General features: G+C 39.8%; 1 long non-coding RNA gene and 1 pseudogene across 2 annotated transcripts; both read right to left on the reverse strand.

Moving 5' to 3' along the window:
- Nucleotides 1-18,573: 18,573 nt before the first annotated feature.
- On the reverse strand, nt 18,574-27,407 carry LOC139079048 (pre-mRNA-processing-splicing factor 8 pseudogene; annotated as a pseudogene).
- A 1,028-nt stretch (nt 27,408-28,435) lies between these two features.
- On the reverse strand, nt 28,436-58,284 carry LOC139079132 (uncharacterized). 2 transcript variants are annotated; one of them, XR_011532464.1, is made up of 5 exons: nt 58,188-58,265; nt 56,036-56,497; nt 33,539-33,670; nt 32,585-32,802; nt 28,436-32,153 (listed from the first exon to the last, which is right to left on the reverse strand). It is a non-coding gene; the product is annotated as an uncharacterized lncRNA (long non-coding RNA). The 2 variants fall into 2 exon arrangements; XR_011532465.1 differs by lacking the exon at nt 56,036-56,497 and having other exon boundaries at nt 58,188-58,284.
- Nucleotides 58,285-72,089: the final 13,805 nt, after the last annotated feature.

A 72,089-nucleotide genomic window follows, 5' to 3' on the forward strand; every position in this document is an offset into this window, starting at 1 on the left:
AGTTCCTTGCCTCCAAAACACACACACCTTGGAGAGGAGATGCCCTCAGCACCTTTGAGAGGATGGTCTCCTTGTAGATAATCACACAATCAAACACCCTCACTCACATTTACCTTCCTTGGAATAATCTAAATACAGACCCTTAAAGGTTATTACCAACAAAAAAACCTCTCACTTTTAATCTCTAGTGAGCTTCCTAACATTCTCTTCTTGGGTCAGCCATTTTGAAAATGCATAACCTTAGTCAAGGAGAACTTAGATGGCTGAAGAGAACGAATCCATCATGTCAGAAAGAAAAGAATCAGTCAAAAAATGTGAACTACTTTGGAAAGATGAAAAAAGTCTAGTAGCATCATTTCCCTTTGGAAAAGATAATATATTGTTTATGGAGATATCCAGAAGGAAATTATACTATCTCACTTGGTGATTCACTCAAGTTTGTCATAAACATTCTTCTCCTTCTGTTTCCACTTATCATCAATATAAATGACATCCCTTCATGGTCTGGATGTGATTTTAAGTTGGCCTCCACACTCTTTATTGGTATTATAAAGGAATGAGAGATTCCACACAAGTAAAATTTTCAAAGAAGTGAAACATACTTTTGTAAAAGTCAAAAGTGGAAATAAAATTGTACTCATGTTAATGGAAATATTTGAGGTCCCTTTCACTGCTTTCATAAGGAAGGGATAGGTGGTGCTGGCTTCTGGTGATCTGACGTGCAGCAACTCCTAGTAATGGAGCTAGCTTGCTACACCCATGGGATCAGCCATTAGTAGAAAGAGCAGGACAGTGACAAACAAGTGGCCCCAAGTGATTCCAGCAGCAGCCTAAGAGGCTTCACAAGAGTTCCCTGAGTCTAGACTGAGACTCACACTCTGGCTCACGTATCCACAGACTCCCCCTGCAGATCTGCAACAGACACAGATAGCAGCACTGAGCCCTTAGGGTCTGAGAGGAAGACCGTGGAGCTCAAAGTAACGAGAAAAGGTGGAAAATGTTGAGACCAAGGTTTCAGTGTGACTGAGAAAACAGACCTAAAAACAAATTTTTGAAAAACATTTTGAGCAATTACACCAACATTTGAATAAGTGTACAGCATCCCAAGGGAATGGGGACTGCTCATTAGAAGGGACAGCCTCTTGGGAAGAGCATCAGCTTAGGAGTTAGAGGACCTTGGTTCTTGTCCCTAGTTCTGTCCTTATTAACTGGATCTGTTGTTCAGGGAAAGACAGTCAATCTCATTGATCCTCAATCTTCAGCTGTAACAGTTAAAAAAAATAATAATAGCCCTGCTATTATGTATGACAGCACTTTGAAACTACAATGAGTTAATATATAGGAAGTGTTTTATACATTCCAAAGTACGACACACATAAATCTTTGCTATTATAAATAAGAAATGCTCATTGTGTATTAAAACAGCAGTCTCATTTCTTTATGATTGTATAGGACACACCTTCTCTAAAGTTTCCATTGGAAGGATCAAACCTCTAGTGATTGTTGAGATTCACTAAAACTTGCCACAGACCTGGATCAAATTTAATTTTGATAGAGTTTCCTACCATTTAAGTAATGCTTTGAGCCTCTGCTGACATTGTGAAGAGTAGCAAGATGAGAGAATCCACATTTTTGAATGTAACTTACGTGTGGGTCAAAGTCCGTATTCCTTGAATAACCTCAGGGTGGAAGGGAAGGGTGAGATGGCAGGTCAGGAAAACAGAAAGCCTTTATTCTCGATGGTGGCTGGAAAGGCAACATCTTGGCCTCCATGACTTACTATGGAAACCATGATAAGAAAAAGAGGAGAACAAAAACATGGTCCATGAGCTCTTCATAAAGACGGCACGCCACCCCACCAGCCTCCAAAGTCTTCTCAGAATGTCTGTGGAAACTTTTCCAAAGGATTCCTCTTGATTCTGTGACGCCAAAATTCCCCTCACTTGCCAATGCGAAAAAATGTCAAGAAATAAAATAATAACTTTGTTTAATATTTATGCTATTCCCTCATATTAAATATAATTTATGTGATTGGTTTTTGTATTGTCCCGTTTAATTATGTATACTTGAAGAGGTTTTATATTATACATGGTTATCATTTATAATTAATTAATTCAATATGGAGTTTGTGTTCATGCCTATAAAACATTGGGCACAAGGCCCTGTGTCAAGAGCGTAATTCTCCTCTATATCATTCTCGCTGCAAGAAAATCAGGCTTAATTTACAGCATATTTTCTGGAAATATCTAATCCTAAATGCAAGCATACTTTCTTTGTTCTGAACATAATTTAATGTTTTCTTGATGAATTGGGGAGTTAGGAAAGAGCAGGTAAAATGTGGACAGGGTGTCACCAGTGCTGATTTTTGTAAGTCAGGCTACCTGAGGTTAGTTTTCTCATCAAACTGATGTCCTAAAGGTCACTAGTAAACTTCAAATTATGAAAACCAAGATTTTACTTCTTTTCTCATTCTGCTTAAGATTTCTATGATAACCTCTTCCTTCTTAAAAATATTCCCTCCCTTGCTCATGATACTGCTTGCTCATTGTCTTATGGGTAGCCCTCTGGCTGCTCCTCCTCACTCTCCCACATTGGCTTTTCTTCCATCACTCACTCTTTCCTGTACCATGCTGGGCCAACCTGGGCCTGGTTCTCTTCTTACACTACATAATGTCTTTGAAAACTCCCAACCACTGTCGTGGATTCAACTATTCTCTATATGATAGCACCCAAAACTCTAGCTCTATCCTTAACTGCTCTCCACATACACTTATTTGCACATCAGTAGGATATTTCAACCCAAATTTTCGATTTATCTAAAACACAAGCAATTAATCTCTCTCTTCCTGTGAACCAGGGTTAACAGCTTCATTATCCCTTCCCTCCCAAGTGTCATCAACTTTGAAGTCTTCCTTATCCAATCAAATCCCAGTCATCCCATGCCTATAATATTTCATAGCATACTCTTCATTCCACTACTATTTCCTTTGTTCACTCTCTTACCTATCAACTGAGAGAAGAGAAGGAACATTTTCAAGTGCTCACTACACACTCTATATACATTTTCTATTCATTCCTTCAAGAACCATATAACACTGCTATTATTTTCATCATCATTTTTCTGTGGAAAAACTGAGTCTCAGAGAGATCCAAATGTTTGCTAAAGTTTACAGAGCTAAAATGGAACTGGAATGTAGGTCTGACTAGAAATCTCAGTGTCTCCCTACCTCCCATCTTGGCATTTCTTCATCTCAACCAGACTCCCCACCACTGGTCACTCTTCTCCCCTAGACCAGTCTTTTCAAGCACTGGTCTCCAACCATTTTCGATGGAGCAGCTCAGTAGTCCAGAGGCCAGGTATAACTTTTATGCCCTCACAGTGTTTTGGTCAACATTCTAAAATTTACAAATCCTACCACTCCAACAAAATACCCATAGTCTCTCTTTTATTTAAAATGTCAGACAGTCCTGGAATGCTAGGCCCAGTTTCTCACACAGTAATAATCGATTGATTCAACCTAAGTGCTGGCCTCAACCTTTTGACCTGGCTGTCACTCTCCAGTTCACCAGGCTCCATCACTCCCAGCTATCTGTCAAACATGGCCAGTATCAGTTTATTACTGAGTTTTCTTCATTAAGTTTATATCATTGCATTTCTAAGAACAAGTTGTTTCATTTAACGATGTTACTTCTGTCATTTGAGTTAGGAATCCCTGGTCTGTAAGTGTAGTAGTCAGCTCGAGCTGCCATAGCAAAATATCCCAGACTGGGTGGCTTAAACAACAGAAATTGATTTTCTCACAGTGCTGGAGGCTGGAAGCCCAAGACTGGGATGCCAGCATGGTCAGGTTCTGGTGAGAGCTCTCTTCCTAGCTTACAGATGGCCACTTTCTGGCGGCGTGCTCACACGGCCTGTCCTCAGTGCATGAATGTGGAGAGAGAGAGAGCTTTCTCTTCCTTTTCTTACAAGGTCACCAATCCTATTGAACTAGGACCCCACCCTTATAACCTTATCCAACCTTAATTACCTCCCAAATGCCTTATCTCCAAATAGTTACTTTGAGAGTAAGGAGTTTAACATATGAATTGGGGGCAGATAATTCAGTCCATATCAAAAAACTTAATAATAATAATTGTTGAGTACCTACTATGTACCAGACAGTGTTCTAAGTACTTCACATGTATTACTTAATTTAATCCTCACAATAATTCTATGAGATGGGTATTGTATATCATTTCCTCCATTTTCCAAATGGAGAGGAAGGAGGGAGAGGTCATGTAATTTCCCCAAATCCCAAAACTAGTAGATGGCAGAGCCAGAATTTGAACCCAGCTAGTCGTATTCTTAACTTCTATTTAGCGTTGCTTTTTTTAAACTCCCCAGACTTTAAAAGTGGAGCTTTCCTTCTCAACCCCAGCATTAACTGACTCCTCAGGTAAATGAAACGCTAGTCGTTTTCTGGTTGATCCTTATGGTTGTCATCCCTTCTCTTAGCTCATGCCCGTCCCTTCCCTGAGACCCTTCCCTCCCCTTCCCCTGGGGTTGTACAGACTTTTCCTCACCCTCCAAGATCCTCATCAAGTTCCATCTCCGCTGTGACCTTTACCTGACTTCTGAAACCTCTGACATATCTGCACTCTCTCCTCTCACTGCTCGCCAACCCTTGATTCTTTATTCCTGCTGTAAGTATTACAACCCTGTTAATTCATAAGGGGTGTGTGTGTATGTTTCCAATCAATGGAAATGTATATGTATGTGAAAGCGAATCCAATGACTTTTCATCTTTGTCTCCCCAAGACTGACACACAGGGAGGGTTCGAGACATGTTTGTTATAGTAAATTGTATTGAAGTGTTTTTACATTTTCCCCCAGTTTTACTGAGACATAATTGACATATAACACTGTATTCGTTTAAGGTGTTCAACACAATGATTTGATGTATGCAGTCACCAGATGACCCCTGAAATGCCCTCCAGTCTAAACCCTGTCCTTTTCAGATACATGTATATGAGGCATACGCCCCTCTGCTCAAAATGCCCTCATTCTGTTGAACTTTTATATGTCATTCTTTTTATCAATTTTTTTGATTTTTAAGTTGTTGTTTCTCCTCCTTTATAATCAGGGGAATCATTTTTCCATTTGATGTGGTTTTGATTTTGGGGGAGGATGGAGGTAGGCCTAAATAGGGCTCCTTTTTTCTGGATACTCTCATAATCTAGGTGCTTGAGCTTTCTGGAAGTCTTACTTTCACCTAGATGAGATATTGCTTGTCCTTAATTTTTTCTCATATCACTTTGGATTTTTCTTTTTTCACCTGTAATGGAAACAAAAGGCCAGAGCTGGCCTGGAGTGGATGCACTTACTGCAGAGACCTCACTCAATAAGGAGTATTATCCCGACTGAGACAAAGTCCCATATTAAATAAACTAAGTCTATTTTGTTCAACAGTATCTAATGAATCAGCTTGTAAAGCGTGTTGGGCTGAAGGCTTCATGTAATGGAGTGCTTACCTGCCCTGGTCACAATTTCATATGTATTTCTCTCAGGGGGTGGATATGAGTATGCAATGAAAGGAGAGAAATCAGTATCTGGGGAGGAGGTAGAACAGCAGAAAAAAGGGAAAAGCCAAAGGTTTGTGCAATGTGTCAGCCATTTGTTTTAACTTGCAATTTCACCAAATGTCTCATCACATAATAACTGATGTTGGGTAACACTGCATTTTTCAGAGCGCTATCATGTACACTATGTAATTTCATCCTCAGTGTGAGTTTATAAAGTATCATTATTCTTATTAACGTCCTCATTTTATAGAATCTCAGAGAGGTTTAAAGACCCACCTGAGGTCACAGAGCCAATAAATAGTGGAGTCAGGATTTGAATCCAGATCCACGAACCTCAAACCCTAGACCTTCCCATGAGACTACAGCGTCTCAGATATACTCAGTCTGCTGGTTGGCATTTCATTGTCAGTTACACCCCTTGCTCTCCTACTGGCAGCAGGCCAACAGGACGAGCAACAGAAAGATTCAGATCATCCCCAAGCTGAAAAAAACAGCATCTGAGGAATCCAGAGCTAACTGGGTAATAATCAGGGACAGTGGTGGCGACAACCAGAGAATTTTCCATTACTGTCTCACGTGCTAGCATACTGGGATCTCTGCCCCTTTGAGAAGCCATCATTTGGATAATTCCTTTAATCCCACCCTGGTCATTGCACCTGGTGCTCTTGTAGGAGGATTTACACTGCCCACGACCTGTGCATGCTCATGGACATGTGTAAAATCCAGTTGGAACATAGTATGTGAAGTTGAAATGTGGTGCTTACTGGGTCAAACGATATCCTACAAGAAATATTAGCCTTCCACACTGACAAACTAGTCACTCAGTGCTGTGCCCCTTCCTGGCCCTTTTGTGTATATCTTATCTCCATTAGCTTTCACTACATTGTATTAAAACAAATATCTCAAGGCCTCTATTCTTCTCATGTGGTTTTTGATATCAGAGACTCATATTCATTTTTGTATTTCCATTGCCCAATTCACTACCTGCTATTGGAAAGAACCCTTATGTCTCCATACCTCCGGTTCCTATCAGGAGGAACGGCCATGAGTGCAACACTCCAGGCTTCTGTCTGGCTCCTCATTGACTGCTTTTCCTCCTCCACGCCCACCTGGAAGAAGAGGGGGTAACTTCTCTAGTTGGCAAGTGTGATGGGTCATTTTACGTACCGACTTGACTGGGCCATGGGGTGCCCAGACATTTGGTCACACATTACTCTGAGTGTCTGTGCAAGCGTTTCTGGATGAGATTGACATTTGGATCTCTAGACTGAGAAAAGCAGATTGCCCCCCCCTAATGTGGGTGGGCCTCATCTTGTCAGCTGAAGAACTGAATAGAACAAAAGGCTGAGTGAAAAAGAACGCCTTCTGTCTGACTGTTGAGCTCGGACATTGGTCTTTTCCAGCCTTTAGACTCATTCTGAAATGTTGGCTCTTTTTGGGTCTCAGGCCCTCTGGCGCTCATACTACCACTACACATCTGCTCTCCTGGGTATCCAGCTTGCCAACTGTAGATCTTGGGACTTCTTAGCCTCCATAATCATGTGAGCCGATTTCTTATAATGTCTTTTTATATGATTACGTATATGTATACATATATATACATACATATATATATACACATCTCATAGCTTCTGTTCCTCTGCAGAACCCTGACTAACACAGCAAGTCTGGCAGACAATCATGGAATGCTTGGGAAGGAGTCAGCCTGCCTTCAGGAATCGATATTCTCTCTCTATGGTGTCGAAAGCTTAGTGAGCAAATTGGGCAACAAATTTAACTCAGAGAGTGGTGATTATGTTAGCAAGTCTATATGTCCATTTCTCCAATCAGCTTTCTCAGTAATAACGTTGATGTTTTGATCTGCATCTCTCTGACCGTGCATCTATCTTTGAAATGTTCTAAACAAGAAGCAGGGAAGGGGGGTATTATTTATGGAGACTCTAAAACTCCAATGAAGGTGCTTAAGAAATGTTTCTGGATGAAAGAAATGAATGAATGTATAATAGAATGTCTGATCCATACCCTTCGTAAGGGTACATCTTTCATAGAGAAGATGGGTTTGCCTAGTGCTCCATGGGTACTGTCCTTAATGGTCAAGAACTTGTACGTTTGAGTCTCACAAGCATATATGTGGCATGTAGCTCTGTTAAAAACCCTTAGTGGGAGAAATAGAGGAGGCTTTGACCTTTAATGGGTAAGCATTACAGGCTATTCCATACGTATCCACACCTTTACTTTTCTGTATGTGTCAACGCTTGACTTATAGGTAGTCTTAGTCTATTATTTAATTATAAAATTTCCTTTGGAATGGCCATCTAGAAAAAATAGCCCTGCTTCTCCAGGAATGTGCTCTGACTTAGTAACGTTATTTTTCAGTATATGTGTTTATGAGCAGGGAGAATGGAAAAGGAAAGAAAGAAAGAAAGAATATGCGCATGTAATCAGAAAACGTGAAAGTTTCCTGTGGATTCTTAGAGAGAGCTTAGTAGCTGACTCTGAGATAGAATTGCAGTAATTCTTGTTATCTGTCAGTTCCATTATAAAAAGGACAGTGATGGATATAAGGGGACCAAAACTCCCCTTCACCAAAAAATTTCCAGAATATGAGAGCTAAAGGATATCAGTGCCCCCCAGGAGCCAATGAGGATAGGGTACTGTAATGACAGTTTTTGGTTTACATCATCTGACCAGAAGGGAAAAGGAGGAAGGGAGATTGTGAAGGAAGCAGGGAGGGGCTACGTAAAACATACACATTACAGATAAAATCACTCTGCGCTATGAACACTTCACTCCCGGCTATTGAAATGGAATTTTAAGAATGATCGTTAAAGACTGTGACTCAAGAGTAAGGCTCCTTCCTTGCGTTGAAATGCAGGCTTCTCCTCCAGCGAGTCCCCCACTGACGGGCCTTGCCCCCCAGCACTAATGACAGCTTCCTCACCACGAGCATCGCTACAACTACAGCCGCTGCCAGAAATGTCTGGCACCAGATTCCTCTCCAACTCAGATCCTAATGCCATTACACGTTCTACAACAGCTGCACTGATACCTCAGTGAGCCATTGGAGCATTTCGGAACGGATAAAGAACTGCCATTTACTTGTACCCAACACTAATCCAAACATGGTCTTTCACAAAATGATCTAAAGAAAACAGCCAACTGGGCTGCTAACAAAAAGTTTACCAATGAAGCTTTCAAGCAGAACGTCTTCCCACCACCATGTGCAAAGATATGCTCCAGATATCACACATGGAGGGGAGAACGGAGAGCAAGATGTCCTTACAGGTTCCCCCCCAGGCACAATATAGAGGGTTTGCTTTCTTTCTCATCTATGTGGTCACCTTTAGCTCAGTTCTTTCTAGTGGATAATCTGTGATTGAATGGTCAAACACAGTCACATACTCTCATCCACGAGCCGTCAGTATAACCTCCTCACCAACTACCTGGAGGACAGAGATAAATAGTAATATGCCCCTTCCTCTTCTTTAACAGTCTAGTTGGCAGTGAGATATTTACACGAAAACATGCAAACACACACTTTAGACGCTCCGCCTGACCTCCGCTTGGGGCAAAGTGGGGTTTCAAAGGAGAAAGCAGGCATCTGCGTTTGGGAAGAGGCAGGGAAGGGAATGGTATGGATATCACCTTAAAGATGACCTGGTCCAGTGGTTCTGCAGCTGTGCTTCTCTGGGTGCTAGGGTGCCTCAGCAAAGGAGGTGCTGGGCCTCGCTCGGCAACTTCAAACAGAAAGCATCACTCTTTGGCAATTCTATATATTGAAATGCTAAATGAGGCACTGTTAAAAAGAAGTTATTGTCAACACCTGGCATACAAATTCTGCAAGATGGATATTTTATTAGGAAAAGTACAGGATTTGCTGTTTCGGAGGAAAAGTGAGACTGAAAGCTGGAGTCTGGAAGGCCGCAAAGAGAGGGCTCAATCTCTGCGTAAGAAATAGAAATCTGTGATGGTCAGAGAGGGAAAGAAGGGGCAGGGAGGGTGGAGTGCAGGGAGAAGAGGCAACATGACCAGAAGCTTAAGTGCAAGTTTTTAAAAAAGGACAAAAACCGTTTAGCAGCATGAATAGCTAATAGGACATTTATTTGTTTGTGAACACCTTCATCTTCCCAAAATCATCATGAAATCTTCTATCCACTCAAAGAGTCATGTAACTGTTGTTGCTGTTGTTTTTAGTGGAAATGAAGATGAAGAGCTAAATTTTATGCTCGAGTCAATGAAGCACAGAACAGGCAAAGCACAACCCCCCCGCCGTGGCCGTGGGGCCCACAGGAGGAGGTCCGGGATTGTACTCCCACATAGCGTGGGCTGAAGCTTGAGTCATCTTTTCTAGATCTTACAGGCCTAGGAGATCCTAACGTTGGAGCTGAATTTTTCCAAAATTTCATTGGAAAAAAAAAAAGTATGTTAGGTTTGCAGCTAAAACAGATTTGAAATCCATTTATTTAAGCCAATCCCTGATTTAATGATGCAAGACCACAGGCTCCAGTGAGCTGAAGGGGTCTGTGTGAGGTCAAGCTCCAGGCTCTTACAAGCAGAGCCGGGACTGGAACCCAGTTCCTCTGACCCAGGGGAAGCCAGGCCTCTGTCCGCTACTGTGTTGGCTTCAAGTTCAGCAATCTGCTTGCTGTGACCTCAGTGTTTCGAGGCAGCAGAAAGGTTAAATGCCAACAAGTCCTGGGCTCAATCCAGCATCACAGCGTGGCATGGCAAAAAGAACACGGGCTTAGACTCAGAGAGGCTCCATGGATTTTGCTGTGCAATCTTGGGCGAGTGCTTTCATCTTGCTGAGCCTCCGGTTATCACCCATAAATGGAACAATAACGCTTCTCATGCAGGCGGGAGTTTTAAAAAATTTAATAAAGCTGTATATGTAAAGTATATGCCACATAGTAAGCAATGGATAAATGGAAGCAATTATTATTGCTATCAAATGGAGACCTTTACAAATGTACCACAAGATTTATTTTTAAACGCTTCTTGCTTAATTATAAGGCTAATACATTTTCATTATCAATAATTGAGAAAATATAAGGGAAATAAACTTTTTTAAAAAAAAGGCCTTTCCACATTCCTACTACCCTGTTAGCATGCTGGTGTGTTTCAACAGGAATGATTTAGAATGTGCCGTTTCTTGTGCCTTGTAACCTTCCAAGAGCACTCAATTTAGAATAAAAAATTGGCAGGAACGCAGTCTGTTCTAAAACCAATTTCTTGTTTGTTTTTTATTTTAAGGGGTAGTGGGAGGAGAGAAATTATACACAGATATAAACTATGTCAATACAAACATTATCACATTTTAAAATCATATTTTCATCCTTTTTTACAACTAGATTTGCAGAGTGCTTTATGGTCCATTAAAAAAGTGCTCATATCGCATCTTTTTTGATGCTCTTAACAGCCCAGGGCAGTAGGAACTATTATTATACACATTTTACAGATGAGGAAATTGAGGATCAGGAAAGTTAAATGATTGACTCCACGTCTTTCAGGTGGTGAGAGCTTGGACCGAAGCCGAGGATTTCTGACTCAAAGCTGGTACCTCTCTGCTAATTATCCATACCAAAGAGAACTTTCTCTAATTAGCCTTAGTCATCTGAATGGCCTCAAAGATAAACTAGGAAAGATCACAGTGAGCAAGTGAAAGCATGGAAGTGCAACTCAGGAGGTCTCCGTGAAGTGCCATTTTCATAGCGGCAAATCGCTCACCCTTTCTCGTTCAAGCGTTCCTCAATGGTCCAACGAGAGGACGTGGCCTCTTGGGGGAAGGGCTGTACCTTCTAATGTTAAATTTTATCATTTTAAGGCACATGAAAAACTTACGTCTTTCTAACTTGTGAAAACATGTTTGATATGATGCTTAAAAAAATATATCCCCTCTAAAAATCTAAAAGACTACAATAAGACACCTTCCACTTAAAATATTAAGAATCTCCAATCCGGCCCAAGTAACAGGATGTACCAGTTCAAGTCCCAGGCCTGGATCACCCATAGCCCCTGGGAGGGGAGCTCTTTTTGAGAATCTACTGGGCTGTGGGCCCCAACTGGGCAGTGAGAACTCAGCCAAATATGAGGATCTTAAGTGGAATTCCAAATGCGCATAACTTTCTCCAAGAGTGTGATGCTCGCCCCATTGAGTCCTGAAGACTGTTTGGTGATGTGCTGTCTTGTTATTAGCCATATATCAATTTGGGATTTTCAGAACATATATACTTTGGGGACCAGATTTTACGAGAGATGCTGAGATTGTCTAAATACCTTTTGTGGGGAGCTCGGGGAAGAATCACTGAATTTAGCTGGATTCTCTGGATCTTAACATGGGAGGCTGAATTCTTAATCCAAGAAACTCGTGTGTTGATGTAGTCGCCGGTATCCAGGACTGCCAGCCAGGTAAACTCAGACACCAGCCCCTGTTAAATACAGATAAACTGCCGCTCATGTCCTCCTGATCCTAAGACTTTGCTGACCTCAGGCTGTAGCAGCTTCTCCATTCCCAGAAGTCCCAGGAAGGACGTGGGCCCAGCTGTTGCATTGCAAAGGGAGGGGGATGTTGTAGCTCTCTGCTGTGCTGAAACAGCAAGGCCCTTCTTCTGACCACGTTCCATTTTCTAGAATGTTGAACACACTCAAAGAAGACGATTTTCTAAGCCACACACTAAACCAAATAACCATATTTTTCCTTTGGGTTGTATTTATATTTCTCAGGCGGCTTTCAAGGCCCCCACCTATCTAGATAACCTCTCCTACCATTCCTTTGCCCGGGATTGCCTATCCTGCCAGGTGAACTCTATTCCCCACTTCTTCACCCTCCTCACAATGGAAATAACTCGCACCTCTTTACCACCTAAAGGCCTTTACAGCCTTCAAATCTCAAAAACAGTCACATCTTCTCCAGGAAGTCTTCCCTGGTTAGCACGCTAACATCCATCAAGAGCTGCCACCTTAGACGCTTACAGCACCTATCATCTGTGCCATGCCTTAGTTCTTAATCATATGCCGTCCTTCATTACCCAGGTGTATCCTGTGTGTGCTGTGCAGCTCATCAGCTCAACCAGATTATCGTTTCCTTAAGAACAAGCACTCTGTCACTGAGTGATCCAGTGCACATTGAGAGAGGCATAAGGCTATGGAGTGGAGAGGCCAGGCTTTGTTGACAGATGCCTTGGTGAGAATCCAGCCATATCCCTTACTGGTATGCGACCTTGGTCAGGGACCTAATATCTCTGTGTACCCCTGTTTTCTCATCTACAAAATGGGGAATATGACAGTACCTGCCTCATAAGTTTGTCAGCAGGATTTTAGGAGTGTTTTCAGGTAACACGCTCAGAATAAGACCTGGCATGTCTTAAAGCATTCAGTGTTAGCCGTGGCATGTAGGAAGGGCTCAACCTACCGCCCGCTCCATGCTGTGGGCCGGGGTACACATACGCACAAATTCCATCAAGGAATGGGGAGTGGAGACGGAGGGCAGACCTGGACTCAAATAATGAGACTACAACATGATCAACACGATCGTAGAGGAAAGTACCAGAAACTGAGCATCCCCCAGTGCCTGACCCAGGGCGTTGCTGCACTAGGTGCACAGTCCACGAGGAACGATGATTTGATTTGAGCGGTGCTGCTGGAAATCTATTAAGTTAGTAATCACATACACAGTACCTCAAAAGAGTCCTTTAGTGGCTTTACAATGCAGAAACTACAGACGGGTTCAATTTGGCAGTGTTATTAAGCAAATAAATGGATTTTTAGATATTTAACTTCTAATCATATGTGAACTTCAGGAAGCTAAATGCTCCAATGACACTGCTAAATACCTCTTTGTTACGAAGCCACGGTTTGACTTTTGAGGCAAAGTTGAGGGCCTAAATCCAGCCCCATTAGTTCATATTTTGTCCAAAATGCAGTTTATAATGAAGCCAGCAAATTAGGTCCCTTGACCATAAACCTCACAGAAGGAAAGCAAACAGAGCATGAATCAAAAAAGGCTTTAGACAGCGGTTGGCTATTAGTAACATATAAATTCAGTGTAAAATCAAAGGCGGGGCTGGGGGGAGTAAATTCAGTGGTAACAGCCGCCACGTAACAACACTGGCAAGCTGAATACAAATAATCATCATCATCATCATAATGTACTCTTTCATTATGTTTTTGACAAAATGACAAGCTCAGGAAGTTTGAGTGAGCCTCATTTTTAACTCACTGCCACTGTCCTTAACTCGTCAGCAGCAGCTTGTACCGAGTTGTTACGGACCGGGCCGTATGGTGTGGAAACATCACAAGCGCTCTGAGACCCAGTCTGTATTTCGGAACAATGGGGTGAGTCACGGTTAGCCACAAGTGCGATTCTGTTACCACTGGCGGTTTGTAAGGCCAAACTTGCACAACTCTGCCTGAATCATGTTAATTAAGTTTTGAGTGCTGCTATTTAAAGGTATTTAATTCTCCCCTGGAGTTACATCAGCGGGAACTTGGCCCATGGCTTTCAAAGGAGTTTGAAAACTCACAGGCCGGCCCAACTGTTTTCCTACATATTTTGAGAGTGTTAGAACACACTGCTGTTTCTCCACGAATGTGGAAGCTTCTTCCCGGCCTCTGCGGTCTATTGGCTAAATTCATATTGACAGATACTTCAGAGCATGGATTATTGAGCTAATAGACCACAACGACTCACTATTGTGTACGTCAGAACTGTCACGCCCGTTTATAAGGCAGATCTGTTCCATGTGACTGAAAAGAAAGAGATATAACAGAGACTTCGTTCGAAAAGCCACCTTCCAAAACACCGAGGATGTTAGTCTCAGAGAATCATCTGTCTAGAAAACCTGCAGTACTCCAAGAACACTCATGCCTCATAATGGCCTATAAATGTTTTTGTAAGAGTTCCAAAAAAGTACACAACCAGTGCATTTCTGTTTTCTATTTTGGTGCCTTAAAAAAAAGAGTAAAAATAGCCAAAGGGCTGGGGTTTTTTTTCCCCCTTTGACAATTTGTGAAAAAAAAAGAAAAAGTTCACTCTAAGGCTGAAACTTCGCATGCCAAGTTTTTGCTTGGAACTAATTTTTATGGCAAAGTTATAAAGCCCCTGAAAAGGGGGGTTTCAAATGGAAATGCTGACACAGCTTTACTCTCGGTGGCAAGAAGGAGGGGGGGGGCAGTAATGCCTGTTTGTACTTTGTTGACTTTGTCTCTTCAGAAGAGGAGCTGGCTGGCCCAGCTCCGGGCGTTATACACTGCTGACAAATGTATGCCTATTCACACCTTCTGACTATCTGGGTTTTGCAAAAAGTGTGCAAGGAAGCCTCCTTTGAAATGAATCTGTCACCCATTGTGGGAGAGGACAGACTTTCTCCTACTTTTAATGGATTTTATTGTCCCAGAGACACACTTTCCCTGGATTTAACAGCAGTAACCACCAACAGAAAGCGGGGAGCGGTCCAAGCTTCCTCTTTAATTCTTCTTTAAATCTTCGTTTTTGACCATTGTCTGCAGGTAAAACTAGAAAAGCTGGTGATGAGTTGGTCGTGCAGCTTCAATGACCACGTGCATTACTTGGGGACAGGGATGTAGGAGGATCCACACTACCTTTAGTCCCCATCGCTGCCAGTGTCTTAAGGTGGACGTCTAATGAACTTATTTTGATTTGAAGTAGAAAGGCTATAGCTGGGAGCTGTTGAGAGAAGCAAGATTCTTTTCATTTTTACCACCTGAGGGATGCTGTTCAAAAAAACACTCAGTTACCACTATAAAAAACAGAACTTCAGAACCCTACAACCTGCTCATATTCTAAAAGAACAGCAACAGCAAGAAATTATTCATTAATGTCAAGAAGACCCATGAAATCTGTGGCAACTGCTGTCCAATGTTCCTGTGGATTCCATGTCATCATTCAAAATTCCTAAGTGTGGGCAGTACGGCCTTGTGTTATAATGATGTTGCTAAACTAAGGCAACCCAGTGGGTTCCTTAGATCCAGGTACATTATGACTTTGCTAGGTAGGTTAAAACTACTAAACCATAGCTCACAAAAGTGTCATATTTTTTTTAAAAAAAAGGAAAAAACTTGTTTCATTTAATTTTTCCGGCAAGTCTTTATTCCATTAAATAAAAGAAGGGAAAAGGTTTCTCTGAACTTTAGTGTTTTGTAGCTTGGGCTTTATTTCCACCTTAAAATCTTTACCTGGCCATGATCTGTTGTTCCATTACTGGAGGGCAAAAATGGGAGGAATTGTCTGGGCTAAATTGCAATTAGGCAGCCCTGAGTGCGGCTGGCACCAGTTAACTTGGGATATTGGAGTGAAAAGGCCCGTAATCAGCCTTCGGTCATGTAGAACAATGCATAAAATTAAATTGACATTAATGAATAATTGTGTAATGAAAATGGAAGAGGAGAGTTAATTGCATGTTACAGTGAGTGTAATGCCTAGATAACCTTGCATTTAATGCTATTCTTAGCCCTGCTGCCAAGACTGCTACAGAACCTCTCTCAGCAGGAAGTCATTAAAGCTGTGAGTAGATAATGCAGGCTCAGTGAAACCTAAGTGGCAACAATATAACAAGAGTTTCTTTCAGACCTTAGTGTTTTCTGAAAAAAAGGGCATGTTGAGGTAATTTGTACACATCTGAATGAAAACAGGAAACTCCGAGCAATCTATTTGCAGTTTGTCCACTCCCGCAGATTTCCCAACTATCGTGGAGACCAAGGTCAGCTCCTATAATCAAAGACAAGCCTAAACCGCCAGGGCTTACAAGGCAATAAGCACCCAGCTGTCCACCAGCTACAACTTAGTTTTGATAATCACTTAGTGTGGCAGAGTCTGTGAAACGTTTGACCTCAGTCTTAAAAGACCAGGGGAATCTGTCCTCGGGACCAGTTCATGGACGCCACCTGCTCAAACAGAGAATCATTTCAGGAGCCCTAATGTTCTCAAATACCCACTCTAAAAACTTTCATTTAAAGCTATGTGTACTTTGACTGACGGTGGCAAACAGATCTTTCTGGACCTGCATCTTAGGAGAAGAAAAGATGTCTTAAAATTTGCAAGAAGTAAAGCCACAAAATTTTGCTCCCCATTGTTTCTTTTTACTCTGGTATTTTCTATCTTTTAATCATTGCAAGGTGTTTGTGGGTTTTATTTGTAGTACTTTTCTGCCTAATCTATGGACTGTCAAGAGAGAGTGTACTCTAACAAAAGGGCGCTTTTTCAGCCTGAAGGACGTGAAGTGAACAGCTTGCTGCTCTGTTGATCACTGTGGACTCACCCCTGGTCAGTGGTCCTGGGTGAAATGTACATGCGGCGAGCGGACGGTGAAAAAGACTAGGTCAGGGCAGATCCCAGGACCGTGTTAGGAGGAGCTGGAAGAGTTTAAATATCTGCCATTTTGCATTTTTACAAAATGTAGCTTTAAACCTCGTTTGAAAAACAAAACTGAGTGTTAGCAACAGTGGCCAAGATTTATTAATTGAAAGGGGACTCTCACTCTTTTTCAGTATCATATTTCTGTTTGCAAAGCCAAGTGTCAGTACATGTTTCAACCAAAGTGATTTTTGATTGAGGAATTATTTTGTCCTTAGGGCTTTGTTTAGTTATTTTTTCATTTGTGCTGAAACCTGTTTTTCTCACATCATTCAGGATAGATCTTCAGTGTAGCTTGATGGATGCCTTTTACTCCACAGTCTTCCGCTCATGTTCCCAAGTCTTGCTGGGCATGGACAGCATGTACAGCCTATGCTCTTAAGGACTCAAACAGTAAAAGATGTTTCTTCCATCAAGAAATTCTCAGAGAGGCTGGCCCCATGGTCGAGGGGGTAAGTTCACGTGCCCTGCTTTGGCAGCCCAGGGTTCGCTGGTTCAGATCCAAGGCGTGGACAGACGCACCACTCATCAAGCCATCCTGTGGTGGCATCCCACATGGAGGAACTAGAATGACTTGCAACTAGAATATACAACTATGTACTGGGGCTTTGGGGAGAAGGAAATTAAAAAAAAGAGGAAGATTGGCAACAGATGTTAGCTCAGGGCCAATCTTCCTCACAAAAAAAGAAAGAAATTCTTAGAAATACTGAATCTCTGAGAAAAGGATAATCAGCCCAAATGGACCAGGTCCTAAGTATTGGGTAATGTTACACTATATGTAACATCAAATTCTATTGACCAAGTTAACACTCAAACACTTAACATTTTCAAATTAAAAATAATAAGAAGAAACAGGAGAATCAGAAAGGGATGGGAAAGAAGGAAAAGAACCAGAAGAATTCTGTCTTAGAATAGACTCAAGCCATTGGCATTTTTGTTTTCAGAGCTTAATCTGTCAGAGAGTTCTGTCCCTTGCTTGCTCTGTGATTTTGGTGAATTCTTATCCTCTCTAAGGCCTTACCTCTAAGATAGTAATAACAGCATTTATATTACATATACAGGCATACCTGGGAGATATCACTGGTCAGTTCCAGACTACCACAGTAAAACAAGTCACACAAACATTTTGGTCTCCCAGTGCATGTAAAAGCTATATTTACACTAGTCTGTAGTCTATTAAGTACACAATAGCATGACATCTAAAAAACAATGTACATACCTTAATTTAAAATACTTTATTGATAAAAAATACTGTCATCTGAGCCTTCAGTGAATCATGATCTTTTTGCTGGGGGAGGGTATTATTGCTTTGTTGTTGATGGCTGCTGACTGCTCAGTGTGGTGGTTGATCAAGGTGAAGGCTGGGGTGGCGGTGGCAATTTCTTAAAATAAGACAACGATGGAGTTTGCTGCATTGATTGACTCTTCCTTTCATGAATGATTTCCCTGTAGCGTGTGATGCTGTTTGATAGCATGTTACCTACAGTAGAACTTCTTTCAGAATTGGAGTCAATCCTCTCAAACCCTGCTGCTGCTTGATCAACTGAGTTTATGTCATATTCTAAATCCTTTGTTGTCATTTCAACAATCTTCACAGCATCTTCACCAGCAGTAGATTCCATCTTAAGAATCCATTTTCTTTACTCATCCATAAGAAGCAACTCCTCATCCGTTAAAGTTTTATCATGAGATTGCAGCATTTCAGTCACATCTTCAGTCTCCACTGCTAATTCTAGCTCTCTTGCTATTTCCACCACCTCTGCAGTTGCTTCCTCCACTGAAGTCTTGAACCCCTCAAAGTTATCCATGAGGGTTAGAACAAACTCCCGTTAATGTTGATATTTTGACCTCTTCCCACAAATCACGAATGTTCTTGATGGCATCTACAATGGTGAATCCTTTCCAGAAAATTTTCAGTTTACTTTGTCCAGATCCATCAGAGGAATTACTATCTATGGCAGCTATAACCTTGTGAAATATTTTTCTTAAATAATAAGATTTGAAAGTTGAAATTACTCATTATCCATGGACTGCGGAATGGATGTTGTGTTAGCAGGCATGAAAACAACATCAATCTCATTGTGCATCTCCATCAGAGCTCTTGGGTGACCAGGTGCATTGTCAATGAGCAGTAATATTTTGAAAGGAATCTTTTTTTTCTGAGCTATAGGTCTCCACGGTGGGCTTAAAATATCCAGTAAACCACATTGTGAACAGATGTGCTGTCATCCAGGCTTTGTTGTTTAACGTATAGAGCACAGGCAGAGCAGATTTAACATAATTCTTAAGGGCCCCAGGATTTTCAGAAGGTAAATGAGCGTTGGCTTCAACTAAAAGTCACCAACTGCATTAGCTCCTAACAAGAGAGCCAGGGTGTCCTTTGAAGCATTGAAGCCAGGCATTGACTGCTCCTCTTGAGCTATGAAAGTCCTAGATGGCATCTTCTTCCAATAGAAGGCTGTTTTGTCTACACTGAAAATCTTTTGTTTAGTGTAGCCACCTTCATGAATTATTTTAGCTGGATCTTCTGGAGAACTTGCTGCAGCTTCTACATCAGCACTTGCTGCTTCATCTTGACTGTCGTGTTATGGAGACGGCTTCTTTTCTTAAACCTCGTGAACCAACCTCTGTTAGCTTCAGACTTTTCTTCTGCAGCTTCCTCACCTCTCTCAGCCTTCATAGAATTGAAGAGAGTTAGGGCCTTCCTCTGGATTAGGCTTTGGTTCAAGGGAATGTTGTGGCTGGTTTGATCTTCTGTCCAGACCACTAAAACTTTCTCCATATCAGCAATAAGGCTATTTCACTTTCTTATCATTCTTGTGTTCAGTGGAGTAGCACTTTTGACTTCCTTCGAGAACTTTTCCTTTGCATGCACAGCTTGGCTATTCAAGGCAAGAGGCTTAACTTTGGGCCTATCTTGGCTTTCAACATGCCTTCCTCACTAAGCCTAATCATTTCTATCTTTTGATTTACAGTGAGAGATGTGCAACTCTTCCTTTCACTTGAACACCTAGAGGCCATTGTAGGGTTTTTAATTGGCCTAATTTCAATATTGTTGTTTCTCAGGGAACAGGGAGGCCTGAGGAGATGGAGAGAGGTGGGGGAACGGCCAGTCGGTGGAGCAGTCAGAATACACACAAGTTTATTGCTTATGTTTGTCATCTTACGTCGGTGCAATTCATGACTCCCCAAAACAATTACAATAATAGTATCAAAGATCACTGATCACAGATCACCATAACAAATATGGTAGTAATGAAAAGTTTGAAATATTGTGAGAATTACCAAAATGTGACACAGAGACACAAAGTGAGCAAATGCTGTTGGAAAAATGGCACCAATAGATTTGATCAATGCAACAATTTGTAAAAAGTATAATATCAGCAAAGTGCAATAAAGCAAAACACAGTAAAACAAGGTATACCTGTTATCTTTTTAATGAATTAATGTTACGTAAATGTTAATATTACAAACAAGTGGTTACAGTTCAATTGTGGTCAAAAAGAAGAAGATGGGGAGAGGTGGAGAAAAAATGAGAAGGGGGAGGAAGAGAAAGAAAAAGGAGGAGGAGGAGAAAAAGAAGAAAAATGATCTGTATTCTTCAGAAGGAAGGTGAGAAGGACAGCCATCTACGTCCCTCTTTTATGATGGCATTTCAATGCAGTTGAAGCTCACACAGAGCTTAGTTTCTAAAATCTGTTACGCAAAATTATAACATTTCTAATTTCTCTTTGTACACTATACATGGTCTGGGGTTCACTAGCTCTTAATAAGTTCTAAATAGTTTCCCTCTCAGTGTTGGAAAAGATTACTGTTATTGTTGTTTCAGAAGAGCATCAAGTGAATTTTGTGGTTTTCCTTTAGGAGCCAAATTACGTGAAGTAAATATGTTTTTAATTTTGTGTTTGTTAAACACCTATAGTTGAACCCACATAAGTTAAACGCCTATGTGATGTCATTCAACCATACTTTATTGGTATAGGCAAGCTGGAATTCTAATCTAGCATACTGATAATTTCAACATTTACATGTTGTTGTTAATTGGGTGATCTGATCTTTCTCAGGAATATGAAATGTTAGTTCCAGAAGGGATTACAAACACATGGTATGTGCAATAAATATTTGCTGAGAGGAGAAAAAGATTCAGATGGGATCTTAGATATTATTAAGTCCAGTGGCTTTTGAGCATTTTTATTGCAATGCACAGTAAGAAATATATTTTATATTATATCTCACTAAACAAACACACACACACACAGAGTACACCACTGAAACAAAAGTTATACAAAAGAGTACTTACCCTTACTACATACAATTAACTCTGATGGTTTCTATTCTAATCTATTCTACCCTCAGTTTTAAAAATTGCTAGTTGTTACCCACTAGGTTAATCTCATGACCCTCAAAAAGGCCATAAAACATAGTTTGAGAAACACTCATCTACTCCACCCCTCAGATTTCATAATGAGGTAATTGAGCTTCGAACGGGACTAGAGAGAATTATTTTGAAACGTAGTATGTGTTCATGTGTCTAGAATAAACGAACATGAAGCTAGTTTTAAATGTACCTTGTCATTGGCATCTCCTTATATATTTTATCTTTACTCCTTCTCCTCAAACACCCACAGCCCATCATTTGTCAGGTATGTCACTCTGTCTAAAGAGATCAGATTAATCCAGTGGAATTTATTCCGAATAAGCTACATCGAGCAGTAGCTAATATCTTCTCCTTGTTTGCAAATCAATCTCTTGATGACTTTTCAAATTTTTTCTAGGTATTAAAGTTAAATCTACATAGCTATCTTTTTTTTAATGTTGTCATAAAACAACCAGCTACACAAAGCAGTCCCTGGATCTGTGAGTTTGCACATTTATTTCATTACCTAAGCTAGAATTGAAAAATGCTTTGATGTCCAAACAAAAGTTTGTGTTTGCGTTCTCTGATGAAGCCCATAACATATTGGCAAAACATCAGTTAAAAGAAAAAAAAAAACCTAAACTCCGTTTTTATATATTTATTTTTTACTTCCCACATGCATCTTTCCAGATCTGTGTCTAGATGGTTAGATTAACGGTTCACCACTCTTTCTAAAGAGTATCCAAAATACATTGCTCTATGCTTAGCTTCTGAGATGATTTTTAGTTTAAATCCATATGTGAATCGAAATAACTCACCAGTGGATTCCTTTTTTGTTACTGTTCTCATTAACATGATTATTATCAGCTATTATACTGCTATTTTTAATCAAATATGGATTAATTCTTTGCTTTCCAACTGCTTCGAAGAGTACAGAGCAAACGTGTAGTTTGTCACAGAGAAGGGAGGGAAATGTTCGCTGTTTGGAGACCTGCATGGCACGCAGGGTCCATTGATCCAGGGAAAAGGCATATCGCTGTTCCTCGACACTCTTGCACCAGAAGGAATGGCCACATCTAAAGGAAACAGTTCATGACTTGAAGAACTTTCAGTACTTGGCTCCCAAGGTAGGTCTTTTTTGAGGACAGGTACTGTTTTAGCATTTCTGTATCTTGTAAGATAACACATGCATAGTTATGTGCTTTCCACATAGTAGATGCTCAATAAATGTGTATTTAATTTTGCGACAACCTCAGAATACAGCCCAGAATTTAATATTTATTCTTTCCTAATCTCTTCGAGTCTCTTTTTCTACATCTATGTATCTCTAAACAATATTTTTTTGCTTTGAGTTGTATGGACTTTTATGAAAATGGCACTGGTATAATGCAGCCTGATTTTGTCACTCAAGTATGTTTGACAATTTATGCATGCAGCTAGAGTTCATCCATTTCGAATGCTGTATAATATTCCAGTTTATGGCTATACCACAAGTAATTTAATCATCCTCTGTGAGCTCACCCTCTACGAGCTGTATGAATGCCCTTTAAATATCTCCTGCTGCACATATGCCAGAAGTTCTCTCGGATGGTGCTTCCCAGTCTTCTCATCATGGCACTGTCAGACTGCACTGGCCTGACCTCACTTGAGACTAGTTTAAGGACTGCAGCTACTCTGGCCCCACTCAACAACCCCAACAGCACATCTGTGGCTTCTTAAGTCTACCACCACACACGGGCTAAAACCTCTACTGTAGAGTATATTTTGTCTAGGTAAAGGATCGCCAGGTCTTAGGGTATGAGAACGTTTGATTTTACAATATAGTTTTCCAAAGCTGTCATGCCAATTTTAGTCTGAATAGCAAAATATATCCATTGTGCCACATCTCACTAATGGTTGATATTATTAAAATTAAAATCACTAAAATTAAACTTCTTTAAAATATCCCTTCTATTTTAAATCCAAAAAAACAAAAATTTTGTCAAAAAAATAAATTAAAATAAGCTTATTAATTTTTGCCAGTTTAGTGTTATATCTGATCATGTTCTTAATTTGTATTACTAATGATTTTCAGCATTTTTTATATAATATTTGCCTTATGTGTTCCTTCTTTGTAATATGCCTTCAAATATTTTATCCGTTTTTAATTTGGTTGACTTTTTTCCTTGCTGACTCGTAAGAGTTCTTTATGTATTCAGGATGTTAATACTTTGTTGGTTATATGTGTCTTAGCCAGCTTGGGCTGTCATAACAAAATACCATAAACTGGCTAAAACAACAGAAAATTATTTCTCCCAGTTCTGGAGGCTGGCAGTCTGAGGTCAGGGGCCAGCACAGTCAGGTTCTGGTGAGAGCTGGCTTCCTGGGTTGCAGACAGTCACCTTCTCACCATGTCCTCATGTGGCAGAGCAAGAGCACTTCTGCTGTGTTTTCAAGTATGGTAATTGTCTCAAGGAAAAGCACTTCTGTGGTTGTTGGAGTTGCCAGCTCAACTAGCCATTTCATCATAGAACAACATTTTAACTTTAAAAAACTAGACAAACCATGGGTACTCAGCATTGAATATTTAGCAGATCCTTTTTTCAAAGATGAATGAAATGAGCCTGAAAGTATTTATTACCAATGTTAAAATTTAAGCTTCCAAGTAAGGTTAGAATTTAGTATTGTATCTGTCACTGTGAGCTTGACAGCTTCCTGATACTTAAAGGCTGTTCTAATCAGATCAGTGGTGATATTAACAAGTATATTATTTTCATATAATATAATAAAAGATGTCAACATTTAGAAGATCTCTGTAATTCAGCGTACCCATAGTTTCCAGATTATCAATACATGATATATAAAATCATGCATGGGTAAAAGATCCATTCAAAGTGCAAGTCATGCCAATGGATCTTAGTGTAACAGACCATGGAAGATTCATTGATGTGGTTTCAGATTCCACATTGCAACTAACCTTTAAAAGATTAGCACTAGTGGAGATTTGGCATAGCATCAAAGAAAAATTTTCACAATTATATAAAAAGGCTGTTAAAATGCTCTCCTTTTCTCAGTACATGTCTGTGTGAGGCCAGATAGCTTCACATACTTCAACGAAACGTATCATAGCAGATTGAATGCAGAAGCAGATATGAGATTCCAGCTCTCTTCTGTTAAGTCAGAAATTAAAGAGATTTGCAATAATGTAAAACAATTCCATGCTTCTCACTAAATTCCTTAGCTTAGGAAAATATTTTATATTAAAATGAAAGGTTAATATATAATGGGTTTATTATTATTTTTTAATTAACAAATATCTCAAAAATGTAATTTCTTATTCTGTAAATATTGGCAGTTATAACTCACATAAATAAAAACTTTTTGAGGCCCTTGGTAATTTTTAAGAGTATTACATGGTCCTACGATTTAAATGTTTGAGAATAATTGGTTCCTATTTATACAAAATTTATTATTATACTTCATTCAGGATTACAAGTCACAAGGAGGTCAACAACACAACAACAAGCACAAAATAAAGGAAAAAAGGGCCAAGTGGCTGAACGTCACCAGCCTGTCTGCAGGGGTAAAAGGCTGCAGCCCTTGGGGCATCTGAAGCAGGGGGCGGTGAGGAAAGAACGAGGCATAGAGGTCCTCTCGGTCTGCAGAGTAGATCTCACTCTCCTGCAGGAGGGCAAAGTTGAGGAAGTGGCATATGTGCAGCAGGAGGTCTGTGCACCTCGGGGTAGAAGTCTGTGGGGTTTGCCAGCTGCAGCTCATACTTCAGGCTGGGATCATGCTGGATACCCATAAAGTTGTAGTTCCATGAGAACGGGACAGGGACCGTAAAGTAGACGAGGAAATGGTCTAACAAAAGCATCCGGATCCTCTTGTAGTGTGAGAGTAGGTAGCCCTTGGGGTTATTGCCCTCACCTGTGTTCTGGTGGCCCCCTTCATAGCCACTCAGGGTCAGCTTGTAGGCTATCAATGTACAGGAGCCTAGTGTGAAGATGCAGGTGATGATAATGGTCTTCTCACCATCCCAAGATGGGTTTTCAGCCATGATCTTGGTATGAGTGGGCAGATCTTGGGGTGATAACTGGAGAGACTCATTGGGCTGAGGGTGGATCCAACTTAAGGGTTCCATCTCCTTGAGGTCCTTATGCTGGGGCAGCTGGCTAGGCAGGTGCATGGTCTGGTGAGTGCCCCACTGTGGTACCATCACATTGCAGTGAATTGCCTTCACCTGGGTGTTGCCTGGTGGGCTCACCCTGTACATGTATCTTACTATTTGGGCCCAAAGATCAGATATGCAGATGAACTTCTTAAGCACTTTCTTGGGAAGGATATAGGTATAACCAGTATCCTTGATGTCATCAGATGAAACATAGATGAGAGTCGTCCTTAGGTGTAGGTTGGCCTCTTCAGAGACAGAGTTCTCTGTTTCCTGCCCTGAGATCCAAGGACTATATGTCTGTTTCTAATGGTGCCTGAGGCATTTTCTCATCCAGTGTACCGACGGTAGGCCTAAGCAAATGATCACCTATTAGGAGCAATTATTGCTCTTTCAAAAACTACACCGCACGATTTACTCCTCAATTTACTCCACAATTTCACCCTCACAATTTACTATCATCTTTATCTGCTTTGCCTCATTTTCCAAATCACTAACAAAGTCAAATGAATAAACAAATAAGGACTTACTACTGACTTTGAAACACATCTATAAAAAGCCTTCCTTTCCCCCTCCCAGTCAGATTTTCATTTATAAACGCTGACTGACATTTTGTTATGAGACAGACTGTGTGCTGGAAGCTTTCAGATACATTGTCTTACTGAGTCTTCACATCAACTCTTTGAAGATGTTTTGTTTTTCATATGTGTAACTGGGGCTCAGAGAAATAAATAAACTACGTAAGGTCACAGAGCCAATAAATGGTAGGCTCAGGATTTGAACTCAGTTTTTCTAGCTCCAAATCTAGCTCTTATTCCATCGTACAATCTGTACATATTAATTCCTGTTGTTTATTTTTAGCTTAGCTTCTTCAAATAGCCATATCTAAATCCTAGTTGAATTTGTTTTTTATCTACAATATGCCATCTATTGTCTTAGCTATGATACATAAGAATTTTTAATCACTTATCCTATTCTAAATGGAAGCGAATGAGCTTAGTTTAGGTTGTCTGGTTTTTCATCTTTTTAATCTTTCATTATTTTTTTAACAAAGTCTATTTATTTAACACTCTGCTTATCTGGTGAGGTAGAATTTTAGAAGCGATTTCAGCTGCTTCTCTGCCCACAGATGAAAACATCGAATAATTTGGGGACAGATTTTCAGCATTGTGAGAGGCTTCACTTGAGTGGGCCCCTCTTGTTAAGAAGTGGGAGGGAGGAGTAAAGATTTATCACCACAGGGAAAAGCCCATCGTAGAACCCTAGAGTGACTTGAAAAAGATGGCACCTTCTGGGATCCTTTAGTATAAAGAGTTCTGGGAATGGAGTTGACCAATTTTTATAGGGAGATCTGGGCTCTCCGGTTCTCTAAGATTCAAGGTAATGGGTAGCTCTCATATTGGACGTAGTGCCCTGTCCAAGGTCCACTGATGGCAGAGTTCTCCAAAGACCCCCCCCAAAAAAACCTGCCATTGAGTCCAGGGGGGCCTGGCTGGTGACTTAAAGTCAACACAGACACCTAAGGGTTGGGTTGGAGAATTGGTTCCAGCGCACCCTGTCCCCTTGTCTGGAAAGCCCTCTGGATCCAGCCACCCTGGAACGCTGTTGGAGTTTGAAGAAAAAAATGGCGAAGCAAATGAAGTTGAATTAAAAAGCTGCGATTTTGATTTCCCAGGAAAGGCATGCATGCCCCACTGCAGCCCTGCAAATGCAGGACCAGTCTTCAACAGCGACCTCTTGTGGCTGAGATGTGGAATAGTTCTGTCATTCTTCAGACAGTTCAACCTCCCACAGTTCCTGGACGATTCAGCAACGGGTGGACCTCAAAAGTAAAATACTGAACTTCCTGAAGATAAATGCACATGGGATTTCAAGCAATTGATTGAAAAGTTAAAATGGATTTGTTATTGTACCCTAAGCTTGGAAAACGGTATTTCATGCAGGCACTGACTGTATTCTTGCTTCATTTTCATAGCTGCTTCTTAATGAGTCTCTTTGCCCCTCTTCTCTCCCTCTCTTTTCCAATTCTTTCTGCACACTTCTACAGAGTTAATCTTTCTAAACATCACTTTTACCCCAAAAGTCTGCAATGGCTTCTTATTGCCTACAAAACAGAATCTGCACTCTTTACCCTGTCATTCAACGTGCTCAACAGTCTGACCTCTAAGCCCTGAAGGGATGTGGGAAGGAATAAATATTTGTTATCTATTACATGAGATACTTTATATATGTTTGTCTCATTTAATTTCCTCTTCAACTTTACTTTCCACTACCCTCCTTTTAATTGAGGCATGAATTACATACAGTAAAGTGTAGAAATCTAAGTGTATAACTTAAGTGTACAAAAAAAGCATAAATTTTTACATATGTATCTACCCAAGAAACCATTAGTGAAGTCAAGTTGCAGAACATTATCAGTCCTCCAGAAAGTTCTCTCATTCCTTTCCCAGAGTATAGTCTCCAAAGATTACCACTATCCTGACCAGTATCACCATAGATTCGTTCTGCCTGTTCTGAACTTCATATAAATGCAATCACACAGTGCATCTTTTTTGTGTCCAACTTCCTTCACTCAGCACTATTCTTTCACTCAACATAAGGAGACACCACTATAGAGCTGACTGTTGCTTTTCAATGCACATAGAATTCCATCACGTGAATATACATAATTTGCTTACTCATTATTTTATTGAAGGATAAATGATTTCCCTTTTTTCCTGGCTATTATGAATAAAACTGCAATGAACATTCTTGTGCATGTCTTTTTGTAAACATAAGCACTCATTTCTCTTGGATTTACTCCTAGGAGCAAAATTTCTGGGTTATAGGGTGTGTGAATATTCAGATGCACAGAAACTACCCAACAGTTCTCCAAAGTACTTGAAACAATTTATATTCCCACCAGTAAGTAATGTATGAGAATTCCATTTGTTCCACACATTTGCCAACACTTGGTATTGTAAGACCTTTTAATTTTAGCTGTTCTGGAAGTGTGTAGTAGGATCTCAACATGATTTTCATTTTCCTGCTGCCTAATCATATTGACCACCTTTTAGTATGTATATTAAGCATTTGGATATTATTTTTTATGAAGTGCTCATTCAGGTCTTTTGATCATTTCTTTTATTGCGCAATTGTCTTTCTCGTATGTTTTGTAAAAGCTCTTTATATATTCTGGATACAAGTTTTTTCCCAGAATTTTACATATACTTTCAGTCTGCGGCTTGTCTTTTTATTGTCTTAATAACATCTTTTTTGATTGACAGAAGTAGTTCAATTTATCAGTCTTAAATGGCTTGAACTTTTTGCATCCTATTTAAGAATTCTTTCCCTTCCGCAAGATCATGACAATATGACGATATTTTCTCATGTTTTCATTTAGAAGTTTCATTACTTTATATTTCACTTTCAGGCTTATAATCTATCTTAAATTAATATCTTCTATTTGTGAGATCTCAGTACTCAGTTTTGCATTTCTCTACTCTAGGCAGATTTATAACCTCATTGCTATCTCCTAACCCCTCCTTTAAAAAAAGTAATAATATTGCACTATCCTCCCTCTCTGCTCCTGCCTAGAATTCTCTGGTCTCCTATAACTGAGTCTTCAACTCTGGTCCCATCTGTGCTCTAGTCTCCTGAGCCTAAAGCACACTCAGCATTTACTGCTTTACACTGTTATCTATTTTTAGATATGTGTGCCCTTGCTTCCAACTAGATTGCATACTTTTGAGGGTAGGAATTGCCCACGAAGGTTAACCAACGCTCTGCACATCATGGCTGCCCCACAAATATGAGAGGGCAGATGAGAACATGTGCACCTTCTTCGAAACTGTCAGGTGGACCTGCTGAGGCCTGTCTGCCATTTCCGTGAGTGAGGCTGCTGTCATGATGACAAATGTGTTGAGTTGAATCGGACCATTTTTAATTTCATTAAGGTGGTATTGCCAGGCCTTTTGAGGAGTATTTTCCAGTTTTATCTCCATAGTCTTATAGATATTCACTATCTTGTTTCCACATTTAACATTTCTGCTTATTTGTGAAATTCCTCAGTTTTCATTAATGGCTTAACCAGTCTGTTTTATTTTATTTTGTCATTACAGTAGAAAGTACAGATAATTTTTTTATGTAATTCTTTAAAAAAAAAAAAAAGAAGAACTTAAAGGAAGAGAAAGGATCAAACAGATTCAAAGCCTTCTCCACACTCCCTTTCTCACTCCTTACAGAGAGAAAGAATCCGTGGGTCTAAATTTGCCATCTGCCTTTTTTGACAGCCATCCTGTGTCTGTCATCTCGATCTGTTGATTTCCAAATGCGTCAATGTACCTGTTCAAAATTATTTTTCCTGCTTTGTGACTTTAACAGAGGTGTCAGTATTTTCGCATGCCCCTCATTTTAAAAGAGCTTACAAACAGAGTCTTCGCTCACTGATTCAGGTTCTAACATATTAGTGGTCTCGCTTGCTTCGCTTCCCACGTGAGGTACAATGCCTCTTCTTCAACTTAGCTGCTTTATTCAGCTTATTCATTCCGGTTTTTGTCATAATTATCATTTCCTCTTAAAAAAAAAAAAGAATAGGTATTATGAGAAATTTCTCTAGGGTTCCCTCCCAATTTCCTCACTGCCGTTGTGGAGCCTCTGTCCCGTCAGTCGTGATCAGGTGGGGTGGATATTCTCACTCTTTGCGTGCTTCTTTTCTCAGAGCAATTGTAATCTGCTTTAATTATGGTGGATACTCCAGCAGCCCGCTCTTCTCCTGGGTTTTAGTATTCCCTCCTTCAATACCATACTCACTAGATTTTTTTTTTTTAATTCCCCCAAATTAGCTCTCTTGAATTCTAATGCCCTGATAGGGCTGCTTGCATTCTGGTTACGAGCACAATCCCACCAGGTTTCAGAAATGCCGACGAAGGCAAAGCTCTCTGCATTTCTGCGTACCTCTGGCTGCTTGCCTTTATTTCTCAGACTCCTTACAGGCCTCAGGCTTTGCCTTTCACTCTGCTTAAATCGCTGTGGCAGACGCTTTCCACAGAGAAGAGGAGAAATGTTGTTTTAGATGCCGGAGATATGAGATGCCCCTTGATCCTCTTGTCTTTTTAAAAATCTCTCCAGTGAAAGAGATTTTTTAAATAGCTATTTATCTTTAAATATAATTTTTTAAAAAATTTTTAATCCCACGCACTCTAGTTTTTACTTAATTCTTCAACATAACTCAGATCCCCAATTAGTTGATCTTAAACTTCTGGCCAGGGCTGTAACCTTGGAAGCTTCCTCTGTGCTGCCCATTGGAATTTCACACGGTGAGGAATGGGTGGAGGCCAATGGCACATACTCACTCCAGCTCACCGTGCCCTCCTCCGCCAGTATTTGTGTACACATCCCCCCCCCCCCCAGTGAACAGCTCTTCTTTCCCACAAAAACATTGGCTTTAATCATCTCAATACAACAAAACAAAAAAATATTTATACTCGTTCTTATGAGGGTAGAGATTTCAGACTCCATGTTTATCTCTGAGAATAAAGCTGAGGATATCCGCCCCCGGGTGAGGGAGATACCCCAGTTAACGCCATGCTCATGGTAAATTCACGGTTGACTCCCAGTCCCCTCTCCTACTCTATGACCACTCTGCCTTCCAGCTCTTATTACTGTATCAGTTGGGATGCATTCAATTATAGTTAAAGAAAACACAACTCAAACTGATCTAAACAAAAAAGAGAGATTTATAATCCAGAAATATGGCAACTATTCAGTGAGGCTTGATCCAGTCACTCAACACTGTCACTAAGTCCCCCTTTCTTTTTCTCAGTTCTGCCTTCTGTGATGTCACTTCATCCTAAAGGTGACTTCTATTTGTGGTGCTAAAATGATACCACCAATCTGCTGGGCCTACATGCTTCCTCTTTCCGGTCCAGGAAGGAAAAGAGTGTTATTTCAGCATTTCTAGCAAGTCCTGATACTCCTCTGATTGGACCAGCTTTGGTCACATGGCCCCTCCAAGATCCCTGAGGCTGGTCAAAGGAATGCATTGACAGGCTTGGCCTGGATCGCATACTCTAACCCTAAAGTCAGCAAAGGAGTGTGTTTCCTAAGAAACACGTTTCACCGAATTGAAATTATAGCTACTCAGGAGGGAGAAGAGGAGGATACATTCTGGAGTCAATGCAGATACTTGAATTCTAAAAACATCCTACCCCAAAACGTGTTGAGTTTACCAGATCTACACTGCATCCCTGTTATAATAATGACAACAGAAAAGCCCTTCCTAATGTCTGCTCTCACCTTAAAAAGAGTCAGCACCCAAACAGGGCAAAAGATACCTCCTGGCTTCTAATACTTGGGCAAGTGGCTTAAAGTTTTTCTACTTTTATTTCTCAAAGATTGAAAAGAAGATTGTGTCAGAGACAAATCCAGGTGATACAAAAAGTTGTCCAATTGTGGCCATATTTAGGCAGGGATTGTTTTGTTTTGTTTTTTTAACTTCTACATCACAAAGAAAAGAGTTCCAAATATTTTGGTCAGATTAAGGCAATGTCTGCACATGACCGTGGAGGCAAATACTTTCCTGCTACGATGAGGAAACTTTCTTCTTTGGGATAATAAATTTATATAAATGCATAGCCTTCAAGGGGTTAAGAAGCAGGACGCAACCTGTTTGTCTTGCCTTGGATTATTAGTTCTTTGAAGTCCAGTTACAGGAGATGCATCCTCAGGAGCCCCTGCCAAACAAGAATGAGAAAGCTCAGGTGAGAACAAGGGTGGGAGAGGTGAGCTGTTCCATGGGGCGCGCTTCCCTCCCCAGGAAGATGAGTGCTGGGGAAATGGATACCATGTGGAGCCCTAGGGAGTCTGTAAATAAACAATTTTCTCTTTCTCTTTCTTTCTTTTTTTCTTCCTTCCTTCCTTCCTTTCTGTCTTTCCTTCTTTCTTTCTTTCTTTCGTCTCTCTTTTTCTTTCTTTCTTTCCTCTTCTTTCTTTCTTCCTTCCTTCCTTTCTTTCCTTCTTTCTTTCTTTCATCTCTCTTTCTCTCTTTCTCTCTTTCTCTCTGCCCGCCTGCCCGCCTGCCTGCCTTCCCTCCTTCCTTCTTCTTTTATTCCTTTATCTGGAAAAGAGTTGCTTTTTCTTTCCTTTCTAAATCTCTCTATCTTACCTTAGACATTTTGAGTCCAGCCAGAAGATATGACTATCTAAGGCCCACACTAAGCCACACAGGGGCCTTGGAGACACTTTCTAGAGTCAACTGAGGCTCAAAGAAGTGGAGCGCCGTGGCTGGGTCACTCGAGTAAGACGCTAGCTCGATGAACTCTGCCGTCAGGCCCCAGCTGGAGGAGCAGCACCTGTGAGTTCTCACTGACGTCACAAAGCTTGCTGAAAGTGAAGAGGCAGATGGGGTGAAACAAAAACTTCCCAGAGCTTAACAAGTGGTTTCTCTAAGAAGGACATGAATTTTCCTGAGCGCTTTTCAGAATTCTTCAGAATGTCAGCTATACCTCGCTGCTCTTTTTTTCCAGTTCGGTGTCTGAGATTGACTAGAACATTGACAAGGAGCTGTGCATATTTGCCCGACCTCCAGGGGGGAACTGCAGAAATGATCTTTGGTTTTGTGACTCCTCCAAAGTCTCTCACTGGATAGCATTAATGTCAAATTTTTACCCTTCCCCAAAAGCTTATTATGAGATTTTCCTACCTATTAGATTTTGAGCTAGGACAAAAAGAATTAACTAGCAATTTTTGAGAAGTTACCTGCATTTTCCTACGTACATTATAAATCATTCAAGATCGCTTACAGATGTCAATCTGAATGAACAGTTTACATTCTTCTAGTTCCTTCAAATGTATCCTAATACAGAAGGACTTTCCTTGGTAATCTCTAAAGAAGATATAGACATTCAGCCAAAAGTCTGGCACTCTCCAGTTCTGAATGTCCACAGGAAACTGTTTACTTTTCTATCTTGAAATTGAAAATAAAATCTATGTCCTTCTTGGTTCTTTACCACAAAGAGATTAACTAATAAAGAAATATTTGTTCTGAATATACTGTAATTTCTTATTCAGAGTGCAGTGCTTGGGATTATTATGAGTTGCAAGACCAGTTGTGACCTACCTTCTGCCAGCAATCACTAGCAAATCCTTTGTTAGGGGCTCTCGTTTCCAAGGAGCTAAGTGTGGCTTTGACATTTTTTGAAGAATCTTGGGGCAGAGTCTTGTAACAGAGGTCTTGACAACACAAAGTTTTCTAGTAAAAAAAAAAAAAAAAACCTCTGTAAAAAGAATCTTGTAGAATTCCTCAGGGTAACTTGAAAGGAGTGGTAAGTCATGTGACCTTGCTGCAATTAACCTTGACTCTAAGGCCAGAGGTCAGGGCTAAGTCCTCCAGGTGTGGGGCTAGGAGGAAAAAGGTGACAATTTGGAGGACAATTTACAAGCCAGATATAATCATCTGAAATGTTGATTCTGTGTCATCCTAAGAATTTACGGCAGCCGGAAGGAAAGCAAATATGTTGTGCTAATTCAAGCAGTTACAGCTTCCTTCCCTGTTACCCTGTACAGGAAAACTCCTACAGAAGTTGTAAATCTCACCTTTCTGCAAAACTAATGAGATGGTGTCACTATGTGGGGGCAATGACCTGGGGGCCTTATTAACAGGAGGCAGTATTAAAAGGGGCTTCCAAAAGTCTCACCTGGAAGCAGAAGAACTAACCAGAAAACTAGAACCAACCCCACGTCAATGAGTTATCCTTCATCAATGGAGGTAATACCTGAAACCACAACTGGGAAAAGGAAAGTTGATGGATTTTCACACTACTAGTTTGTCTAATTATTTTGTAATAGATTTGGCTTGAGCCAGGAACAGATTTTTGTCTCTTTTTCTTTGTCTTTCACTGATTCATTTATTCGATAAACAATTATTGACCATCTAGACACTGTACCAGGCTCTAAAGAAACAAAAACAAGTGATACACAATCCCAAGGAGTCCATAGGTTGGTAAATACAGGAGCTATAAAAACAAATAAAACCAAGGCAATGAGACAAGAGCTAGAAGAGAGAAATGATGGCCTCACGACCGGTGGCAGGGTTTGCGAAATGGCTAATTGGAGTTCAGAACTTAAACTGTGTCCATGAAGCAGAATGATGCTGAGGGCCCCAAAAGTGATTAGACTGAAGACTATGACCTCATGTCTATAAAACTCAACTAACCACAGAGAAAACAGTTTAGGTGGTAAAAGAAAACCCTTCAGACCCACGCCCCTCTGGCCTAGGCCTGCTTTTCAAGGTCGTCTTGCCTGTGGTTGAATTACATTGACAAAAGCACTTGACTAGATGTAAGCTACTTACTTCACATGAAAACTGAACCCCTGGGGGCTTCCTTGAACATATTGTTAATTAATTAATTTCTTCTTTCATTAAGCAATAGATCATAGATGAGGACTTCAGGATAACCAGAGAATGACACTTTTGGATCAATTATAAATGCTCAACTTGGGATGCTGGGTCATTGGGTGTGTGCACCACGGCTGGCCCACTCCCTCATCTCCCACCTACATATACGATCTCTGATGGCAACTATGTCCCTGCCATACTCAGACTCATCCGTAAGGAATGTTTGTCTTTGGAGGAAAATCACTACAGTATTTTCATAGAGAGAAAAGCAGGTGAAACTTCACTTTAGGGGCAATGTTGAAGGTTAAAAATTGATGTGGGTGGAATTGGAGTGGGTTGTTAGCAGCACATCACCCGCCATTACCTTGACAAAGATAACAGAGTTCCTGGCACGTGGAAGGACCTATACAAATATTAGATGAATAAAGAGACAAATAATAGCAGGGGCTAGATTGGGGAAAGAGATGTCCTTTTTGATTACTTATGTTTTACCTGGAACTACAAAAGGCAAACTATAAGAATGCCTTGCAGGGGCTGGCCCCGTGGCCGAGTGGTTAAGTTCACGCGCTCAGCTGTAGGCGGCCCAGTGTTTCGTTAGTTCGAATCCTGGGTGCGGACATGGCACTGCTCATCAGACCACGCTGAGGCAGCGTCCCACATGCCACAACTAGAAGAACCCACAACGAAGAATACACAACTATGTACCGGGGGTGCTTTGGGGAGAAAAAGGAAAAAATAAAATCTTTAAAAAAAAAAAAAAAGAATGCTTTGCATATGTTATCTTATATAATATTGTCTATTTTGCGCAGATGTGGAAACAAGTTGAAGAAGTTTAAAACTTTCCAAAGGCTGTCCTCAAGACAACCTTGTTAGTAGCTACTGGGGCCAGACTTCAAATTCAGGTCTGAACTGATTTTTTTTCTGATATTTTTATTATGTCGTGGTAAGACCTCACCACTTACAGTTCCTGCTCAATGTGTGCAGGCTTTCTTTTGGGGATGATGAAAATGATCTGGATTTAGATGGTAGTGATGGTTGCATCACTCCGTGAACATACTGAAAACCACTGAGTTGTACTTTAAAATGGTTAAAATGGTGAGTTTTATGTTGTGTGAATTTTATCTCAAAGAAATTTGTTTTAATCCATAGAAAACTGAAAATAATTTGCCCAAAAGTTACAGTGATTGTGTTATGGCTATGAGATATTAGGGATTTTTTTCCCTCTTTTTTGCAAATTTATGCTAATGTGGCTATAGGACTTATTCAACAAAAATAATTTTTCAAATAAAAATTTTAAATACAATTAAAAGATTTCCCTTTATCGTATTGTTCTTCCCAGTGTAGATAAAATGACTTTATGTTTGAGCACCCTTTTCCACCTGATATTGATGCATGAATAAGGAAAGGGAATGGATATTAGTGCGTGAGCAAGAAAGAAGGTGTCACTCTAGCTAAATGTGGCAAATGGCCATTTCTCCCCTGTACAGCTCCCCAGAAGTGAAATGCCCCCAATCCCTGAGGGTATGCTCCTTGAGAGTAACAGTGCACTTTCCATATCCCCCCGGGTCTCTGTGGGAACACCTCAGCAGAGAGTGAGCACTGATTGCCCATTAGTGAAAGCAGTGTTGTTTAAGTTGTTGTCCTCAGATATCTTTAATTCTTAATGGAAATCTTAAGAAATCCCAGATTTTCTGGAAGCAGATTGAATATAATGCTATTGGGGGCTATTTGGGAATGGACAAAATTGTGATCTAGACTCACCTTTTCTGGGTTAGTCATGACCTTATCCTTGTCTTTGAGTTTTCCTGAGGTATTTATGCATCCTACAGAATAGTCTATCAGTTCTTCCCTTTATTGCATGGGAGTTAGTGGTTGATGTTGGAAGCCTCAGTCAGGGGTGATGTTCAAAATATTTGTCAATTATTTCTTAATATTTATTGATACACATTGGATCCAATTGGAATGGCTCACAGCTCTGGACATCCAATACCGCTGTGCCAGGACCTGCCTCCTGAACGCCAGCTCTTCCTGAACTCAGAGGCAGATCAGTGTTCCTTCATTTCTGTGGAATGGAGATTAATCACAACGTAATAAGACACACACACACACACATGCACACACACACGCTCAACAGCCTGAACAAATACCTGAATTTTGTCCTTCAAATGAAACAATCACCTCAGGAGGATAATACATTTATTTAATGTGCTGTCATTGCTTGAAACACTTTTAAAACTCCTCTTGGAATTGCCTTCAGGGTCAGTTTATGAACCACAAAAGATAATTTCTCTCTCTTTTTTATAGTCACACCTCATTTTTGACAAATTTATAATATCTACCTTCATTACCCTTAATCAGAAATGACTCGAAATAACTTCTGGCTGTTTCCAAAAATCAACGCAACTTTCAAAAGACCAAGATTTTTTCCCAATTATGTCTCAACATGCAAATAAATGTGATACAGGCTATGGAAGAAACTAAAAAAGAGAGTAAAATCATATTTTTTCGTGTAAAATTTGGTTTCTCTTTAAATATATATACATAAGTATATATATATAGCAAATGTTCCATAAAAAATGGTGGTCTTTTATTGCTCACCCTTTGAATTGATGTGCCTCCCTCACAGTCCCATCCACAGGAAAGCCTGTCCGTAGCCCATCTTACTTAGGCCACCACGTTTTGGACCATGTGACTGGACTACCCACACCCACCCCTCATGTACAGACCATTGGACCAGCGGTGTAAGCCTGATTCAAGACAACCAATCTGCAAGCTGGCCAATACATGTGGCCTGGTTCAAAAAGATGAGCTGGGCCAATCAGAATCTCAATGCTAACATATGAATTAGGAAAGATGAAATTAAATTACCAGCACTATGGAAACTGAAAGGGGAAAGTCATAATATGGATAGGTGGAAGTGGGAAGTAATCAGACAGAGGTCATGACTGCCAAGTACAAAAGTTATGAAGGAAAGTAAACGTGGTAAACAAGAGAACAGACCAGTGGAGACAGGAGAACGGAGCAGGTTGGCCAAGGAGAAGCAGATGTGCTTTGGGAGACCACAGTGAACACTCCTAGTTGTCTTCCCAGCATTGATTCTCTCCTTGGCAATGCTGATTTTGGTTTTGGCAACTACATGATTCGAGCATGTTAACATAGTAAAATAGTGACCCAAGCCAAGCCAAGAAGCATGTATACCAAACAACCACAGTGATTGGTTTAGGGTTGGGAATATGGTCCAAGCAATTATGATGCATATTAGGATGTTTGTTATGAATGCTAGAAAAGATATATTTCCCAGCTAGAAATAAGAAAGGTGTATTTCTGAGACCATTTTGGAATCACAAAGTTGGCCAACCTTAGAATAAATCTGATACCGCGGAAAGAATAGCAGAGACATAGATAAAAAGATACTGGATCTTTGGTGGTATTTAGGAGCTGCTGGATCAAGCCTCATCTGAAGCTATAGATCTGCTTCTTCTTTCTTTTTGAACTTAAACCACTCAGTCCTCTTCCTAGTTTAAGCTAGTTTGATTGTCTTTTTCTTACTTGCAAACAAAAGCATGCTGACACTGTGAGAAGACAAAAACCTGTCTCAGGAAACTCCTCAATTCCTAAAATTTCAGTTTAAATTCTAGTCTATGTTTATCTTCCAAGATAAACCCTCTTTTAAAAGCTGACCTAAGTGAATTTCTGCTTGTTTAACCCCAAGAGCAAATCTAGATGCATAATATGATTGATAAATCATTATAAAAGGATTACCTATATGGTTTCTAAGTGGGTTCTATTCTTGTATTCAAATGTCTTAGATTGCTCATTTTAATCCAGAATCTAATAATCTGAATGTCCTTTACTTTAGTAATTGGCACTTTTTTCATTATTTAAAATCTTATATCCTACGGCTAATGATATCAGAGACTTTAAAACTACAGGTTCCCATTGAATTTATTCTGTAAATCCTGAAAAATAAATATTTTTAATAGTAAGCAGCACTCATTAAACAAAATTACTCAATACGAAAGGGTATAAAGTTGGAAATGAAGTTCACTCCTCGGACCCTGCCTACCCACTTCACAGGTATTGTAACGTAAGTTTGTATTCTTCAATGCCCTTTGTCAATGCACACATGTAAATTTTAAACTAAAGTGAAAAGAGACTGTTCATGCTGTTCTTCAATTTGTTTTTTTTCACTCAGCAGTATATTTTGGGAATTTTTCCACATCATTCTCATTCATTTCCATGGCTGCCTTGTATTTCATGGCTGTGCCATACTTTATTTAACTTTTCTCCTATTGATGAACATTTGGGTTGTCTCCAATATTTTTGTCATATAAATCATAGTACAGTGAGCATTCGGCACACATTTTCTTATATACTTGTGCAAATATCTTTGGCAGAATAATTCTTAAAAGGGAGGATTGTTGGTTCAAAAATATTCATATTTTACATCTTGATAGATTCTGCCTAATTGCCCTTCCAAAAAAGTCATGGCAATTCACACTCTCACCAATGGGATATGAGAATGTCCTCTTTGCCACACTCTCACTAACATTAATATTATCGATTCATCATTAGATCTCAGTCTTAAGGTGCAATAACAAGAGCAACATCTTGAATTGTAGGGAGAATCCCATAATGAATATGATAATATTAACCAAATAATTTTTTTTCATGAAGTAAGAGAGATGTAATGGTTTTCTAGGGATTTTGGACAACATGTCAGAAACAATAATAAAAAGACAGTTATGGATACTCAAAGATGCCCTAATAAAAATCAGACAAATAATGCTAAAATAAGGTATAGCTTTATAACAGACACTTGTCGTTCCTTCTATAAATTATCAAAGCCCTGGACGCTGCTGCCAATCTAAACCCAAAAGGTATTTGTTTTAAATTCTACTTCCTTCTCTGGAAAAGTTTGGGAGTTCCAGTAGAAAAAATACTTTGCATGTAAAGTAGTTCTTTCAAAGGTGGATATTCTAATTAATGTAAAATGAAATCAGTAACACCAAATGAAGCAAATATTTATTGAAAGAATTTTAGGAGCACAAAACACTGTAATAGCTGTTCCAAATTGGGAGCATCTTGTAGTTCACCAATTCTCAAGGCAACGATGAGGATCAACAGGATATCAAAAAGACATTATTTTGCCTCTAAGCAAGGATTATACTGTACTGACTGTTTAACTCCAGTGCCTTCAGTTTGAAAATGAAATAACTAATTGTGAGTAGATTCACTCTTGAAATCTTTATAGAGTTTATTCCCCACCCCAAGGCCCCAACAGCTGGGGAATGCCGGTATTTGGTGGAGTGGGCGAATGGGACACAGAAACTTATCTAATGCCATAACTTGATAAGGTAGCCAGAAGCTACAGCACTAACATACTTCTTTCTCTTGGTACCTACTGAGTCTGTCTTTCTTAATCATCTCCCCCTGCTAGAAGGTTTAAAGCCAATCTTCAGGTCTTATGAATGTAACATGTCAGAACATCACCAATTTACTTGTCTTCCTTGATGCCTTGGCTTGAAAGACCTGAATCCCATCAAATATTGGCTGTTTATTGGAGACACCTGGGTGATATTATTTCACATAAACAAAGGAAGACAGAAGCACTAGAGTTCAGAAGCCAGACAAAACACTAAACTAGAAACTACAGGAAAAATGGTGTAAAAATCTTAGTGGAAGCAGCACTCTGGGAAATCTCTGCTTGCTTTTGACTTCAAAGGCTCATCTTAGTTCTTTTCTCACTCAGAGAATACAACATTCTGCAGAATACAACATACTAAGGTTCTTAGCCTGTATGGTATAAACGTGACTGGTATATGCTGGTGGTGACTGCTTGAGATTTTGGTAGAATGTGGCTGTCTTAAATAGAAGGCAAAAATAAAACCCCCCAAATCCTTTCAATGACCCTGATTATCCTATATTTCACCTATAGTGCATTTTATAGAGGGGCTAATCAAAAATCTAAATTCTCTATTTCATGTTTAAGTTGTAACTTTACATAGATAAGTGTAAATAAAAACAGTCTTAAAGCTCTAGTAATACTAGTTACACTCTTGTTTCTCAAAAAAATTAAATATCTGAAAGGGAACTGCCCCATTTTTATTTGAATCTCAAATATGTAACTTCATCTTTCCCTCTTTATAAAAGTACAAAAAAATCTAACAGAGAATATGATAGAACAATCCAAATTAGAATGAGGCAATCATGGCTTGGCAGTATGAAAGAAAATAAAGAAGAAAGGATTAGCATGATAAATTCGGTTTTGGAGTCCCATATCCTTTCTGATGACAGAAAGCGAGGAGTGGAGTACTATTGAAGCAAAAGCCTTGAATTAGTAATGGAGAAAATCTCTCTGGCTACTCCACTCCCATGACCCTGCCTCCAGCCCCCAGTGCACCCGCACTTCCCACCCAACACCACCCTTATCCTCTGCGCACAGCCAGACTTCAATGGGGAGAGTCACTGGATTATGAGCATTGAAACACCGTCCAATGGAGGACGTTTCACTCTGACACAAAACCAGAGTTGAAGGTGATGTGAGGGAGGAGAGGGAGATGTGTCATTCAGAAAGACATAGCTTAGATGTAAGCCCGTTTGAACCAATAGAACAATTACAATGAAAGATGAACAAGAATATATCCCTTTACTCTGTTAAATCAGTAAGTCCCAGAAATATGGACTCCGTTGATGTGCTAAACATTGTCACGTGTACTGCTAAAGAATGTCTACGTCCTAGACAAACTATACTCTTGCTATGTATTGTTTATGACAGCACAATGAAATCTTGAAATACTTGAAATTTGAGCCCTTCACAGCAAATAAGTAAAATCAAAGTCAATATGATTATTACTTTCGATAAAACACAACTTTGTTTCATTAAGGCACTTTAATGATACTTTATACCACAGTTTTCAAAAGATTGGTAGACCTTCCTCACAACTCATTTAGTCATTTGAAAAAATTTAAGAAAACAAAGTTCAATGTGTTTTTTTCTAAGGCAATTTTTTGAAAGCACCAGAATTTGAATTTGATACCTTTGGGATTTTATTTGTGGTGGAGAAACAAAAAAAAATTTAGATTTCGTATGAAACTGCATCCAAACTTAGAAGATTTCCCAAATTATCTGAACTTTGAAGGCATGGAAATGTAACAGGATCCAACTTTCTTGTAAGGTTTTCAGTATTTTCTGCTGGGCTTTGGGGGTCGCGGGGGAGGCTAGATTTATTTATTGAATGTTGACTAAGCTCAAAGAACCTTTGTACTTTAGTAGTCTTGTTTCTGTCTTTGATGAAAACAAAGTCTCTATTGTTATGTTTTTAAAAATATTATGTTTATGCAACTTGATTGTTTTTCAGAAATGCTGCAAGTGAGACCTGCGAGGAGTTTGAGTCAGGTTCCAGTGGGCCTGATTTATTTCTCTGTCCACCTGATCACACTTTGGCCAGATCTCTGAAACTCGACCACCCAGGTGACTGATGTCACTGGGCTTGGGATAATCTCTTCTTTGGCTTTATGTCCTCCAATGAAGGCATTCAGAACAAATATTTGAAGGCATTTAGAACAAATTATATTCTCCCAAACTTGCCCTCTCCTAGAAAATAAATAATAAAATGCATCCAGACCAAAGCAGGAGGGGGCAGTGAAGGAGAGTAAATGAAACACTCAATGTGGAAGTTTTATTGAAAGATCCTTGCGGTATTTTGCTTTTGAAATGTGTTTAGCACAGACTTTAAGGGTTGGCAATTTGTTTAAAGAAATGGGTAAAATATTTAAAACCACCACTTTATTTAAACTATTGTGCCTCCTTCAGTAAACATTCAGTACATGATTGAACCCTGTATGAACTTGTGCTTGTGCTGGTTAAATAGAATCTAAGCTTAAAATGAAAGGGGGCTGCTATTGAGAAAGGGACAAAAAACTTACATGTGCATTTTTTTTTTTTTTTTTTTGCCCACACACAAGCACTTACCCCCCAAAAATATCACGTGAGTGGGATCCTTTATTAAAATTCCCTAGTTTTTCCCCCCCCCCTTGGCCTCAAAGTGCTAAACTGAAAGCAAGCTGTTAACAGAAATGAGTAATTATTGAAGCTCTAACAGGCAGCTTTCATTGAAGTTGATTACAGCAGCCATATAATCACTTTTACGGATGCTGTAATCACAGTAGCAGGGAATGCTTCACTTGGTTCTTATTGTTTTCACTGAGGGTGGAGGTAGGGGGCCTGCAAGAAGCCCGTTTTACCACCTCAGTACAATTTCTGCTGTAAAAGAAATCTACACAGCCCTGAATGGAGTCGGGAATCATTTATTCTTTCTTTATTAGCATTTTCCCCTCCCTCACACAAGAGGCGGTTGGAGTCAGGAAATTGCTGTTATTCAATATGCAAGCCAGAGGTTGTAATGACCGCTTGGAAGGGTATGACCAACAATTACAGCCCCTAATGAATAGGGGTAATCTAGTTGAGACTAAACACTAGTAGCAACTCTGGGCTGTCTCTGGTTAAATTAAAAGAACAGCAATGCAAAGGAAGTTAACAAGAATTAATTAGTTAGATCGAACTGAAAACCTACTCATTAGAGATGTTATAGGCAAAGGAAAAGCCTATCTTCAGTGCAATTAGGTAGACAAATGAATTGTACAACTGACTGACTCACACCTGCTAACAGCTAAGGGCTATGGCGCTATGTACGGGATCCACTTTTTCCAGTTCATGCATACTTGCATAGTTTAATGGATCTTACATTCTCGAATTAGACTCCATTCCTTCAGATTTTTACTTGGATGTTTGATCTAAATATGGGCAGGTTCACTGTGGCAGGAATTTAACAAGCGCTGACTAAAGAGGGGAGAGGATGTGTTTTGAGCTTCCTAAAGCAGAGTTGCCTTGCTTAAAAACAGCTCAGAGCAGGGGCTTCTCCTGACCACTTATCAAAGAAAAGAACTGCATCTTAAAGGGCATCTGTTTTCAGATAGGTCTGTGAGCTAATTATTCCATCTTAAATCATTAGAAGAAAGTCTATGGTCTCTGCATGTTAGAAGCAAATAAGTATTAAAAATAGGAGAGTCACTCCAGAAAGATTTATAACCCAGTTGTCTTTTTTAATGACACACAGGGTTGGGAGTTGTCATGATTGGGGGGAGACGCCAGGGCAAAGTGGTCTGCTTTGCTTTTTGGGGGTGTACCACAGATAAGGGAAAAGAATCCCTAGAAATCTTAAGCCAAGACCTTTCTGGGAGTTGTTATCATAATTATGCACTCTGGTATTTTTTCCAGATGTTTCTCTGGTCTTTTTCTACCTATTGCGTTTTGGCTTCCTTGCTTTCTTGCACAAAGTCCCTGAAAGCTTTCACTGCCTGACATATTTGCTCCTGCACTCTAGTTTGAGATGGACATTCAGTTAAAGTAGGAGGAGTAGGCAAAGGAATTCTGGAAGTGGGGTCATCTGCTTATATTTATGTGTGGGGTGACAGGCTAGGGGTAACTTGGTTCATCCCAGTATGGCGTTGTAGATCAGGAATCAGGAGTCACAAGTTTATTTTCCAGTACTGCCCCGGTGTCTCAGGATGAACTTGGAATAACCTCTTTGTGGCCCATATTTTTGCCTTTTTAATAGAGGTGATCACCAAGGTTTCCAAAATTTATGGATCAGTCACAGGGGGAAAATTTCTACTAGTCCCCCTTTCACCACCTCTTAATCACTTCCCCACTACCAGCCAGATTGCTCTTTGCAGTGGTACCAGGAAGCTGTTTTGGCACCAGCCTCCCTTTCAATTTTCTTTCTTGTCAGTAGGGGCAGAGGACAGATCAGGCAAGCAGGAGTCCAGAACTGCTCCTCAACCCCTCTTCCCTCTCCACTTTAGTCCCTGTTAGGATGCCCCCTACTGGTGTGACAAAGAAAGAGGACTCCAGACAGGCTCTTAGAAGGCAAGAGTTAAGCAACTGCTGAAAGCAATTAGGTGAGTGGGTTTCTGAAGTCTTGGCCGTTGCTTCTAATTGCCTTCTGAGAAGGGTGGGTCCATTTAGATTCACTACTTTGAGTTTCTAGAATGGGAGGGTCATGAATGCATGAGTTGCAGCCTTCCACTTGCATTATTTTGTGTTAATAGCAGTCACAAAACCCAGTGTAACTCAAGTGCCCTCCCGAGCCACCCTAACCTTTAACCCTCCACGGTGAAAGCCATTGAGCCAAAGCTTCTTTGACATTGTAGCCACTTCTGCTCATACACAATAAGCACGCAAGTAATTAGAGACTAGTTGAGTTTATTTAACACAACTCCTCCTTGCTCTGGGCCAAAGAAAGCCCTTATGATGCTGCCCAATTATAGGTCAGAAATAAATGACTAAGGCAACAATGTGGGGGAAAGGCTACAGAAAGACAAAGAAAAGAAATGCCCTCTTCAACTGAGAGCAAAGAGAACAAACCATGAACATGCTTAGAGGGTCAGAATACAAAGCAAGCTTGGAAACGTTCCCAGTCTTATGTGAGAGCCAAGCAGCAGGGGCAAGACAGTTGAGAGCATTTAGGGTTCTCACCCACAGGCAACTTGGAGACCCGTGGGAGAATCCCCTTGGGACAGGAGTGACAGTGTTGGATGCCCCACCGACTCTTTGTCCCATCATGTCATTCCCCTTTCTACAGCAGTTGGACTTCTGACAGCTTTGGTCTTTTCTATGTGGTTCATTCTCTTCAACTTATCTAGGTCTTAAATTAACCCTCTCGTGAGTAACTTTCCATTCCTCCACAGCAGTCCCAGCAAGGATGGCTGAACACTCGACCAACTGTTCACCAGACAGCAAGGTTCCATTTCCAGATCTATCAGGCCACTCATATTTGCATATATCTAGATGGAGGGCACTCTCAGTTCTGGTTTACTGGCGGGACTTATAGTAGTTTCCTAGGGCTGCAGCAGGAACCAGTTCTGGGGGCTACAAGTCCAGAGGCTCTGGTGGAGAGTCCTCCCTTGCCTCTTCCAGCTTCTGTTGGCTCTCGCTTGCCTTGGCTCTTAGCAACATGGCTCCAACCTCTACTTCCACCTTCACAGAGCCTTCTTCTGTGTGTCTCAGTGTCTCAAATCTCCCTCTGCCTTCTCTTACAAGAGCACTAGTCATTGGATTTAGGGCCCACCCTAAGTCCAGGATGATCTCATTTTAAGATCCTTACCTTAATTGCATCTACATTTGGGTAGGTTCCAGATAAGGTCACATTCTGAAGTTCTGGGTAGACATATTTCTTGGGGACCACAGTTCAACCCACTACAGGACTATCATCAATGAAGTTGGTTCTTTAATCCAAGGTCTCACTTCACAAATGTGTTCTGTGAAAGCATTAGCCCCTTGAGATTCTTTGGACAACAACAACAAAAAAGAGGTACGATGTTCTGTGATCAAGAAAGTTTGAAAAAGCTGCATTCCCTCTTAGAGGGAGTCACAAATCACAGTGGCTCATTAAAGGTTTGAGATGTCCTGCAGTTAGGAAGCTGTTTAACTGTGTCAAAGTCATTGTTTCCCCAAACTTAATTGACCAAAAAGAGCTTCTTCTTGGCTTTTTTTTTAAGTAACACATTATTAATGGCCCATGGAATGCACTGAGAAATGCAGGACTAACAATATTTCAGTAAACAAACATGAGCCTCAGACCTCGAATCTCTATTATCTAGTCTTTCCTGGAGTTTTTCTTAGTATTCAACCGCAGTCCATGGCTAGCACCTTCCATCTCTTTTGTTTACCAAATTATAAACAAGCCCAATTATAGCACAACCTTGTATCACATGGATTCAGGGAGACTAGGACTCCTGAAGCTGAACAAGTTTCACAACAATATGACCTTCTAAAGTCTTTTCAAGTGGTTTGGTCCAGTCTGAGTTTTATGAAAGAAAATAATTTTTCCATTATTTTTTGGTTTAAGGTTTTCTCTCTTTTGGTGTTTAAGCTTTGTGACACGTGCCACCCTTTCACTTGAAATAGGATTAAGTGTCAAGGGAGTGAAGTTCTGATTTTGGTTCTACCAATAAGGACCTGAAAAGCTTTATGCAAATCACTTGATTTTACAGTGAGACCTCAGGTCCTCAATCTGAAAAATGGGTTTCATTTAGTCTAACAACCTCATAGGATTATTTTGAAGATCATATTTGAAAATAGATATGAAAACACTTTACCAGCTTTATAAAACCATCTTCTCAGGGCTGGCCCTACAGTGTGGTGCTTGAGTTCAGTGTGCTTCACTTTGACAGCTCAGGTTCGTGGGTTCGGATCCTGGGCATGGACATACACCACTTGTCAGCCATGCTGTGGCGGTAACCCACACACAAAATAGAGGAGGACTGGCACAGATCTTAGCTCAGGGATATCTTCCTCGAGCAAAAAACATAAAGAGGAGGATCGACAACAGATGTTAGCTCAGGGTGAATCTTCCTCAGCTAAAAAAAGCGAAAAACAAACTATCTTCTCTTAAGTGTTTTAATTGGTGTTATCAAATAGCTTTTAGAAGGAAAGTTGGGAATATCTATATTTTGTGAATGAATTAAGACAAAACTTCTTAAAATAACAGTGTTCATGGGTAAATTTTACTTCAGCCAGTAATACCCATGAACAGTGCTTTAGAAACAGCAAAATTCTTAGTATACCTTGAGATATACATAGAAAGAAAGAGAAAAAGAAAGAAATAGAGAAAGAGAGAGGGAGAGAGCAAGAGGAGAGAGAGAGAAGAGAAGAGAAAAGAAGAAGAAAGGAAGGAAGGAAGAAAGGAAGAAAGAACAGGCTAGCTGGGCCTGGCTTCATGGTCATGCAGCCTATGCAGTGACACAGGGCCCTTTGCTTAATGCTCTGCTGTCACCATCTTGAAGTTCTTAATTTTTGAACAAGGGGCCCTGCATTTTCGCTTTGCACTGGGCCCCTCAAATTACGTAGCCTGTCCTAGGCCCAACCCTTCTTCCCTCATAACCCTGTGAGAAAGTTATAGAGAGACACCCTCCCAGCTGAAGCTAGATGACATTCCAACTAAACTGATCCTGCAATTTCATTTCTGCAAGTAAAGCTTACCATTAAGGAACCTCATTCCAGTTCACCAAACACTAAAAACCAATCTTTGGAACTGCTCCAAGTCCTGAGTCCCTTCATATTTTAAGTTTATGCATTTTGAAAAAATCCAGGCCACAAAGCCAGCTAGAACATTTTAAATTATGGGTGTGGCCCAAGTGTTATTTTTAAGCCATTAAATGAATCCTTTCAAAGTTTGAACTCTCGCAAAGTTACTTCTGTGTCGAAAGCTTTTTAATGATCAGAAAATGGGAATTTGCAATAAAAATGTTGACACAAGCCCACTCCAGGGGCAGAGTTGCTCTGCTCTAAGCAGAGCATGTAGGCAATATGGTAATATGAGCAAGAACACAGAACTGACAAGAAGCAGAGTCTGCGAGGCACAGAGGTCAGAGTTGGTGAGTCTGTGAAGCTGGGATGGATTTTGTCACTGGACTTTGCTGAGAATTCTTGCCAATTCTCTTGGCCAGGACTGCCACATATTTATAACAACTAGGTATCTGCAAATTTTACTTATTTTATTATATTTACTTCAAGGTGTGAAAAAGAGTGTTGTTGGCTCTAACTTCTGTTTGCTCAGAGAAAGATAAAGCTTAAGAAAGAATACTGAGTGGATAGGCACTGATGTCCAGCAATCATCATTTGTTTGCATAATAGAGTTTGTTGAGTCATTTTTAGGGACCACTGAGTTCTCTCTCTTTCCTTCTCCCTCTCTCATTGTTCCTTTTAATTTTTAATATCTTGCAAATTTGGATGTGACTTTAATATTTTTTATGATTTTGTTCTTTCAGATTCGGAAAGCAAGTGCTGAGTGCTTTTCTCCCATTCCCAGCTTTGCATGGAGCTGAAATGGCATTGGTGCTTTCCTTTAATGGCAACAACAATGACTTAATTTATGTGGCACTGCATGTTGCCAAGCCATCTCAGTTTGTACCCCATCCACATCACCAATGATGGCACATCTCACAACAATACTTGTTAGCGCCTGGGACTGATTCAACAGATGGAGTCCAAAACAGTGTTTACACCAGTTCTATAAAAATAGTGGTTTTAACAACACATTGGCAATTTTATGGTAGATTGAAGAAGAAAAAAGAACCTACTTATCATTTAGATTAGTTTTCCCCATAAGATTGTGAAAATGTTAAGAGAGATTAATCTCAGACCAAAAAAGAAAAAAAAGGAAAGAAATATCTGATATGGATTAGAAAAAGTGGATATTCAAATGGAGAACTTCTCAGATAGATACAGAAGGTTGAATATGAGACCTTGGTTTAACCAAACTACACAGATTTACAGTAAAATCATAATGCTTCTTAGACACTAACTGATATCCTTGCCATCCATAAGAATTAGATAAGAACTATATCACCATTCTAATTTAAAAGGCAATTGAAAAAATTCGCTATGGTTCAGGCTCGCTGTATTTCAGAAGTTAAGCAGGTCCTGCATGTGACCACAAAAATCCTAGAATTTTAAAATTAAGGAAACTTAGAGGTCTTCTAGCCCAGTACTATTCCATTGAGCTTTCTGCAAAGCTGGATATGCTCTAAATCTGCGCTGTCTAGTACGATTGCCATTAGCCTCATGTGGCTAGTAGGCATTTGAAATGTGGCTAGTGCAACTAAGGAATTAAATTTTTAATTTCATTTAATTTAAATTAATTTAAACTTAAATGGCCGCATGTGGCTAGTGGCTACCATAGGCGCAAGCACAGCATGGATTCTAGTCCAACCCTCTAGTTTGCGAAGAGGAAGGGAGCCTGGAGAGCTTCAGGCCTTGTGCAAAGTCTCACACCAACGCAATGGAAAATAATTAGTGTCGGAGCAAGGCTGACTCCCAGGCAGCTGCTCTGTCTGCTCAACAGTGGCTCCCAGTTCCTGGTCTGTGACAGAGCAGAGTAGCTCAAAGTGAAGAGAGGAAGATCAGGGCAGCATCTTATGTTTTCCATAAAGCTCAAATGAGTCAAGTTTTAACTTTTTATAGTTTTGTTATTGAGGTTGTACTTTTCCATGCTATTCTGCACAACTTCCAAATATAGTTTTTAAACTATTGAGTAGATGAGACAAGTTAAAAATTGACAACTCTGTGTTGGTCTCCCAATTTGTTTTCTTTTTTTAATTTTACTGGTCTGTGAAGCTAGTTTCAAAGTCTTAAAACCAGGTATTAAATTCCAAGTAGGCAGCTCGGCTGGCAGGTGTACCCTCTAATTATGTCATAATTTCTCAGGAAGCAATCATTTCTTATACCTCTTTCAAAACCTCCACAATGTATACAAAATTTCTAGACACATAATAGACATTGCATAATTCCTCACTGAACAGAATTAAATTTAAAAAATGATGTCTTCTCTCATTATGCAAGCGTGCAAGTTATCTGAGAAGAGTAATATTTTAAGTGATTATCAGCCATTAACTCAAAACAGATTTTACTATAAGAAGTACTCTAAGTATATAGCATTTTCTAATCCGTGAACCCACAGACCCACGTTCTCTCATTTAATCCTAACAATATCATGAGACATAGAATAAAAAATTGCTACAGTTCTTGTGTTGCAGTCAGAAACCAGATTCAGAAAGGTGAAGTGACTTGCTCATGGGGTCACAGGTAGTAAGTGTGGGTCCAGGGCTATCACAGCGTCCTCACTCTGTGGCCATTGTCTTTCTAGTGCATCTCAGAAAGAATGAGTGAGGAGATGAAAGCTGGGGATAGGACAGCAATGCAATTTCAATCAACTCAAATTTAATAAGCACACTCATTGAGTACTTTCTGTGTCCAGGTTCCAGATAGTGTAGAGAACACAAATATAAAAAAGTCAGAAACGCAGCTGTCAAAGAAATTCACCTGAAAAGCAGGCACTGAGGAGAGAGGACTGGGACTGGCAAATTTGGGTCAGGGGTGGAAGGAGAGGCGCAATGAGTGGAGGAGTTCAGGGCATGAAGGGCTGTCCCAAGAGGAAAAGCCACAATGATGGGGAGGAAAAGCCACAATGATGGAGAGGAAAGCGGGTCTGATGTGCCCAAGGAAACAGGAAGGCATTGAATTCTGTTTTTTCCAGATATATTGAGATATAATTGACACAACATCGTGTAAGTTTAAGGTGTACAGTGTGACGATTTGACATACAGTCGTGCATCACTTAACCACAGGGATACGTTCTGAGAAATGTGTTGTTAGGTGATTTTGTCATTGTGGGAACATCAGAGTGCATTTACACAAACCTAGATGGTATAGCCTACTACGCACCTAGGCTATACAGTACTAATTTGATGGGACCACTGTCGTATATGTGGTCCATCATTGACCAAAACATTGTTTTGCAGTGCATGACTGTACATATATCACAAAAAGATCAGTTAACACATCACCTCACATATTTGCCTTTTTTTTTTGGTGAGAACGTTTAAGATGTACTCTCTTAGCAACTTGCAAGTATATAATACTGGACTTTTGACTATAGTCACCATGCTCTATATCAGATCCCCAGAACTTATTTATCTTATAACTGGAAGTTTGTACCCTTTGACCAACATTTTCCCATTTCCTCCACCCCTTCACCCCTGACAATCACCAGTCTACTCTCTGTTTCTATGAGTTCAGGTTTTTTTAGATTCTACATATAAGTGAGATTATACAGTATTAGTCCTACTCTGACTGACTTATTTCACTTAGCATAATGCCCTCAAGTTTCATCCATCTTGTCACAAATGGCAAGATCTCCTTCTTTCTAGTACTGAATAATATTCCATTGTATATATATGCCACATTTTCTTTATCCGTTCATCCATGATGGACACTTAGGTCATTTCCACATCTTGGCTATTATAAATAATGCTGCAATGAACACAGGAGTGCAGATATCTCTTCAAGATAGTGATTTCATTTCTTTCAGATATATACCCAAAAATGAGATTGCTGAATCATATGGTAGTTTCATTTTTAATTTTTTGAGGAACCTCCACAGGTTTCTCCACCATCTTCCATACTGGCTGCACCAATTTACATTCCTGGCATTGAATTCTTGAGAGTGGGGAGTGACAGCAGAAGGAGCCTAGGGGCACCAGTGGAGAATGCAAACTGAAGTCAACATCTCCTGTTGCGCAGATACTCCCTTGGTTTCCATTGCTCAACTGTGGGAACTATACTTATGCGTGCAAACAATGGAAGCAGCCCATTTCGCCTCCAGTCATTGTCTGAGTTGGTAGATGTCCCCCTCTAGGGAAGCTTCCACGTTGGATGTGGCCCTCCCTAGCTGGTTAGAGAAGGTTTCCTCCTGTGCTGCCAGCTCCTTCTGGGCTGTACCTGCCAAAGCCAAACCCAGGGTGGTACTCCAGTCCTGGGCTGAGCAGACTGCTTGAGACACTTTTCACAAGCTCCATTGGTGAGCTGAGGCTGGGGCTGGTGTCCAGGCACAATGAGCCCAATTGCTGCATTCCCCCAAACAGCTGCCAAAGAAGAAGGGTCTAGGGATACATACGAAAGAAATGGGAAGGTCAGACACATGCCAAGAGTGAGAAGGAAGAGAAAGAACAAAAATAAAGGTGAGGCTGTGGGGCAGGAAGCAAGCGACAAGAAGCCATAGATGATTCACAGAGCACTCCAAGAGGTCTTGAGAAACTCTAGATAGAGTACACCCACGTCCTGCCTCCAGGCTACAAAGATAAAAAAAATGCTTCGGAATTGATGAGACCTTTTTTCCTCTTTAAAATATTCGTAGATGGTGGGTACCATCTCCCTTAGCCAGTTGCTATGTCTTATCAAACTAATGGTTGAAGAAGTGCTTCCTTGTACTAATCAAAAGCCCTTTGTTTTAATGTTTCCTCTGGCTTAGTCACCTGGGGAACATGGGGCCACTGATGAGTGATAAAGCAGGCTCCCACCCTAAGATTAGTGGGCTCTTCCTAGTGATTTGTGACACACAGCGTTTGCCGTGGTTCATTAATTCTTTCAACAAGCACTCAATAATTGCCTATGATATTTAAGTCACTCCTACTCAAAGTCAATGTTAATACTTCTCTCTTAGGCCAGTTGTTTGTAATATAACAAAGTATGTTACAAACAGAACTGCTTCTTACAGAACCAATGTTATACAGGTGAGTAACTAACGTGAAAAGCACACACATGGACTCTGTCCTGCTAAAAGTAAGATGCCCTTTTTAGAGAATCTGTGTTCCAGATTCCTTGTGACCGTCCCTCTGGATCTAGTCTATCCCTGGACTGAGGACGTCTTTCCCCAAGTTCCTTTGTGACTCCACTAGATTATTCCTTATTCAAACAAAGTTTGCTTTCCTACAAACTCTACCAGGCACCTAAGAAAAAAAGAGGGTTTTGTTTTGTTTTGTTTTCACTGCCCATCCTTTGCCTTCTCCCACCAGGTCCCATGTTCTGCCTGAGCTGAGCCCCATTCCTTTCTGAAGTGTTCTGACATCCCAAACAAGATGCCATTTCTGGTGCCCAGCTCCTGCTAGAACTAATTCTTTTCTTGGTTTCTATACCTGGCCTTCGTCTCCCACAGAGACATCAAGGTGTCTGTTTCCTTTGCTTCACGGTTTCATCCAGACCCTGAAGCCAGCCTGTCCCCTGATGGAACCAAAGGCATCTCTTGTCTGTCCATTGCCAATGAGCTCTTAGCAGCAAGACCTAGTCAGTTTATAATTGTTCATTCATTCCTTCAAAAATATTTGTTGGGGACAGCCCCATGGCCTAGTGGTTAAGTTCCGTGTGCTCTGCTTCGGCAGCAGGATTCGGTTCCTGGGCACGGACCTACAGCACTTGGTGGCAGCCATGCTATGGCAGCAACCCCCATACAAAATAAAGGAAGACTGGCACAGATGTTAGGTCAGGGTGAATCTTCTTCAGAAAAAAAAATAAATTTGTTGATTATCTCCTCTGTATTATCAGACACTATAGATACTAGGGCAATAAAAGAAGGAAGGGAGGGAAAGAGGAGGAAAATATTGAGTCCTTGTACGCTAGGAGTTTACAGTCCAGCGGAAGACAAAGGAACAGATATTTCTAATACACCATAATTAGTACTATAATAAGAGAAAACACGGCTTGCCAAACAAGCGTGAAGACCATCCAACCCACACTCAGATCCCACCCAAGAGATAACACACAGAGGCCGATGGGGTTGAAATGTCAATATTAACAGAATCTTTTTATCCCACAGTATTTTTTTAAAATGTCCTTATTTCCTTCCTCTTGAGTTTGGGCCATAATGCACCAAAATGATCATACCTATTGGTAAATCGCCACTTCCCTGATTGCCCCATGCCTTTCCTGCTCTGCCACACTGTCCCCTTCCCAAGGCACCATCGATCCTTTACTCCCTAGGCTGGTGCCTGGCATGGCAGGGACTCCACATCCTGCTCTGTACTGGTTGTTCAACATGCTCAGTGTCACCTTTGTGCTGTCATGTTTATCGCTCTTCTCTGAATCTTTCTACACAAGTGACAGAGATCACACTGAGAATAAATTGATGGAGAGATACATGCAATATTTGCTTTAAGAGTAATTTTAAATTTGTATTACAAATTCTCTTTTTACAATACAGAAATTTCACATTGGAGTCAATGTTCTAATATTTGGGGGGTTGGTGATCTCCAACTAGTGTATAAAATCTGATTTGCTAAACCTCCCTTTGTCCAGCCAAACACGTCCAGCGAGCCTACCGTGGTATAAAAGGGATCCACTCGATGCTTGTACTGCTAGCTTCAGTACGGTTAAAAAGGGAATTGAGCAGAATTGGGGTTGAAGGATTTGCATTGATACCTTAACAAGAAAAAAGTTGCAAGAGACCCTGTTTGTTGTTTTTCTGCAGAAAAACTCTGGGAAGTTGGCTAGGGCTGTTGCTGGGCCACCACTACTTAAACCCAGAGTGTACACAGAGGAAAATTTCAAAGTGGAAAATCAAGCCCTCAAAATACAAATTTGTATTTGATGTAAAGACCTTTTCAAATTAGCATACCTGATCCTAAGACTGTGCCTGAGACCAAAGGTATGGAACTTGTACCTTGGCCCCAAGACTTAAACCTTCTGAAGAAGATCCTATTTGGTTTGGCCCTCTCATCAGGTCAGGTTACCCCAGGAGTCCTGCTTGGTTCTTATAATAGTGCTTCTTAAACTTCAGTGTGAATCAGAATCATCTGGAAGGCTTGTTAGGTTATAGCTTGCTGGGCTCCACACTCAGAGTTCCTGATTCAGTACGTCTGTGGTGGAGCCCATGGAATTCATTTTGAATATGTTCCCAGGTGCAGATACTGTTGGTCCAGGGACCACACTTTGATAACCACTGCTTTACAAAAGCCACAGTACAACTCATTGCCAGTTTGCAATGCCCATCATTTTTATTGTCATATATTGAGTTTTTCTAGACTGTGTAGAACTTAACTGAGTAAATCAAAGAGAAAATATAATTTGGCAGTGACACAATTACTAAAAGGTTTACAATTCTATATATCCTTCCAACAGCTGTGTTCTGTATCCTCTTCCTTCCCGATGGATTTGAAAAATTCCATAAACATCCTTAAAGTCTTACTGATCCCCGATGTTTGCATGGGCCTCACCACCCCATGTTTCACTGTGGTCACCCCGGCCTAAACCATCACTTCCTGTAAATGCTCTCACAATAAAGGAGTACATATGTCAGCCTCGCAGGAGTCTAACTCAGAACTTCTCCGTCAACACAGACTTTTGAAGGAGAAGAAAACTAAGAGAAGCAAAGTAGAACATCTCTTTTGGATGGATTGCCTGATTCCCTCTAAGCCCAGAAGAATTTTTTGCAGCCTGGGGCTTATGAAAATCTGCTTATTTGCATGATTTTACTGGGCAAGCTTTTGAAAGCACATCCTTTCCTGACGAAGCCATCCCTTTGTCCGCCTTCTCTCATCTTACGTACGAGTGCTTGCTCTCTCAGTGAAATTCAAAACACTTGACAAGCTTTATATGTTCACTGGCTTTAAGGGCTGAAGGCACAAATATTTGACTTCTGCATGTGCTTGTTTATTAATTATAGGTTAATTTTTATTTGAATCACGATCTATCTGCCTGCACAACAACGAGCATGTACATTCATTGTGATCACTGTTTGCATCAGAGAGCTATTAATCAATCATTAAAAGTTGCTTCATATCATGCACAGAAGATTATTAATGTCTTGGTGTTGAAAAGCTTACCTGAGCTGATGTTTTCAAAGCTGAAACAGTTCATCACATTTGGCATATTTTGGGTTTTGCTTAATACACAAGGCTATCTTGTCCAAATGAAAGTATCAGTGACAAAGATCATGCCAGGAATATACTGATGGAGAGATAGATGCACAGAGAACGCGTCTGGTTGAAAGCATCCAAATATGTTTCCATCGGAGAGAATCAGTAATGAAGACGTGTATTTAAAAGAAGCTGGGATAGTTTCATTTTCAAATTTAGTGTTTAGGCCAAGATATTTCTATTTTTAAAAATCCCTATGAATATTTTTCATTTCCTATTTTGCTGTTTGTTCATAGTTTCACAGCTTTTCAGTGTCTTGGATGGTTCCAGGTGGGAGATATTTTCCAAGTTCTAACAATATGCAGCATTCAACCTTCTAAGGAAGACTTATTAAATTTTTTTCATCCGTCTGTCTCTTCAGCAGTCTCTCTGTGCCATAAAAATAAAATAAACCATCATTTTAAAAACCGTGAGCCACGTCCACAGCCTCAGAGGAAGCCTTATCTGGTTGTTAGAGCAGGAGACTGGCTCTCCAGAGCCCTGGGTACAACGTTTTGCTCCACCACACGCTCTGAATTTGTCACTTACACTTCCTGTACCCCACTTTTCCCATCAGCAAAATGAGGACAATATTATTTCTTAAAAGTGCGACAGGAATGAATATGTGTTGGTAAAGTGTTTTGAAGTCCTCTGATGAAAACAGATAATGTGGAACCAGCTCTTTGACCAGATCCCTATTCCCTGGAGCCCAGTGGGGATTAAGGAAGTATCTGCTTTCAGAGGACTGTGAAGGGCGAGACCCTGGCCTCTTATTTTGATATTTCTCCCACAAAAGGAAACAGATCCTTAAGTCTTTGTGTTGTGTTGTTTTTCTTTGTGTTTGTTTTTACCTCACTAGCAAAAAGGAAAATTCTGGAAGATCTATGGGCTGCAATTATATACTCTCTGGTCAAGAAAGTAAAGCACACTAGCATATCATCTCTGCCACACAGTGGGAGAATTTCCAGATCTTGTCAATTTGTTAACATGGGAACATAGTCTTTTATAAAGAGTTGAGCAGCATAAGGAAGGTCTGGAAGAATTAAGTTGAAAAAAATCTTTTCCATTTCCCCATTGAGAATATTGGGGCTGCAGAAATACGCTCAAGACTGAAGGGGATTGGAGAGTACATAGCTTATTCTAGATACACACACACGCACATCTATACTCATGGAAGTAAAGAAAATAAGAATTAGGAAAAAGAGAAGCACTCTTACTGTGAAAATCTGTTTTCTATGATGTTTTTGGAAATAGGGAAGGCAAAGACCTTCAGGAAACATTTTAATGTTATACAATATCCTATCTATTGTCTAGAGGCAATTTGACAGCTGGGAATTGAAAAGACCCAAGTTCAATTCCTCACGCACTGTCCTTACTGATGACAGTCAGCGAGCGTCATGACCCAGTTTATCCTGCAAAGCTAAGATTGTAATGATTTAATGAGTAGATATCAGCAAAAGTGTTATTTTTGTTAACCTTTGTTCCACAAAAAATAGGCAGTGAGAAACTTGGAAAGAGGGTAAATCTTTAAAAGTCTTGGTATATGGAGGGAAAAAAGGCAAAAGTTTATGGAATACTCACTAAAGCCGTATAAGTTGAAAGAAAAAAATAATAGTTCTACTACAGAGCATAAGTAACGTACAAAATATTGATTTAGGATTCTCCTAATTGTCAATATATCATAATGTAGAAAAACAAAACAAAGTCAGTGAATCACAAACTGTTAGCTTTTGGATGGAACCCTAGCAATCATCTAATTTAATGCTCTAATTTTACCAATGAAAAAAATAAAGCCTAGAAAGTGACTTGCCTAAGGTCACTCAAGTAATTAGTAGCAGATGGGAGAAAACAATTCAGATTTTATGAATCTGGATCTATTGTTTTTCCCACCATACCACACCACCCCTTTGAAGATCATTCCTTCTAAGAGAGTCAGAAAACATAACTACATAGTCTTAGCTCTGAAATTCTGGTGTGCCCACGAATACAGGAATGTTCACTCTCAGATCTTCTATTAAAGTTTTTTCATTAAAGAGTTCCTGTTATTTACTTTGATGTAACAAAAAATAAGCACAGTTACCTTTAATAAAAAGGCTGTCCTTGTTCTTCAGGGCACAAAGCTCGGAGACATTTCCCATCCGTCCTTGCAGTTACACATGCCCACGTGCTTGACTTCCAGCCGACAAAATGTGACAAGTGATGCATGCCAGCTCCCAACCTGATCTGCAAAACCTCCCACTAGCTGTCCGTCATGTTCTTGCAACATTCACCACCTTGATGCAAGTGAGGATTGTGACCTTAACAATCACAAGTTGAAGGTGGTAGAGCCACAAGATACACGGAGTCTGGATCCCTGAAGCCTGACTTTGAGAGAGCCACCTCACTCATCATCAACATTCATTTTAGACTTCACATAGGAGAGCAATTAACTCCCTTCAGGATTAGCCACTTAGATATGGGGATGTGTGCACTGTATCAGCTAATGGTACCTTCACTAATATACAAACTCAAGCACAACATATTTACCCAGTTTGCAAGTGCTTGGATAGCCTTCTTCCATCTGCAGTGGGCATGTGGCATTCTTCATAAAACCGTGATAAAAGCCATATAGATTTAACATTATCTTTTAAGAGAGCTCAGCACAACATGAAAATAATTCTATTGTTGATGGCAATGAGATACATATCTAAATATAAGACATGGATGATTCAAATGAAAGGAGTAAAAGTTTTAGGATGTGTAGATAGTTTTAAATCAGCTAGAGCTGCCGTATGGTTGCCTCATGCTTTGTATTTCTAATTACATTTACAAGGAAATTTGGTTGTCGAATTAGGTTTTGATCTGACAATTCCAAAGTCAGATGAATTAGTGGACTAAGCAAGAGTTCACAGCATCTGGATGATTTGAAATGATGTGTGCTGCAAACGGAAATATGCCATTTGCCAATGCCCATTTGAATAAAAAGCTCTATATCTTCTACAATCAAAGATATTGCAAAGATAAGCCTAAATATAGAAATACAGAGACATATGTGTGACTTCAGACACAGGAGGGTGGATTTTTGTGACATGTGTGAATTGTCTGTTGGAAGCCTTTTTGTTTTCTTTTTCTTACTTTTATCTTCTGCCTTCCCTGTGGCAGCTCTGCTGTTGGGATATGAACAGTAGCCATGTTTCTCACTCTTTAGACATGTTTTCTTTGGGTCCAAGGTTCATTCTTCAGCCTTAATAACTGGGAGAATTCTTAACCTAGACCACAAAATTGTATTATTATCCTATGAGGTTAAAGTCCCCTTGTAGCTATGCACACTTAACTTCTGACCTTAAAGAGATTTTACATATGTAAAACTCTCGACAGGGGAGTCTGAAATCATCCTCAAACTAATCTATGCTGTATTAACAAATTGGAATAGATATTTAGAAAGTACAGTGGCAAAATTTCAACTCTGTGGCTATTAAACCTAATTTGTCCTAAATCCCTGCTGGTGGATTTACATCTCCTGTCTCTTTGGAATCAAAAGCTTCTCCAGAGGATAAACTAAAAGAAGCTGAATAAACATCACCAGACTGAATGGATGGCCTGTTGCAATTCTGTCCTTACTGAGGCATCAAGCAGAAGGCAAACTTTGAGAATGAAAAGTGCATCACCAAGAATTACTTCAGGGAAGCTTATAATAAATTCACTGTGGTGTCTCCTTATAGTTATTTTATGACAGTAAGAATCACATCGTACAAACATACTGTGGCGAATTAGCGTCTTCTTTAGTATTTAGTGGGATGCTTTATTTAAAGACATGAGGTGAGTTCACCTAAATAGAAAATTGGCCCTGTGTCAAATGGATGAGAATCTCAAGGACTGAGTTCTCAGTGCTTCTATTCAGTATCTCCCAGGAAGCTGTGGGACTTTATTTAGGAAACCCTGATTGCTCCTAACTTTGGTCTTCCTTCTCAAGGTAAGTACCTGATTACATTTCAGAGAAGAATGTGGCAAAAAATTCAAGCTTGTTTGGAACAGACAATTTTACTTTCTCAACCAAAGGTTTATATTCCCCCCAAAAAAGGTTTCTGAAGGTCCAAGTGTCTTTGAGGCATACACAACCTATAAACAAAGGATTCTTCTACAAGGGAGCCCCAAAATTGCCCACGATGAGAATATCAGAAATACCATGACCACAGAGTTAATTTTCCATAAAGAGTTGTTGGGCCTTTTCAGAATTTCTCCTTGTGGTTCATTGTTTATCAAATCTTCATTTAACCTATTGGAAAAATAAAAAAGCACAGCTGCATACTCTGGCTACCCAGAAACTGTATATCCGTAGCTATTTACTAGAAGTTTTAGATGATTATATTCGGTATACTTTCTGCTGCTTAAAAACTGAATCTGTCACAAAAACACACGGCACCATGATGGTATTTTTGGTCAAGGAGCTAGACCACTGGGCTGGACGGCTGCCCACATGGACAGTTACGTGTGACTGATGAAAGCACAGCTTTCCTGCTGTTCTGAGTGTCAGAAACAGGATCCCAGACAGGAGCCATCCTGAAAGGATATATCAGAGCTGATACTGGGTACTCTGGGGAAAAGGAAGAATGTCTACTTCACTGAAAGAAAGGGGTATTCATTCCTACTGTCTAGAATTTATAAGTTAAGAACTGTGTGGCTACCTCAGTCTAATTCTAAAGAGATGGATGTAAAGTCAACTGCCTTTTTTCTCATTTGCTAGATATTATCAAGTCCTTCTAAGTCAAGTTTTCATAGCCAAGTCTACCTTCAGCAATGCCCCCTTAAGAGAAGGAATATATGAAAATCCACTGTATTTATATATATTTTAGAAGCAAAAAAACTAGAAAATCAACTTTAAAATTACATTTAAAATAACATTACGACCTAAAATACTTGGGAATAAATTTAACAAAAGATCTGCAAGAACACTGTTCTGAAAATTATAAAATATTGCTGAGGGAAACTAAAGAAGACCTAAATAAATGAAGAGATATAACCTAGTAGCTAGGAACTGAATTATGTCCTCCCAAAATTCAAATGTTGAAGGCCTAACATCCAATATGACTGTATTTGGAAATGGGGCCCATAGGAGGTAATTAAGGTTAAATAAGCCATAGAGGTGGGGCCCTAATCTGGTAGGGTAGGTGCCTCAAAAGAAGAGAAAGAGACAGTGGAGTTCTCTCTCTCTGCCATGTGAGGACACAGCAACAGTAGCCTTCCCCAAACCAAGAAGACAGACTTCAGCCAACACCTTAATGTTGGACTTCCCAGCCTCCAGCACTGTGAGAAAATACATTTGTATTGTTTAAGCCACCCAGTCTGTGGTATTTTGCTGTGGCAGCTTGAGCTGACTAAGACAGTAGTCTTGAATTTAAAAATTCAATATTATTTTCAATACTATCAATATTATTATATTGAATATTAATATTACAAGATGTCAATTCTCCCCAAAATCTCTTAGAAGTTCTGTGAAATCACAGTCAAATACATTTTCATTGGCAAGAAAAGGATTTTTTTCCAGAAGTTGACAAGTTGATCTAAAATCTACCTGATGACAGAACCTAGAAAAGACCGAGTGATCTTGAAAAAGAAGAGCAAGTTGAAGGACTCCCCTTCTCTACTGATTTAAAGATTTTCTCTAAAGTTACAGCAATCAAGACAGGGTGGTATTGATGAAAGGGTGGACAAGTAGGTCAATGCTACAAAATAGAGAGCCCAGAAGTAGACCCGCAGATACCGGGTCAATTGGGTTTTGACAAAGGTGGTAAAGCAACTCAGTGGATAAAGAAAATTGGTGCTAGAACACCTGAATACCACACGAAAGCAAAAAATGGACATTGACCACTACTTCACACCACACACATTAGTGATTTGAGATGGATCATAGACCTAACCATGAAAACCAAAACCATAAATTTTCTAGAAGCAAATGTAGGAGAGTATCTTCATGACCTTCATATCTAGAAAACAACTGTTTAGAAAGGACACAAAAAGCACCAATCAGGAAAGAAAAGAATGATAAATTGGACTTCATCAAAAATAAAAACATCTGCTCATTAAAAGGCACTGTTAAAAAAATTATTCTCTCAACAGTCTCTCCTTCCCCCAATCCCACCGTATGTGTGTGTGTGTGTGTGTGTGTGTGTGTGTGTGTATCTGGCAACATTTATCCAGCATATATAAAAAATTCTTACAACTCAATAACAGGCAAACCATTCAATTAAAAAAAAAAAGAAAAAAAGATTTGACCAGATACTTCACAAAAATTCAGTAAGCACATGAAAAGGTGTTCAACATCACTCACTAGTCATCAAAGCAATGCAAGTTAAATCTCAATGAGATTCCTCTTCATACCCACTACAATGGCTAAATTAAAAAGACTGATAACACTAAATGTTGGCAAGAATGTGGTATAACTCAAATTCTCATACATTGCTGATGAGAGTATAAAATGGTACAATCATTTTGGGAAAATGTGTGGGAGTCCTTATAGAGTTAAACATAAACTTACCTAGCAATTCCATTCTTAGATATTTGCCAAAGAGAAATAAAAGCATATGCTTGCAAAGAGACTTGTACATGAATGTTTATAGCTGATTTACTCATAACAACTGAAAATTGTAAACAACCCAAATGTCATCACATAAGAGAATAGATAAACAAATTGTTGTATATTCATACAGGATAATTGTATGCAGCAATTAGAAGGAACAAACTACTGATGCATACAATAATGTGGATGAATTGCATAACCATTATGTTGACTCACAAGCAAGACACAAATGAATACATACTGGATAGTTCCATTTATATGAACTTCAGGAAGAGACCAAACTAATCTATGGTATCAGAAATCAGAACAGTGGTTGCCTATGGGGATGAGGATTGATTGGAAAAGAACACAAGGGAAATTTCTGGAATGTTAGAAACATTCTATTTCTTGATAAGGATGTTTGTTGCATGTGTGTGTATATTTGTCAAAATTCATAGAATTGTGCACTTAAGATCTGTGAATTCCAATGCACATATATTTTATCTCAAAATAAATGCAAAAGAGAAAATAGTGAAGGAAATGTACACTAGAGAAGACCTAAGCTGCTCCAAACTGTAAAATATGTCAATTCTGCCCTGTAAATATCCTCTGAGCTCACTAAATATTTCTTCTTCCCCCTCATCTCAGGGGTCTATGTAGTCTCCAAAAAGCAAGCCTATCTATGACACATTAAGGTTACAGAGAAAAAACACAAAGGCCAGGAAGAGAGGAAATATTTCGTTCTAACATTGGTCCCTCCTCCTTGCAAATATTTAACATTTTTCAGGATTAGGCGTATCTCTTACCGGGTGATGATGACTAATGATGATGATAAGTCATTAATATTTGTATAGTGATTTATAATTGACATAGTATTTGTAGCATGTGAGAGTAGGTATGCCTCAGTGCTGTACTAAAATCTACACCCTTCATTCATTCATGCTTTTCTCTAGGTGTTTTAGCCTGGTTGGACTGCTAATATTTCCAGCTAATGAGTGAACACTGAAGAATGATTTAAGAATGATTTGCTTATCCATATACTTGTACCTAAGAATCAAAAGAATTATTTCCACTTTCACTTTTACAATCACAAAAATCAATTCTTCCTCAGTCCTTGGATTCTAAACTTTAGAATTCGGTGAGTTGAATCATACCAGATGGTTCGGTACCTTAGGCTCCTTTTTGTTACTCATTTATTCATTGAACAATTATGTATCCACCAAGTACTGTGTGCTGGGCATTTTCTAGATGTTGGAGTGTCATAGTAAATAAATCCAGAGTCGTTGCTCTCAAGGACAGTCTTGTAACAGAAATTTAAATAATACAATACAAGGACAAAAGTGTAAATACGAGCATTTCAAAACGTCATGAGAGTCCAAATGAAGGAGGTGTTAACTGGCCATACCTACCTTGAATCTCTTTGGAATGAAGTAAGGCTTAAATAAACAAGGAAAATTACACATATTGAGGTAGGGCATCATAGAAAGCATCAGAGACATTATATTCAAGTCATTCTTGAAGAAAAGCATAAGTTAGCCAGGATAAGGGTTATGTAAGATAGGAAGGAGATTAGGGTAAAAAAACTACAGGCAGAAGAAGGGACATGAACAAAGGCACGGTAGCATAAAGGACCAGGGGAAGTCCATTCTCCAAAAGCACTGGGTGAATAGTGGCAAAGTGCTCAGTGTAAGAGAGTATATGCCAAGAAAAGGAATGGGGTTGAAGCATGAGGGACTTAAATGCCAGGCAAAAGAGCCTGGAAGTTATTCTGCAAGCTAAGAGGAGCTGCTGCGAGTTTAAGCAGGATACTGATGTGATCAGAGGAGCACATTAAAAAGATGCCACTGGCCTCAGCATACAGCAGTGATTCTCAGTCAAGGTGTTTCTGCACAGAAGTTGCATCAAAAACAACTTTTGTTAATTGCAGTCACATTGATGCAGTTTTGAGTGACATACTATTTTTATATATGTATTAGAATAAACTTAAGATTATCACTCATTCACTTGTTTCTCATTCATTCAGCTTTATAACATGGATGCTGAGATCCTCCATGCTCTCCACCCTTCTCCACCCTACTCTGTGCCCTGCAAGGCTGATCTTTGTGGACTGTAGACCACGTTCATGTGCTCCCTTGTTTTCTGGCTTTCAGCTGGCTTAGCACAATAGGGGCATGGGCAGGGAATTGGAGAGCAAGATGAGAACGAGGTCAGGATGTTTTTTTCCCTCCCACCCTTCCGTGCCAGGTTGGTTGCCAGCGCAGGCTGGCTGCATCCCTCTACTGAAGGCCTCAGCTCCTGTCAGGTGGTTCTCTCACACAGCTTTCCTTCCAAGTTCCAGCCACTGTTCCAGTAATTGTTCCCTCCTTTACCCACTCAGCCAAAGGGTGGTAAGTGTTCCCAATTCTTGCCAGTCTGAGATCCCATGTGACCTTTTGCTCCTTTTCCTAAATTTTACCCACACCCTAGTAAATAGTCCCTTTTTTAAATCTTCCTAACTCACTCAGTTTAAGTGTGCCTTCTATTTCTGCAAGGATGCTGACTAATACACACACATTTCACACTTAATATGAGCCAAGAAGTCTTCTCAGCCTTGAGAAACAGCAGTGAAGAAGACACAGTCTCTCATGTCTTGAAGCTTAAATAGAAAAGACATTCAGTGAAAACTAAACACATAAACATAACTTAATGCTTAGAGATTTACGTTCTGAAAAGAAAGGCAAAAAGAGTAAGCAGTTGTGAACCACAGGGGTTGGGTTTAGGGACTGGCTTGGGGTCCTTCTTTGGATGGAGACCTGAGTCAAGTTGATGTTTTTCCCTACTAATCTTAAACCCGCCCATATTCCTGGCACGCTTTCATGATTGAGGGTGGAAAATAAAGAGAAAGGAACAGACACACGATATAATTAGAATGCAAATCTCACAGAGCTTGAGACCTGCCTCTGTCGAAAGCTGACTTCTAGTCAGGATTGTTGGATGGTGGCATTGTTAATTCAGGGAGAAAGCAAATGGAAAAGTTGATTTGCTGGGAAGATGATAAGTTCAGTTTGGGATATAATTGAGTTCAAGTTTGATAGTCCAATGAATATATCCATTTGTCAGTTGAAACTATAGACATGGAGCTAAGGGGGGAAATTGGGACCAATGGTATGAATATGCATTCATCTTCAGCAATAAGTGGTAGGTGACTCTTTGAGAGGAAAGAAGACTGTACTGGGAGGGTGCTCCAAGGAGAAATGAGCCGAAACCAAAGTAACATTTAAATGTGTGAAGAAAAAGAATGAACCAGTAAAACAGAGTGAGAAAGAATGCCATGAGATGCAGGAGGAGAAAGAGGAAAGAAAAGAGTCTCTGGAAACACAGAAGAAATTTCAAAGGTGTCAAAACTGTCTGGAGTTATGGTAACGTAAAGAAAGAACAGTGTCCATCAGATTGAATATCTGGAAGAGTTCTTGTTGCACTAATCAGAGCAATTTCAACAGAAAGATGGGAACAGAAGTTGGGTTACTTTTTAACCTGAGAGTGAGAATTTGAAAGTAAAAGTTTGTCCCTGTAATTTGAAGAGCTGTGGCATTGGAGTCAGACAGCTGGCTTTGAGCTCCTATCCTATCTGTCCTCTCAGTGTGTGGTTTAAGCAAGTCACTTAATCCCCCAGGGTCTAAGCTCCTTCCTCAGCTGAAAAACAGAAGTAAGACATTTTCCCCCACCCACCTCGTGTAGTTTCAGAATCAAATGAGTTAGGTTGGTAAAAGCACATTGTTAACTGTAAATTGTGTTCTGTAATGGGAGTTGTCTCACTTTTTGCAGTGAGCGATTTCCTGAAAAGTTGTACAAGTCAAATAGTAGTCAATGTTTCAAATTAGTTTGCTATTTAAAGAAACCTATGGTGAATCTTTTGGAAAGTAACAAACCCTTTTTAATGTGAACAATCATTCTGTAATATTTTCTTTCTTTCTCTCTTTCTTCTTCTTTCCTGTCCTTTTTTCATTCTTCCTTCCTTCCTTTCTTTCTCTGTTTCCTTCTCTTTTTCTTCATTTTACCTGTATGGTTTCTTATCTTAGGAAATGCAGAACACAAATAATACAAAGAACTAGTGTCTCTTAGAAAGGAAATTGTAATAAATCGAGATGGGATGGGACAAAGAATACAGACTGAGACAAGCTTAGAAAAAGAGAGAATACCTACAACTATAAAGAGAAATAAACTGTTCTTCAATTGTCACCCCTACCAATGCCACAGTGGCACACAAGGGTAACAGCCTTTGAAGTGAGGGGCCATGAACTGGCTAAGAAACAGTCGTAGGCATCAGTAGGGGACCTCAAATATCAATAAGGGAAAAGTAGAAAAACAGAGGAAAGAGTCTGAAAAGAAAATCAGATAATAGAAACATAAATGGGAAAGAGATTGGAAGAAAAGGAGAGGAAAAGTGAAGAAAACACAGCGAATGAAATTGGAAGAGGAAGCCACAAACTTTGGAGGTCAACTGGAATGGGAATCGTGACTCTGCCACCTCCCAGATTTTTGTCCTTGAACAAATTATGCAACCATTCTGAGCTTCTTTCCTCGTCCATTAATGTAGATAGACATACACACTTTATCATGTGGTTGTGAGAATCAAACGAGAAAGTCAGTGCCTAGGAGATGGTCTGAGACACCGTACGGATGCACAAACAAGTAGATGTTAAGATTTTCTGATTAGAGGTCTTTGTTTCCCCAGTCTCACGTTGCACACTGAACACATAGACCAGAATGAAAGAAGTCTTATGGATGCAATGCAGCCAGCAGCGTGCCTTACACTACAACTCTTGGGGTATTCGCCCAGCCGTGAGAGGGACTCATTCAAATATCTAGCATTCGTTTTCTTCTAGTCCCCTTCTCTACCTTTACTAGAAATTAGCAACTCTTTCCACTGCATCTGGTTTAGAGACTGAATACTGTATGCACTGAAAGCTACAGTCATAAACCGCTAAAAATTACCACATTATTTATTCAGAATCGTCAGCTTCCCTGCCTCTGATGACCCCACATTATCACACTCTGAAATTAGAAACCTGCATTTGCAATTTGACTGTGTTGGATCTGGGTTTTCACAACATGTAGTTTGCACTGTAATAATACTTATAGATCTTTCATTTTTCTACAGAAATTAATTGCCTAAACCACAATGATTTATAGTCACACTGAACATGATTATTAATTTTCCTGATGATTATACCTGTGGGCGGCAACAAATCTACTTGTGATAGACCTGCCTTTGAATTGCTGCTAAAACTAAAATGTCCATAAGGTAATAACAACTAATTTTTACCTTAATCAACTTACACTTAAAAGAATTTAATATAGGGCACTTGTGCCTTGTGGGGAAACTTGTTTGAAATATAAGGTGCTGAGTTATTTATGAGAATAATTATATATTTGTTACTCTAGTTTGTACTGGGAAATCAGGATCTGAAATGAGTCTGAGATACATTAAAAAATATAATGAACTCAGAGGAGTTGTACACGGTAAAGAGCTTTTGCACTAAGGTAAATCTATAACCTGGCATAGCTACTCTGGTTATGAAGAAAAAGATTATTAAAGTTCTCGGAACTATGCTGTCTTTTTTTTCTTCTCTTATCCTACTAGTATCTTGAAGTGCTATCACTGTTAACAAGAAAAGCAAGACATTTTATACCTAAGAAAACAGTCTTGTTCTTCCTTCCTCATTATTCATCCTAAAATTATTTTCAAAAGGCCTTGCTCTTGTATTCCAATGAGCACAGGTTCCCATCAATTACTCACAATGCAGGAAAAGAGCATTGGTTTGAGGAAATTGAACCCAGATCATGCAGCCTTGTGTCTTACAAGCACACCCCGCTTCATTTCACAGTACTGGGGTGGTTCATTCATTTCTGTAGATTTGTTTCTCTCTATTGGGATACAAGTTACAAAAAAGAGAAGGCGCTGATTATTGGTTGATATGCATACCCTATATACTTCTGCATGTTCAGATCCCAGAAATATTTAAGGCATTTTTCCTGATTGGTGGCATTATGCAGTTATGCAAATAATCTGTTATATCTAGGCACATTATGCCGTTATGTAAATGATCTATTTCATTTATATTTCTCACAGAGTAATGGGGTAAAGAAGAAGTGCTCTCCTGCATTTCCCCTGGTTTTTAATGAGTTGTTCAGCTATATTCAGCTGGTGAGCAGTCTTGGGATTTCTGGGCCGGTGTGGTTAGCCTTTCTGTCAGATCACCACGACCTGTCTCAAACTTTCCTATTCAATTCAGCAAATATTTCTTGAACGCTTGTTGTGTGCAAGGTAGTTTGTGTAGGTAAGGATGACCCACAGGGGCTCAGGTCTTGCTCAGGTAGACTCTGGGAGTGATATTCCCTCTCTGACCACCAGGACACATGATGATGGTCAGTTTAGCTCCATCTATTCAGAACTTCTTATCCATATCGGAAAAGATTTTTAAAATTCAAAAAATATTTTTTAATAAAAAGGAACAATTTAGAATGGCTAATTTCTTGTTGTGCAATGAAATATGCAGAGTAAGCTAAATAATTTAAATATATATATGACCAGACACAACAGGCCACAAATAAGATACTAATTTAACTACAATATCATACATAGTAGTCTACTACAGTCCACAGGAGCTTAGACCAGGTTGATCATTTCCTTTTATCAGGACTGATATGCTAATTGTAAAGAATTTTCAGCTTCTCTGTCAGCAACCGTTCAACATTTATTGATTCATTTTCTTTTCTTTTTTTTCTCCCCAAAGCCCCAGTGTATAGTTGTATATCCTAGTTGTCTGTCCTTCTAGTCCTTCTACGTGGGACACTGCTGCAGCATGGCTTGATGAGCAGAGCACTCAAATTTAACCGCTACTCCAGCGGGCTGGCCCCTATTGAATCATTTAACAAAACGTCTTGAGCACCTACCCTGCACTGGGGTGCCGGCCTTCATGGAGAAGAAAGATTAATCCCAAAACACATGTGCAAACTGTCCTAGGAGCCAGGAAAGAGAAGGATCTGGGCTATAGAGTGTCCTTGTTAGGGAAGTCAGACAAGTTCCAGACTTTGAGGTTCCAAGTCTTTTTCAACGACGTTTAGCTGTAACAATATGCTTTGATATCTGCCACACCTATCTGTGCAAAGACTGGCCTCTATCTCTCAGGATAGACAATCTTTAAAATCATCCTGTTTCTTCCCTCCGTGGTGGTTGGAGTGAATGGGATTTTTAAAAACTCCTCTGGCTGTGGGCAGAAGTAGAGCAATTTCTTGTGTGAGTACTCCACCAAAAATCTTTCCTGTTCTTAAAAAAATAATAACTCTAGCGTTTCTTCTTATGTAATATTATCTTTGTTGTTTAACCATTTCATGAGCACTCATATCTGTTGAATCAATTCTAAATACTCAATTTGATGATGTTACTCAACTCCCCTTGTAAGTGGAGGATCGTACCTAGGAAGATAAACAAAGAAAAGATAATTCTTAAACTTCTCTTGAGTCTACACATTCTCAGTAGAATACATTGGTCATTAACTGCTTCTGACTATAATTCAATTCAATAGCATTTGTTATGTATGGAAATTGTATTATTGTTCCCAGCTGTTCACTCCCCCGTCCTTGTAAGAATATTCTACGTCCAATCTATTGCCATAAACTTACAATGCCTTCCTTGAGAGAAGTAAACTCCTCCCACCTAGTATCAGGCTTGGTCACGTGACTTGCTTTGGCCAATGAAATGAGAGTAAATGTCAGCTATACCCATTCTGAGAAAAAGTTTTGGGATCTTACTGTTTTCTTCATCTCTCTTTTGTTCTTTTTCCTCTACCAGAAGAATGGCGTAGCCCAGAGGAGGCTTGCTACTTCTGATTCTGGATTCTGAAATGCAAAAGTCATAGGAAGCAGAGCAGAGCCACAGCCAAGTGAGAAACAAGCTTGTGTGGTGATAGCCTAAGCGAGTGAAAGCTGATTGATATATTAAATACTCAAGGTATGGCCCAGACTCTAAGCTAAGAACTAGAGAAAGGACCGCAGTCCCTGCCCTGGAGGGGTTCACCATCAGACCACTCACTAGTCCTTGTGCAGAGGTTTAGGGACAAGGGAGATGTCAGAGGCCACAGTGAGTTTGAGTCATTAAACTCACACACACAGATTTTAAATGTTTGTAGGAAAGGAAGACACACTTCCTAACTCCTTTCTCTCTAATGCAAAATGCAAATTTTAAAAAGAGTCGATACGATAGACAAAACTAAATTTAGAAAAACAAGATTAAAAAGTAGTAATTCCCTTTTGATTATGCAATTTCTGTGTTCCCTACTACTTCTTTAATTCTAAAATTTAGCAATTAGGATTAGTAGCTCCTTGATTGTTTTCATCTCTGCACCCCAGATAAAGAGAGCAATTTGCTCAATTCCTCTGTGAATGCTTTGAGTGGGGCCTGATTTTAGATCCCAGAGTTGACATCTAGTATTCCCAAGGTCCACTCTTTGGATCTGAGCTAACTTTACAACCCTAGCCTATGGCTGCCTTCAATACGTGCCTATGACGTCTTAAGAACGGAAGGCCATCAGCAGCCCAAGCAGAAAACCTACCAATTCCCAGAACACAACATTCTGCAAGTATAGGTAAACATGGCGAATTTACAATAGTTGGTGAATTCTAATAGCATTCTTAGATATTTATAGATTGGGATAAAATGGCCTATTTACAAGCCAAGGGATCCTGGAAGAGCTGCAGTACTGTGGTCCTATCCAGGCACTACAGAAGGTTCTGATCAAACCAGTTCCAAGGCTTGTTCTAATATTGCAGAGCATACTTGTTTCTGATATATTATTTTCATGAATTATCTCCTTATACTTTTCTTTTGTTCTCAGCATTTCAAAGAAAAATCACAAGTTATATTTGTAGTATTTCCAGGTTAACCTCTACAATGGAGGACATTTTAAGGGAAAGAAACAGAGGTGTAGAGAAAACACTAAAGGTAATGGCAAAAAAAATATGGAAAATTGAGCGAGCATTTAAAAATGAGAAAGTAATCATTTTAAAGCGTGTTATAAATATGAAAACAAGAGGAAATGTTTGCAGAGTTAGGGACCTAGAAGAATACAATGACAAGGGGAAAAATGGAAGTGAAGGTAAAAAGAGAAAGGGTTTAAAGCAAACAACTGATACCTGCTAGAGGAAATGTTAGAGAATGGAAAGTCAGAAATGAGAAACTAGAAAAGCATTGATTTTTTTGTTTACTATTATCATTACATTTTGCCTTTTTAACTTTTTATTAGTGTAAATGGATAGTACAACAATACCAGTATTGCATACTGTACATCATTCTCCAGGTTATATTACATATATAAATCTGGAACAGTATTGGATGAAAATGCACCCAAAAGGGAAAACACACATAAAAGTCAAAGATAAACTATAACTTGACAACGTGAACAAAAA

This window comes from Equus przewalskii, chromosome 24 (genome assembly GCF_037783145.1).
Source record: "Equus przewalskii isolate Varuska chromosome 24, EquPr2, whole genome shotgun sequence".
Lineage (NCBI taxonomy): Eukaryota > Metazoa > Chordata > Mammalia > Perissodactyla > Equidae > Equus > Equus przewalskii.